Source organism: Watersipora subatra, unplaced genomic scaffold (assembly GCF_963576615.1).
Source record: "Watersipora subatra unplaced genomic scaffold, tzWatSuba1.1 SCAFFOLD_64, whole genome shotgun sequence".
Classification (NCBI taxonomy): domain Eukaryota; kingdom Metazoa; phylum Bryozoa; class Gymnolaemata; order Cheilostomatida; family Watersiporidae; genus Watersipora; species Watersipora subatra.
In genome coordinates, this window is record NW_027045234.1 from 34,307 (window position 1) to 106,395 (window position 72,089).

Sequence of the window (72,089 nt, forward strand, 5' to 3'; positions counted from 1 at the left end):
GTGAGAATATTACAAACGTCTGACAAAACTGAAAAATGTGAATTTCCAATTTCAACCAAACATGCTAGAAATGCTCGAATTGCGAAATAGGCCTACTGTAAGAATTTTACAAACGTTTGACGAAACTGAAAAATGTAAATTTTCAATTTCAACCAAACATGCTAGAAATGCTCCAATTGAGCTAATTAGCTTATTGTGAGAATATTGCAATTGTCTGACAAAAGTGAAAAATGTAAATTTCCAATTTCAACCAAACATGCTAGAAATGCTCCAATTGAGCTAATTAGCTTATTGTGAGAATATTACAAAGGTCTGACAAAACTGAAAAATTTAAATTTCCAATTTCAACCAAACATGCTAGAAATGCTCCAATTGAGCTAATTAGCTTATGGTGAGAATATTGCAATTGTCTGACAAAAGTGAAAAATGTAAATTTCTAATTTCAACCACATATGCTAGAAATGCTCCAATTGAGCTAATTAGCTTATATAGAGAATATTACAAACGTCTGACAAAACTGAAAAATGTAAATTTCCAATTTCAACCAAACATGCTAGAAATGCTCCAATTGAGCTAATTAGCTTATTGTGAGAATATTACAAACGTCTGACAAAACTGAAAAATGTAAATTTCCAATTTCAACCAAACATGCTAGAAATGCTCCAATTGAGCTAATTAGCTTATTGTGAGAATATTGCAATTGTTTGACAAAAGTGAAAAATGTAAAATTCCAATTTCAACCAAACATGCTAGAAATGCTCCAATTGAGCTAATTAGCTTATTGTGAGAATATTACAAATGTCTGACCAAACTGAAAAATGTAAATTTCCAATTTCAACAAAACATGCTAGAAATGCTCCAATTGAGCTAATTAGCTTATTGTGAGAATATTACAAACGTCTGACAAAACTGAAAAATGTAAATTTCCAATTTCAACTAAACATGCTAGAAATGCTCCAATTGAGCTAATTAGCTTATTGTGAGAATATTGCAATTGTCTGACAAAAGTGAAAAATGTAAATTTCCAATTTCAACCAAACATGCTAGAAATGCTCCAATTGAGCTAATTAGCTTATTGTGAGAATATTGCAATTGTCTGACAAAACTGAAAAATGTAAATTTCCATCTTCAACCAAACATGCTAGAAATGCTCCAATTGAGCTAATTAGCTTATTGTGAGAATATTACAAACGTCTGATAGAACTGAAAAATGTAAATTTCCAATTTCAACCAAACATGCTAGAAATGCTCCAATTGAGCTAATTAGCTTATTGTGAGAATATTGCAATTGTCTGACAAAAGGGAAAAATGTAAATTTCCAATTTCAACCAAACATGCTAGAAATGCTCCAATTGAGCTAATTAGCTTATTGTGAGAATATTACAAACGTCTGACCAAACTGAAAAATGTAAATTTCCAATTTCAACCAAACATGCTAGAAATGCTCCAATTGAGCTAATTAGCTTATTGTGAGAATATTACAAACGTCTGACAAAACTGAAAAATGTAAATTTCCAATTTCAACCAAACATGCTAGAAATGTTCCAATTGAGCTAATTAGCTTATTGTGAGAATATTGCAATTGTCTGACAAAACTGAAAAATGTAAATTTCCAATTTCAACCAAACATGCTAGAAATGCTCCAATTGAGCTAATTAGCTTATTGTGAGAATATTGCAATTGTCTGACAAAAGTGAAAAATGTAAATTTCCAATTTCAACCAAACATGCTAGAAATGTTCCAATTGAGCTAATTAGCTTATTGTGAGAATATTGCAATTGTCTGACAAAAGTGAAAAATGTAAATTTCCAATTTCAACCAAACATGCTAGAAATGCTCCAATTGAGCTAATTAGCTTATTGTGAGAATATTACAAACGTCTGACAAAAGTGAAAAATGTAAAATTCTAATTTCAATCAAACATGCTAGAAATGCTCCAATTGCGCAAATGATCCTACTGTAAGAATTTTACAAACGTCTGACAGAACTGAAAATTTAAATTTTCAATTTCAACCAAACATGCTAGAAATGCTCCAATTGAGCTAATTAGCCTATTGTGAGAATATTGCAATTGTTTGACAAAAGTGAAAAATGTAAATTTCCAATTTCAACCAAACATGCTAGAAATGCTCCAATTGAGCTAATTAGCTTATTGTGAGAATATTGCAAACGTCTGACAAAACTGAAAAATGTAAATTTCCAATTTCAACCAAACATGCTAGAAATGCTCCAATTGAGCTAATTAGCTTATTGTGAGAATATTGCAATTGTCTGACAAAAGTGAAAAATGTAAATTTCCAATTTCAACCAAACATGCTAGAAATGCTCTAATTGAGCTAATTAGCTTATTGTGAGAATATTACAAAGGTCTGAAAAAACTGAAAAATGTAAATTTCCAATTTCAACCAAACATGCTAGAAATGCTCCAATTGAGCTAATTAGCTTATTGTGAGAATATTGCAATTGTCTGACAAAAGTGAAAAATGTAAATTTCCAATTTCAACCAAACATGCTAGAAATGCTCCAATTGAGCTAATTAGCTTATTGTGAGAATATTACAAACGTCTGACAAAACTGAAAAATGTAAATTTCCAATTTCAACCAAACATGCTAGAAATGCTCCAATTGAGCTAATTAGCTTATTGTGAGAATATTGCAATTGTTTGACAAAAGTGAAAAATGCAAATTTCCAATTTCAACTAAACATGCTAGAAATGCTCCAATTGAGCTAATTAGCTTATTGTGAGAATATTACAAACGTCTGACAAAACTGAAAAATGTGAATTTCCAATTTCAACCAAACATGCTAGAAATGCTCCAATTGAGCTAATTAGCTTATTGTGAGAATATTGCAATTGTCTGACAAAAGTGAAAAATGTAAATTTCCAATTTCAACCAAACATGCTAGAAATGTTCCAATTGAGCTAATTAGCTTATTGTGAGAATATTGCAATTGTCTGACAAAAGTGAAAAATGTAAATTTCCAATTTCAACCAAACATGCTAGAAATGCTCCAATTGAGCTAATTAGCTTATTGTGAGAATATTACAAACGTCTGACCAAACTGAAAAATTTAAATTTCCAATTTCAACAAAACAAGCTAGAAATGCTCCAATTGAGCTAATTAGCTTATTGTGAGAATATTACAAACGTCTGACAAAACTGAAAAATGTAAATTTCCAATTTCAACCAAACATGCTAGAACCGTTCCAATTGAGCTAATTAGCTTATTGTGAGAATATTACAAACGTCTGACAAAAGTGAAAAATGTAAATTTCCAATTTCAACCAAACATGCTAGAAATGCTCAAATTGCGCATATAAGCCTACTGTAAGAAAAATGTAAATTTCCAATTTCAACCAAACATGCTAGAAATGCTCAAAATGCGCAAATAAGCCTACTGTAAGAATTTTACAAACGTCTGACAAAACTGAAAAATGTAACTTTCCAATTTCAACCAAACATGCTAGAAATGCTCCAATTGAGCTAATTGGCTTATTGTGAGAATATTACAAACGTCTGACAACACTGAAAAATGTAAATTTCTAATTTCAACCAAAAATGCTAGAAATGCTCCAAATGAGCTAATTAGCTTATTGAGAGAATATTGCAATTGTCTGACAAAAGTGAAAAATGTAAACTTCCAATTTCAACCAAACATGCTAGAAATGCTCCAATTGAGCTAATTAGCTTATTGTGAGAATATTGCAATTGTCTGACAAAAGTGAAAAATGTAAATTTCCAATTTCAACCAAACATGCTAGAAATGCTCCAATTGAGCTAATTAGCTTATTGAGAAAATATTGCAATTGTCTGACAAAACTGAAAAATGTAAATTTCCAATTTCAACCAAACATGCTAGAAATGCTCCAATTGAGCTAATTAGCTTATTGTTAGAATATTACAAACGTCTAACAAAATTGAAAAATGTAAATTTCCAATTTCAACCAAACATGCTAGAAATGCTCCAATTGAGCTAATTGGCTTATTGTGAGAATATTGCAATTGTCTGACAAAAGTGAAAAATGTAAATTTCCAATTTCAACCAAACATGCTAGAAATGCTCCAATTGAGCTAATTAGCTTATTGTGAGAATATTACAAACGTCTGACAAAACTGAAAAATGTAAATTTCCAATTTCAACCAAACATGCTAGAAATGCTACAATTGAGCTAATTAGCTTATTGTGAGAATATTACAAAAGTCTGACAACACTGAAAAATGTAAATTTCCAATTTCAACCAAACATGCTAGAAATGCTCTAATTGAGCTAATTAGCTTATTGTGAGAATATTACAAACGTCTGAAAAAACTGAAAAATGTAAATTTCCAATTTCAACCAAACATGCTAGAAATGTTCCAATTGAGCTAACTAGCTTATTGAGAGAATATTGCAATTGTCTGACAAAACTGAAAAATGTAAAATTCCAATTTCAACCAAACATGCTAGAAATGCTCCAATTGAGCTAACTAGCTTATTGTGAGAATATTACAAACGTCTGACAAAAGTGAAAAATGTAAATTTCCTATTTCAACCAAACATGCTAGAAATGCTCCAATTGAGCTAATTAGCTTATTGAGAGAATATTGCAATTGTTTGACGAAAGTGAAAAATGTAAATTTCCAATTTCAACCAAACGTGCTAGAAATGCTCAAATTGAGCTAATTAGCTTATTGTGAGAATATTACAAACGTCTGACAAAAGTGAAAAATGTAAATTTTCAATTTCAACCAAACATGGTAGAAATGCTTCAATTGAGCTAATTAGCTTATTGAGAGAATATTGCAATTGTTTGACAAAAGTGAAAAAGGTAAATTTCCAATTTCAACCAAACGTGCTAGAAATGCTCCAATTGAGCTAATTAGCTTATTGTGAGAATATTACAAACGTCTGACAAAAGTGAAAAATGTAAATTTCCAATTTCAACCAAACATGCTAGATATGCTCCAATTGAGCTAATTAGCGTATTGTGAGAATATTGCAATGGTCTGACAAAAGTGAAAAATGTAAATTTCATATTTCAACCAAATATGCTAGAAATGCTCAAATTGCGCAAATAAGCCTACTGCAAGAATTTTACAAACGTCTGACAAAACTGAAAAATGTAAATTTCCAATTTCAACCAAACATGCTAGAAATGCTCAAATTGAGCTAATTGGCTTATTGTGAGAATATTACAAACGTCTGACAACACTGAAAAATGTAAATTTCCAATTTCAACCAAACATGCTAGAAATGCTCCAATTGAGCTAATTAGCTTATTGTGAGAATATTGCAATGGTCTGACAAAAGTGAAAAATGTAAATTTCCAATTTCAACCAAACATGCTAGAAATGCTCAAATTGCGCAAATAAGCCTACTGCAAGAATTTTACAAACGTCTGACAAAACTGAAAAATGTAAATTTCCAATTTCAACCAAACATGCTAGAAATGCTCCAATTGAGCTAATTAGCTTATTGTGAGAATATTACAAACGTCTGACAAAAGTGAAAAATGTAAATTTCCAATTTCAACCAAACATGCTAGAAATGCTCCAATTGAGCTAATTAGCTTATTGTGAGAATATTGCAATTGTCTGACAAAAGTGAAAAATGTAAATTTCCAATTTCAACCAAACATGCTAGAAATGCTCAAAATGCGCAAATAAGCCTACTGTAAGAATTAGCTTATTGAGAGAATATTGCAATTGTTTGACAAAAGTGAAAAATGTAAATTTCCAATTTCAACCAAACTTGCTAGAAATGCTCCAATTGAGCTAATTAGCTTATTGAGAGAATATTGCAATTGTTTGACAAAAGTGAAAAATGTAAATTTCCAATTTCAACCAAACGTGCTAGAAATGCTCTAATTGAGCTAATTAGCTTATTGTGAGAATATTACAAACGTCTGACAAAAGTGAAAAATGTAAATTTCCAATTTCAACCAAACATGATAGAAATGCTCCAATTGAGCTAATTAGCTTATTGTGAGAATATTGCAATTGTCTGACAAAAGTGAAAAATGTAAATTTCCAATTTCAACCAAACATGCTAGAAATGCTCCAATTGAGCTAATTAGCTTATTGTGAGAATATTACAAACGTCTAACAAAATTGAAAAATGTAAATTTCCAATTTCAACCAAACATGCTAGAAATGCTCCAATTGAGCTAATTAGCTTATTGTGAGAATATTGCAATTGTCTGACAGAAGTGAAAAATGTAAATTTGCAATTTCAACCAAACATGCTAGAAATGCTCCAATTTAGCTAATTAGCTTATTGTGAGAATATTGCAATTGTCTGACAAAAGTGAAAAAAAGTAAATTTCCAATTTCAACCAAACATGCTAGAAATGCTCAAATTGCGCAAATAAGCCTACTGTAAGAATTTTACAAACGTCTGACAAAACTGAAAAATGTAAATTTCCAATTTCAACTAAACATGCTAAAAATGCTCCAATTGAGCTAATTAGCTTATTGTGAGAATATTACAAACGTCTGACAAAAGTGAAAAATGTAAATTTCCAATTTCAACCAAACATGCTAGAAATGCTCCAATTGAGCTAATTAGCTTATTGTGAGAATATTGCAATTGTCTGACAAAAGTGAAAAATGTAAATTTCCAATTTCAACCAAACATGCTAGAAATGCTCCAATTGAGCTAATTAGCTTATTGTGAGAATATTGCAAACGTCTAACAAAATTGAAAAATGTAAATTTCCAATTTCAACCAAACATGCTAGAAATGCTCCAATTGAGCTAATTAGCTTATTGTGAGAATATTGCATATGTCTGACAGAAGTGAAGAATGTAAATTTGCAATTTCAACCAAAAATGCTAGAAATGCTCCAATTTAGCTAATTAGCTTATTGTGAGAATATTACAAACGTCTGACAACACTGAAAAATGTAAATTTCCAATTTCAACCAAACATGCTAGAAATCCTCCAATTGAGCTAATTAGCTTATTGTGAGAATATTGCAATTGTCTGACAAAAGTGAAAAAAGTAAATTTCCAATTTCAACCAAACATGCTAGAAATGCTCAAATTGCGCAAATAAGCCTACTGTAAGAATTTTACAAACGTCTGACAAAACTGAAAAATGTAAATTTCCAATATCAACCAAACATGCTAAAAATGCTCCAATTGAGCTAATTAGCTTATTGTGAGAATATTACAAGCGTCTGACAACACTGAAAAATGTAAATTTCTAATTTCAACCAAACATGCTAGAAATGCTCCAATTGAGCTAATTAGCTTATTGTGAAAATATTGCAATTGTCTGACAAAAGTGAAAAATGTAAATTTCCAATTTCAACCAAACATGCTAGATTTGCTCCAATTGAGCTAATTAGCTTACTGTGAGATTATTGCAATTGTCTGACAAAAGTGAAAAATGTAAATTTCCAATTTCAACCAAACATGCTAGAAATGCTCCAATTGAGCTAATTAGCTTATTGTGAGAATATTACAAACGTCTGACAACACTGAAAAATGTAAATTTCCAATTTCAACCGAAGATGCTAGAAATGCTCCAATTGAGCTAATTAGCTTATTGTGAGAATATTGCAATTGTCTGACAAAAGTGAAAAATGTAAATTTCCAATTTCAACCAAACGTGCTAGAAATGCTCCAATTGAGCTAATTAGCTTATTGTGAGAATATTACAAACGTCTGACAAAAGTGAAAAATGTAAATTTCCAATTTCAACCAAACATCCTAGAAATGCTCCAATTGAGCTAATTAGCTTATTGAGAGAATATTGCAATTGTTTGACAAAAGTGAAAAATGTAAATTTCCAATTTCAACCAAACATGCTAGAAATGCTCCAATTGAGCTAATTAGCTTATTGAGAGAATATTGCAATTGTTTGACAAAAGTGAAAAATGTAAATTTCCAATTTCAACCAAACGTGCTAGAAATGCTCCAATTGAGCTAATTAGCTTATTGTGAGAATATTACAAACGTCTGACAGAAGTGAAAAATGTAAATTTGCGATTTCAACCAAACATGCTAGAAATGCTCCAATTGAGCTAATTAGCTTATTGTGAGAATATTAGAAACGTCTGACAACACTGAAAAATGTAAATTTCCAATTTCAACCAAACATGCTAGAAATGCTCCAATTGAGCTAATTAGCTTATTGAGAGAATATTGCAATTGTTTGACAAAAGTGAAAAATGTAAGTTTCCAAATTCAACCAAACGTGCTAGAAATGCTCCAATTGAGCTAATTAGCTTATTGTGAGAATATTACAAACGTCTGACAAAAGTGAAAAATGTAAATTTCCAATTTCAACCAAACATGCTAGAAATGCTCCAATTGAGCTAATTAGCTTATTGTGAGTATATTGCAAGTGTCTGACAAAAGTGAAAATTGTAAATTTCCAATTTCAACCAAACATGCTAGAAATGCTCCAATTGAGCTAATTAGCTTATTGTGAGAATATTACAAACGTCTAACAAAATTGAAAAATGTAAATTTCCAATTTAAACCAAACATGCTAGAAATGCTCCAATTGAGCTAATTAGCTTATTGTGAGAATATTGCAATTATCTGACAGAAGTGAAAAATGTAAATTTCCAATTTCAACCAAACATGCTAGAAATGCTCCAATTGAGCTAATTAGCTTATTGTGAGAATATTGCAATTGTCTGACAAAAGTGAAAAATGTAAATTTCCAATTTCAACCAAACATGCTAGAAATGCTCAAATTGCGCAAATAAGCCTACTGTAAGAATTTTACAAACGTCTGACAAAACTGAAAAATGTGAATTTCCAATTTCAACCAAACATGCTAGAAATGCTCCAATTGAGCTAATTAGCTTATTGTGTGAATATTACAAACGTCTGACAAAACTGAAAAATGTAGATTTCCAATTTCAACCAAACATGCTAGAAATGCTCCAATTGAGCTAATTAGCTTATTGTGAGAATATTACAAACGTCTGACAACACTGAAAAATGTAAATTTCTAATTTCAACCAAACATGCTAGAAATGCTCCAATTGAGCTAATTAGCTTATTGTGAGAATATTACAAACGTCTGACAAAAGTGAAAAATTTAAATTTCCAATTTCAACCAAACATGCTAGAAATGCTCCAATTGAGCTAATTAGCTTATTGTGAGAATATTGCAATTGTCTGACAAAAGTGAAAAAAGTAAATTTCCAATTTCAACCAAACATGCTAGAAATGCTCAAATTGCGCAAATAAACCTACTGTAAGAATTTTACAAACGTCTGACAAAACTGAAAAATGTAAATTTCCAATTTCAACCAAACATGCTAAAAATGCTCCAATTGAGCTAATTAGCTTATTGTGAGAATATTACAAACGTCTGACAACACTGAAAAATGTAAATTTCTAATTTCAACCAAACATGCTAGAAATGCTCCAATTGAGCTAATTAGCTTATTGTGAAAATATTGCAATTGTCTGACAAAAGTGAAAAATGTAAATTTCCAATTTCAACCAAACATGCTAGATTTGCTCCAATTGAGCTAATTAGCTTACTGTGAGATTATTGCAATTGTCTGACAAAAGTGAAAAATGTAAATTTCTAATTTCAACCAAACATGCTAGAAATGCTCCAATTGAGCTAATTAGCTTATTGTGAAAATATTGCAATTGTCTGACAAAAGTGAAAAATGTAAATTTCCAATTTCAACCAAACATGCTAGATTTGCTCCAATTGAGCTAATTAGCTTACTGTGAGATTATTGCAATTGTCTGACAAAAGTGAAAAATGTAAATTTCCAATTTCAACCAAACATGCTAGAAATGCTCCAATTGAGCTAATTAGCTTATTGTGAGAATATTACAAACGTCTGACAACACTGAAAAATGTAAATTTCCAATTTCAACCGAAGATGCTAGAAATGCTCCAATTGAGCTAATTAGCTTATTGTGAGAATATTGCAATTGTCTGACAAAAGTGAAAAATGTAAATTTCCAATTTCAACCAAACGTGCTAGAAATGCTCCAATTGAGCTAATTAGCTTATTGTGAGAATATTACAAACGTCTGACAAAAGTGAAAAATGTAAATTTCCAATTTCAACCAAACATCCTAGAAATGCTCCAATTGAGCTAATTAGCTTATTGAGAGAATATTGCAATTGTTTGACAAAAGTGAAAAATGTAAATTTCCAATTTCAACCAAACATGCTAGAAATGCTCCAATTGAGCTAATTAGCTTATTGAGAGAATATTGCAATTGTTTGACAAAAGTGAAAAATGTAAATTTCCAATTTCAACCAAACGTGCTAGAAATGCTCCAATTGAGCTAATTAGCTTATTGTGAGAATATTACAAACGTCTGACAGAAGTGAAAAATGTAAATTTGCGATTTCAACCAAACATGCTAGAAATGCTCCAATTGAGCTAATTAGCTTATTGTGAGAATATTAGAAACGTCTGACAACACTGAAAAATGTAAATTTCCAATTTCAACCAAACATGCTAGAAATGCTCCAATTGAGCTAATTAGCTTATTGAGAGAATATTGCAATTGTTTGACAAAAGTGAAAAATGTAAGTTTCCAAATTCAACCAAACGTGCTAGAAATGCTCCAATTGAGCTAATTAGCTTATTGTGAGAATATTACAAACGTCTGACAAAAGTGAAAAATGTAAATTTCCAATTTCAACCAAACATGCTAGAAATGCTCCAATTGAGCTAATTAGCTTATTGTGAGAATATTGCAAGTGTCTGACAAAAGTGAAAATTGTAAATTTCCAATTTCAACCAAACATGCTAGAAATGCTCCAATTGAGCTAATTAGCTTATTGTGAGAATATTACAAACGTCTAACAAAATTGAAAAATGTAAATTTCCAATTTAAACCAAACATGCTAGAAATGCTCCAATTGAGCTAATTAGCTTATTGTGAGAATATTGCAATTATCTGACAGAAGTGAAAAATGTAAATTTCCAATTTCAACCAAACATGCTAGAAATGCTCCAATTGAGCTAATTAGCTTATTGTGAGAATATTGCAATTGTCTGACAAAAGTGAAAAATGTAAATTTCCAATTTCAACCAAACATGCTAGAAATGCTCAAATTGCGCAAATAAGCCTACTGTAAGAATTTTACAAACGTCTGACAAAACTGAAAAATGTGAATTTCCAATTTCAACCAAACATGCTAGAAATGCTCCAATTGAGCTAATTAGCTTATTGTGTGAATATTACAAACGTCTGACAAAACTGAAAAATGTAGATTTCCAATTTCAACCAAACATGCTAGAAATGCTCCAATTGAGCTAATTAGCTTATTGTGAGAATATTACAAACGTCTGACAACACTGAAAAATGTAAATTTCTAATTTCAACCAAACATGCTAGAAATGCTCCAATTGAGCTAATTAGCTTATTGTGAGAATATTACAAACGTCTGACAAAAGTGAAAAATTTAAATTTCCAATTTCAACCAAACATGCTAGAAATGCTCCAATTGAGCTAATTAGCTTATTGTGAGAATATTGCAATTGTCTGACAAAAGTGAAAAAAGTAAATTTCCAATTTCAACCAAACATGCTAGAAATGCTCAAATTGCGCAAATAAACCTACTGTAAGAATTTTACAAACGTCTGACAAAACTGAAAAATGTAAATTTCCAATTTCAACCAAACATGCTAAAAATGCTCCAATTGAGCTAATTAGCTTATTGTGAGAATATTACAAACGTCTGACAACACTGAAAAATGTAAATTTCTAATTTCAACCAAGCATGCTAGAAATGCTCCAAATGAGCTAATTAGCTTATTGAGAGAATATTGCAATTGTCTGACAAAAGTGAAAAAAGTAAATTTCCAATTGCAATCAAACATGCTAGAAATGCTCCAATTGAGCTAATTAGCTTATTGTGAGAATATTACAAACGTCTGACAAAAGTGAAAAATGTAAATTTCCAATTTCAACCAAACATGCTAGAAATACTCCAATTGAGCTAATTAGCTTATTGTGAGATTATTGCAATTGTCTGACAAAAGTGAAAAATGTAAATTTCCAATTTCAACCAAACATGCTAGATTTGCTCCAATTGAGCTAATTAGCTTACTGTGAGATTATTGCAATTGTCTGACAAAAGTGAAAAATGTAAATTTCCAATTTCAACCAAACATGCTAGAAATGCTCCAATTGAGCTAATTAGCTTATTGTGAGAATATTACAAACGTCTGACAACACTTAAAAATGTAAATTTCCAATTTCAAACGAAGATGCTAGAAATGCTCCAATTGAGCTAATTAGCTTATTGTGAGAATATTGCAATTGTCTGACAAAAGTGAAAAATGTAAATTTCCAATTTCAACCAAACGTGCTAGAAATGCTCCAATTGAGCTAATTAGCTTATTGTGAGAATATTACAAACGTCTGACAAAAGTGAAAAATGTAAATTTCCAATTTCAACCAAACATGCTAGAAATGCTCCAATTGAGCTAATTAGCTTATTGAGAGAATATTGCAATTGTTTGACAAAAGTGAAAAATGTAAATTTCCAATTTCAACCAAACATGCTAGAAATGCTCCAATTGAGCTAATTAGCTTATTGAGAGAATATTGCAATTGTTTGACAAAAGTGAAAAATGTAAATTTCCAATTTCAACCAAACGTGCTAGAAATGCTCCAATTGAGCTAATTAGCTTATTGTGAGAATATTACAAACGTCTGACAGAAGTGAAAAATGTAAATTTGCAATTTCAACCAAACATGCTAGAAATGCTCCAATTGAGCTAATTAGCTTATTGTGAGAATATTACAAACGTCTGACAACACTGAAAAATGTAAATTTCCAATTTCAACCAAACATGCTAGAAATGCTCCAATTGAGCTAATTAGCCTATTGAGAGAATATTGCAATTGTTTGACAAAAGTGAAAAATGTAAGTTTCCAAATTCAACCAAACGTGCTAGAAATGCTCCAATTGAGCTAATTAGCTTATTGTGAGAATATTACAAACGTCTGACAAAAGTGAAAAATGTAAATTTCCAATTTCAACCAAACATGCTAGAAATGCTCCAATTGAGCTAATTAGCTTATTGTGAGAATATTGCAATTGTCTGACAAAAGTGAAAAATGTAAATTTCCAATTTCAACCAAACATGCTAGAAATGCTCCAATTGAGCTAATTAGCTTATTGTGAGAATATTACAAACGTCTGACAGAAGTGAAAAATGTAAATTTGCGATTTCAACCAAACATGCTAGAAATGCTCCAATTGAGCTAATTAGCTTATTGTGAGAATATTACAAACGTCTGACAACACTGAAAAATGTAAATTTCCAATTTCAACCAAACATGCTAGAAATGCTCCAATTGAGCTAATTAGCTTATTGAGAGAATATTGCAATTGTTTGACAAAAGTGAAAAATGTAAGTTTCCAAATTCAACCAAACGTGCTAGAAATGCTCCAATTGAGCTAATTAGCTTATTGTGAGAATATTACAAACGTCTGACAAAAGTGAAAAATGTAAATTTCCAATTTCAACCAAACATGCTAGAAATGCTCCAATTGAGCTAATTAGCTTATTGTGAGAATATTGCAATTGTCTGACAAAAGTGAAAATTGTAAATTTCCAATTTCAACCAAACATGCTAGAAATGCTCCAATTGAGCTAATTAGCTTATTGTGAGAATATTACAAACGTCTAACAAAATTGAAAAATGTAAATTTCCAATTTAAACCAAACATGCTAGAAATGCTCCAATTGAGCTAATTAGCTTATTGTGAGAATATTGCAATTATCTGACTGAAGTGAAAAATGTAAATTTCCAATTTCAACCAAACATGCTAGAAATGCTCCAATTGAGCTAATTAGCTTATTGTGAGAATATTACAAACGTCCGACAACACTGAAAAATGTAAATTTCCAATTTCAACCAAACATGCTAGAAATGCTCCAAGTGAGCTAATTAGCTTATTGTGAGAATATTGCAATTGTCTGACAAAAGTGAAAAATGTAAATTTCCAATTTCAACCAAACATGCTAGAAATGCTCAAATTGCGCAAATAAGCCTACTGTAAGAATTTTACAAACGTCTGACAAAACTGAAAAATGTGAATTTCCAATTTCAACCAAACATGCTAGAAATGCTCCAATTGAGCTAATTAGCTTATTGTGTGAATATTACAAACGTCTGACAAAACTGAAAAATGTAGATTTCCAATTTCAACCAAACATGCTAGAAATGCTCCAATTGAGCTAATTAGCTTATTGTGAGAATATTACAAACGTCTGACAACACTGAAAAATGTAAATTTCTAATTTCAACCAAACATGCTAGAAATGCTCCAATTGAGCTAATTAGCTTATTGTGAGAATATTACAAACGTCTGACAAAAGTGAAAAATTTAAATTTCCAATTTCAACCAAACATGCTAGAAATGCTCCAATTGAGCTAATCAGCTTATTGAGAGAATATTGCAATTGTTTGACAAAAGTGAAAAATGTAAATTTCCAATTTCAACCAAACGTGCTAGAAATGCTCCAATTGAGCTAATTAGCTTATTGTGAGAATATTACAATTGTCTGACAAAAGAGAAAAATGTAAATTTCCAATTTCAACCAAACATGCTAGAAATGCTCCAATTGAGCTAATTAGCTTATTGTGAGAATATTGCAATTGTTTGACAGAAGTGAAAAATGTAAATTTGCAATTTCAACCAAACATGCTAGAAATGCTCCAATTGAGCTAATTAGCTTATTGTGAGAATATTGCAATTGTCTGACAAAAGTGAAAAAAGTAAATTTCCAATTTCAACCAAACATGCTAGAAATGCTCAAATTGCGCAAATAAGCCTACTGTAAGAATTTTACAAACGTCTGACAAAACTGAAAAATGTAAATTTCCAATTTCAACCAAACATGCTAAAAATGCTCCAATTGAGCTAATTAGCTTATTGTGAGAATATTACAAACGTCTGACAAAACTGAAAAATGTAAATTTCCAATTTCAACCAAACATGCTAAAAATGCTCCAATTGAGCTAATTAGCTTATTGTGAGAATATTACAAACGTCTGACAACACTGAAAAATGTAAATTTCTAATTTCAACCAAGCATGCTAGAAATGCTCCAAATGAGCTAATTAGCTTATTGAGAGAATATTGCAATTGTCTGACAAAAGTGAAAAAAGTAAATTTCCAATTGCAATCAAACATGCTAGAAATGCTCCAATTGAGCTAATTAGCTTATTGTGAGAATATTACAAACGTCTGACAAAAGTGAAAAATGTAAATTTCCAATTTCAACCAAACATGCTAGAAATACTCCAATTGAGCTAATTAGCTTATTGTGAGAATATTGCAATTGTCTGACAAAAGTGAAAAATGTAAATTTCCAATTTCAACCAAACATGCTAGATTTGCTCCAATTGAGCTAATTAGCTTACTGTGAGATTATTGCAATTGTCTGACAAAAGTGAAAAATGTAAATTTCGAATTTCAACCAAACATGCTAGAAATGCTCCAATTGAGCTCATTAGCTTATTGTGAGAATATTACAAACGTCTGACAACACTTAAAAATGTAAATTTCCAATTTCAAACGAAGATGCTAGAAATGCTCCAATTGAGCTAATTAGCTTATTGTGAGAATATTGCAATTGTCTGACAAAAGTGAAAAATGTAAATTTCCAATTTCAACCAAACGTGCTAGAAATGCTCCAATTGAGCTAATTAGCTTATTGTGAAAATATTACAAACGTCTGACAAAAGTGAAAAATGTAAATTTCCAATTTCAACCAAACATGCTAGAAATGCTCCAATTGAGCTAATTAGCTTATTGAGAGAATATTGCAATTGTTTGACAAAAGTGAAAAATGTAAATTTCCAATTTCAACCAAACATGCTAGAAATGCTCCAATTGAGCTAATTAGCTTATTGAGAGAATATTGCAATTGTTTGACAAAAGTGAAAAATGTAAATTTCCAATTTCAACCAAACGTGCTAGAAATGCTCCAATTGAGCTAATTAGCTTATTGTGAGAATATTACAAACGTCTGACAGAAGTGAAAAATGTAAATTTGCAATTTCAACCAAACATGCTAGAAATGCTCCAATTGAGCTAATTAGCTTATTGTGAGAATATTACAAATGTCTGACAACACTGAAAAATGTAAATTTCCAATTTCAACCAAACATGCTAGAAATGCTCCAATTGAGCTAATTAGCTTATTGTGAGAATATTGCAATTGTTTGACAAAAGTGAAAAATGTAAGTTTCCAAATTCAACCAAACGTGCTAGAAATGCTCCAATTGAGCTAATTAGCTTATTGTGAGAATATTACAAACGTCTGACAAAAGTGAAAAATGTAAATTTCCAATTTCAACCAAACATGCTAGAAATGCTCCAATTGAGCTAATTAGCTTATTGTGAGAATATTGCAATTGTCTGACAAAAGTGAAAAATGTAAATTTCCAATTTCAACCAAACATGCTAGAAATGCTCCAATTGAGCTAATTAGCTTATTGTGAGAATATTACAAACGTCTGACAGAAGTGAAAAATGTAAATTTGCGATTTCAACCAAACATGCTAGAAATGCTCCAATTGAGCTAATTAGCTTATTGTGAGAATATTACAAACGTCTGACAACACTGAAAAATGTAAATTTCCAATTTCAACCAAACATGCTAGAAATGCTCCAATTGAGCTAATTAGCTTATTGAGAGAATATTGCAATTGTTTGACAAAAGTGAAAAATGTAAGTTTCCAAATTCAACCAAACGTGCTAGAAATGCTCCAATTGAGCTAATTAGCTTATTGTGAGAATATTACAAACGTCTGACAAAAGTGAAAAATGTAAATTTCCAATTTCAACCGAACATGCTAGAAATGCTCCAATTGAGCTAATTAGCTTATTGTGAGAATATTGCAATTGTCTGACAAAAGTGAAAATTGTAAATTTCCAATTTCAACCAAACATGCTAGAAATGCTCCAATTGAGCTAATTAGCTTATTGTGAGAATATTACAAACGTCTAACAAAATTGAAAAATGTAAATTTCCAATTTAAACCAAACATGCTAGAAATGCTCCAATTGAGCTAATTAGCTTATTGTGAGAATATTGCAATTATCTGACAGAAGTGAAAAATGTAAATTTCCAATTTCAACCAAACATGCTAGAAATGCTCCAATTGAGCTAATTAGCTTATTGTGAGAATATTACAAACGTCCGACAACACTGAAAAATGTAAATTTCCAATTTCAACCAAACATGCTAGAAATGCTCCAAGTGAGCTAATTAGCTTATTGTGAGAATATTGCAATTGTCTGACAAAAGTGAAAAATGTAAATTTCCAATTTCAACCAAACATGCTAGAAATGCTCAAATTGCGCAAATAAGCCTACTGTAAGAATTTTACAAACGTCTGACAAAACTGAAAAATGTGAATTTCCAATTTCAACCAAACATGCTAGAAATGCTCCAATTGAGCTAATTAGCTTATTGTGTGAATATTAAAAACGTCTGACAAAACTGAAAAATGTAGATTTCCAATTTCAACCAAACATGCTAGAAATGCTCCAACTGAGCTAATTAGCTTATTGTGAGAATATTACAAACGTCTGACAACACTGAAAAATGTAAATTTCTAATTTCAACCAAACATGCTAGAAATGCTCCAATTGAGCTAATTAGCTTATTGTGAGAATATTACAAACGTCTGACAAAAGTGAAAAATTTAAATTTCCAATTTCAACCAAACATGCTAGAAATGCTCCAATTGAGCTAATCAGCTTATTGAGAGAATATTGCAATTGTTTGACAAAAGTGAAAAATGTAAATTTCCAATTTCAACCAAACGTGCTAGAAATGCTCCAATTGAGCTAATTAGCTTATTGTGAGAATATTACAATTGTCTGACAAAAGTGAAAAATGTAAATTTCCAATTTCAACCAAACATGCTAGAAATGCTCCAATTGAGCTAATTAGCTTATTGTGAGAATATTGCAATTGTTTGACAGAAGTGAAAAATGTAAATTTGCAATTTCAACCAAACATGCTAGAAATGCTCCAATTGAGCTAATTAGCTTATTGTGAGAATATTGCAATTGTCTGACAAAAGTGAAAAAAGTAAATTTCCAATTTCAACCAAACATGCTAGAAATGCTCAAATTGCGCAAATAAGCCTACTGTAAGAATTTTACAAACGTCTGACAAAACTGAAAAATGTAAATTTCCAATTTCAACCAAACATGCTAAAAATGCTCCAATTGAGCTAATTAGCTTATTGTGAGAATATTACAAACGTCTGACAACACTGAAAAATGTAAATTTCTAATTTCAACCAAACATGCTAGAAATGCTCCAAATGATCTAATTAGCTTATTGAGAGAATATTGCAATTGTCTGACAAAAGTGAAAAAAGTAAATTTCCAATTTCAACCAAACATGCTAGAAATGCTCCAATTGAGCTAATTAGCTTATTGTGAGAATATTACAAACGTCTGACAAAAGTGAAAAATGTAAATTTCCAATTTCAACCAAACATGCTAGAAATGCTCCAATTGAGCTAATTAGCTTATTGTGAGAATATTGCAATTGTCTGACAAAAGTGAAAAATGTAAATTTCCAATTTCAACCAAACATGCTAGAAATGCTCCAATTGAGCTAATTAGCTTATTGTTAGAATATTACAAACGTCTAACAAAATTGAAAAATGTAAATTTCCAATTTAAACCAAACATGCTAGAAATGCTCCAATTGAGCTAATTAGCTTATTGTGAGAATATTGCAATTATCTGACAGAAGTGAAAAATGTAAATTTCCAATTTCAACCAAACATGCTAGAAATACTCCAATTTAGCTAATTAGCTTATTGTGAGAATATTACAAACGTCTGACAACACTGAAAAATGTAAATTTCCAATTTCAACCAAACATGCTAGAAATGCTCCAATTGAGCTAATTAGCTTATTGAGAGAATATTGCAATTGTTTGACAAAAGTGAAAAATGTAAGTTTCCAAATTCAACCAAACGTGCTAGAAATGCTCCAATTGAGCTAATTAGCTTATTGTGAGAATATTACAAACGTCTGACAAAAGTGAAAAATGTAAATTTCCAATTTCAACCAAACATGCTAGAAATGCTCCAATTGAGCTAATTAGCTTATTGTGAGAATATTGCAATTGTCTGACAAAAGTGAAAATTGTAAATTTCCAATTTCAACCAAACATGCTAGAAATGCTCCAATTGAGCTAATTAGCTTATTGTGAGAATATTACAAACGTCTAACAAAATTGAAAAATGTAAATTTCCAATTTAAACCAAACATGCTAGAAATGCTCCAATTGAGCTAATTAGCTTATTGTGAGAATATTGCAATTATCTGACAGAAGTGAAAAATGTAAATTTCCAATTTCAACCAAACATGCTAGAAATGCTCCAATTGAGCTAATTAGCTTATTGTGAGAATATTACAAACGTCCGACAACACTGAAAAATGTAAATTTCCAATTTCAACCAAACATGCTAGAAATGCTCCAAGTGAGCTAATTAGCTTATTGTGAGAATATTGCAATTGTCTGACAAAAGTGAAAAATGTAAATTTCCAATTTCAACCAAACATGCTAGAAATGCTCAAATTGCGCAAATAAGCCTACTGTAAGAATTTTACAAACGTCTGACAAAACTGAAAAATGTGAATTTCCAATTTCAACCAAACATGCTAGAAATGCTCCAATTGAGCTAATTAGCTTATTGTGTGAATATTACAAACGTCTGACAAAACTGAAAAATGTAGATTTCCAATTTCAACCAAACATGCTAGAAATGCTCCAATTGAGCTAATTAGCTTATTGTGAGAATATTACAAACGTCTGACAACACTGAAAAATGTAAATTTCTAATTTCAACCAAACATGCTAGAAATGCTCCAATTGAGCTAATTAGCTTATTGTGAGAATATTACAAACGTCTGACAAAAGTGAAAAATTTAAATTTCCAATTTCAACCAAACATGCTAGAAATGCTCCAATTGAGCTAATCAGCTTATTGAGAGAATATTGCAATTGTTTGACAAAAGTGAAAAATGTAAATTTCCAATTTCAACCAAACGTGCTAGAAATGCTCCAATTGAGCTAATTAGCTTATTGTGAGAATATTGCAATTGTTTGACAGAAGTGAAAAATGTAAATTTGCAATTTCAACCAAACATGCTAGAAATGCTCCAATTGAACTAATTAGCTTATTGTGAGAATATTGCAATTGTCTGACAAAAGTGAAAAAAGTAAATTTCCAATTTCAACCAAACATGCTAGAAATGCTCAAATTGCGCAAATAAGCCTACTGTAAGAATTTTACAAACGTCTGACAAAACTGAAAAATGTAAATTTCCAATTTCAACCAAACATGCTAAAAATGCTCCAATTGAGCTAATTAGCTTATTGTGAGAATATTACAAACGTCTGACAACACTGAAAAATGTAAATTTCTAATTTCAACCAAACATGCTAGAAATGCTCCAAATGAGCTAATTAGCTTATTGAGAGAATATTGCAATTGTCTGACAAAAGTGAAAAAAGTAAATTTCCAATTTCAACCAAACATGCTAGAAATGCTCCAATTGAGCTAATTAGCTTATTGTGAGAATATTGCAATTGTCTGACAAAAGTGAAAATTGTAAATTTCCAATTTCAACCAAACATGCTAGAAATGCTCCAATTGAGCTAATTAGCTTATTGTGAGAATATTACAAACGTCTAACAAAATTGAAAAATGTAAATTTCCAATTTAAACCAAACATGCTAGAAATGCTCCAATTGAGCTAATTAGCTTATTGTGAGAATATTGCAATTGTTTGACAGAAGTGAAAAATGTAAATTTGCAATTTCAACCAAACATGCTAGAAATGCTCCAATTGAGCTAATTAGCTTATTGTGCGAATATTGCAATTGTCTGACAAAAGTGAAAAAAGTAAATTTCCAATTTCAACCAAACATGCTAGAAATGCTCAAATTGCGCAAATAAGCCTACTGTAAGAATTTTACAAACGTCTGACAAAACTGAAAAATGTAAATTTCCAATTTCAACCAAACATGCTAAAAATGCTCCAATTGAGCTAATTAGCTTATTGTGAGAATATTACAAACGTCTGACAACACTGAAAAATGTAAATTTCTAATTTCAACCAAACATGCTAGAAATGCTCCAAATGAGCTAATTAGCTTATTGAGAGAATATTGCAATTGTCTGACAAAAGTGAAAAAAGTAAATTTCCAATTTCAACCAAACATGCTAGAAATGCTCCAATTGAGCTAATTAGCTTATTGTGAGAATATTGCAATTGTCTGACAAAAGTGAAAATTGTAAATTTCCAATTTCAACCAAACATGCTAGAAATGCTCCAATTGAGCTAATTAGCTTATTGTGAGAATATTACAAACGTCTAACAAAATTGAAAAATGTAAATTTCCAATTTCAACCAAACGTGCTAGAAATGCTCCAATTGAGCTAATTAGCTTATTGTGAGAATATTGCAATTGTTTGACAGAAGTGAAAAATGTAAATTTGCAATTTCAACCAAACATGCTAGAAATGCTCCAATTGAGCTAATTAGCTTATTGTGCGAATATTGCAATTGTCTGACAAAAGTGAAAAAAGTAAATTTCCAATTTCAACCAAACATGCTAGAAATGCTCAAATTGCGCAAATAAGCCTACTGTAAGAATTTTACAAACGTCTGACAAAACTGAAAAATGTAAATTTCCAATTTCAACCAAACATGCTAAAAATGCTCCAATTGAGCTAATTAGCTTATTGTGAGAATATTACAAACGTCTGACAACACTGAAAAATGTAAATTTCTAATTTCAACCAAACATGCTAGAAATGCTCCAAATGAGCTAATTAGCTTATTGAGAGAATATTGCAATTGTCTGACAAAAGTGAAAAAAGTAAATTTCCAATTTCAACCAAACATGCTAGAAATGCTCCAATTGAGCTAATTAGCTTATTGTGAGAATATTGCAATTGTCTGACAAAAGTGAAAATTGTAAATTTCCAATTTCAACCAAACATGCTAGAAATGCTCCAATTGAGCTAATTAGTTTATTGTGAGAATATTACAAACGTCTAACAAAATTGAAAAATGTGAATTTCCAATTTAAACCAAACATGCTAGAAATGCTCCAATTGAGCTAATTAGCTTATTGTGAGAATATTGCAATTATCTGACAGAAGTGAAAAATGTAAATTTCCAATTTCAACCAAACATGCTAGAAATGCTCCAATTGAGCTAATTAGCTTATTGTGAGAATATTACAAACGTCCGACAACACTGAAAAATGTAAATTTCCAATTTCAACCAAACATGCTAGAAATGCTCCAAGTGAGCTAATTAGCTTATTGTGAGAATATTGCAATTGTCTGACAAAAGTGAAAAATGTAAATTTCCAATTTCAACCAAACATGCTAGAAATGCTCAAATTGCGCAAATAAGCCTACTGTAAGAATTTTACAAACGTCTGACAAAACTGAAAAATGTGAATTTCCAATTTCAACCAAACATGCTAGAAATGCTCCAATTGAGCTAATTAGCTTATTGTGTGAATATTACAAACGTCTGACAAAACTGAAAAATGTAGATTTCCAATTTCAACCAAACATGCTAGAAATGCTCCAATTGAGCTAATTAGCTTATTGTGAGAATATTACAAACGTCTGACAACACTGAAAAATGTAAATTTCTAATTTCAACCAAACATGCTAGAAATGCTCCAATTGAGCTAATTAGCTTATTGTGAGAATATTACAAACGTCTGACAAAAGTGGAAAATTTAAATTTCCAATTTCAACCAAACATGCTAGAAATGCTCCAATTGAGCTAATCAGCTTATTGAGAGAATATTGCAATTGTTTGACAAAAGTGAAAAATGTAAATTTCTAATTTCAACCAAACATGCTAGAAATGCTCCAAATGAGCTAATTAGCTTATTGAGAGAATATTGCAATTGTCTGACAAAAGTGAAAAAAGTAAATTTCCAATTTCAACCAAACATGCTAGAAATGCTCCAATTGAGCTAATTAGCTTATTGTGAGAATATTGCAATTGTCTGACAAAAGTGAAAATTGTAAATTTCCAATTTCAACCAAACATGCTAGAAATGCTCCAATTGAGCTAATTAGCTTATTGTGAGAATATTGCAATTATCTGACAGAAGTGAAAAATGTAAATTTCCAATTTCAACCAAACATGCTAGAAATGCTCAAATTGCGCAAATAAGCCTACTGTAAGAATTTTACAAACGTCTGACAAAACTGAAAAATGTGAATTTCCAATTTCAACCAAACATGCTAGAAATGCTCCAATTGAGCTAATTAGCTTATTGTGTGAATATTACAAACGTCTGACAAAACTGAAAAATGTAGATTTCCAATTTCAACCAAACATGCTAGAAATGCTCCAACTGAGCTAATTAGCTTATTGTGAGAATATTACAAACGTCTGACAACACTGAAAAATGTAAATTTCTAATTTCAACCAAACATGCTAGAAATGCTCCAATTGAGCTAATTAGCTTATTGTGAGAATATTACAAACGTCTGACAAAAGTGAAAAATTTAAATTTCCAATTTCAACCAAACATGCTAGAAATGCTCCAATTGAGCTAATCAGCTTATTGAGAGAATATTGCAATTGTTTGACAAAAGTGAAAAATGTAAATTTCCAATTTCAACCAAACGTGCTAGAAATGCTCCAATTGAGCTAATTAGCTTATTGTGAGAATATTACAATTGTCTGACAAAAGTGAAAAATGTAAATTTCCAATTTCAACCAAACATGCTAGAAATGCTCCAATTGAGCTAATTAGCTTATTGTGAGAATATTGCAATTGTTTGACAGAAGTGAAAAATGTAAATTTGCAATTTCAACCAAACATGCTAGAAATGCTCCAATTGAGCTAATTAGCTTATTGTGAGAATATTGCAATTGTCTGACAAAAGTGAAAAAAGTAAATTTCCAATTTCAACCAAACATGCTAGAAATGCTCAAATTGCGCAAATAAGCCTACTGTAAGAATTTTACAAACGTCTAACAAAACTGAAAAATGTAAATTTCCAATTTCAACCAAACATGCTAAAAATGCTCCAATTGAGCTAATTAGCTTATTGTGAGAATATTACAAACGTCTGACAACACTGAAAAATGTAAATTTCTAATTTCAACCAAACATGCTAGAAATGCTCCAAATGATCTAATTAGCTTATTGAGAGAATATTGCAATTGTCTGACAAAAGTGAAAAAAGTAAATTTCCAATTTCAACCAAACATGCTAGAAATGCTCCAATTGAGCTAATTAGCTTATTGTGAGAATATTACAAACGTCTGACAAAAGTGAAAAATGTAAATTTCCAATTTCAACCAAACATGCTAGAAATGCTCCAATTGAGCTAATTAGCTTATTGTGAGAATATTGCAATTGTCTGACAAAAGTGAAAAATGTTAATTTCCAATTTCAACCAAACATGCTAGAAATGCTCCAATTGAGCTAATTAGCTTATTGTGAGAATATTGCAATTATCTGACAGAAGTGAAAAATGTAAATTTCCAATTTCAACCAAACATGCTAGAAATACTCCAATTGAGCTAATTAGCTTATTGTGAGAATATTGCAATTGTCTGACAAAAGTGAAAAATGTTAATTTCCAATTTAAACCAAACATGCTAGAAATGCTCCAATTGAGCTAATTAGCTTATTGTGAGAATATTGCAATTATCTGACAGAAGTGAAAAATGTAAATTTCCAATTTCAACCAAACATGCTAGAAATACTCCAATTTAGCTAATTAGCTTATTGTGAGAATATTACAAACGTCTGACAACACTGAAAAATGTAAATTTCCAATTTCAACCAAACATGCTAGAAATGCTCCAATTGAGCTAATTAGCTTATTGAGAGAATATTGCAATTGTTTGACAAAAGTGAAAAATGTAAGTTTCCAAATTCAACCAAACGTGCTAGAAATGCTCCAATTGAGCTAATTAGCTTATTGTGAGAATATTACAAACGTCTGACAAAAGTGAAAAATGTAAATTTCCAATTTCAACCAAACATGCTAGAAATGCTCCAATTGAGCTAATTAGCTTATTGTGAGAATATTGCAATTGTCTGACAAAAGTGAAAATTGTAAATTTCCAATTTCAACCAAACATGCTAGAAATGCTCCAATTGAGCTAATTAGCTTATTGTGAGAATATTACAAACGTCTAACAAAATTGAAAAATGTAAATTTCCAATTTAAACCAAACATGCTAGAAATGCTCCAATTGAGCTAATTAGCTTATTGTGAGAATATTGCAATTATCTGACAGAAGTGAAAAATGTAAATCTCCAATTTCAACCAAACATGCTAGAAATGCTCCAATTGAGCTAATTAGCTTATTGTGAGAATATTACAAACGTCCGACAACACTGAAAAATGTAAATTTCCAATTTCAACCAAACATGCTAGAAATGCTCCAAGTGAGCTAATTAGCTTATTGTGAGAATATTGCAATTGTCTGACAAAAGTGAAAAATGTAAATTTCCAATTTCAACCAAACATGCTAGAAATGCTCAAATTGCGCAAATAAGCCTACTGTAAGAATTTTACAAACGTCTGACAAAACTGAAAAATGTGAATTTCCAATTTCAACCAAACATGCTAGAAATGCTCCAATTGAGCTAATTAGCTTATTGTGTGAATATTACAAACGTCTGACAAAACTGAAAAATGTAGATTTCCAATTTCAACCAAACATGCTAGAAATGCTCCAATTGAGCTAATTAGCTTATTGTGAGAATATTACAAACGTCTGACAACACTGAAAAATGTAAATTTCTAATTTCAACCAAACATGCTAGAAATGCTCCAATTGAGCTAATTAGCTTATTGTGAGAATATTACAAACGTCTGACAAAAGTGAAAAATTTAAATTTCCAATTTCAACCAAACATGCTAGAAATGCTCCAATTGAGCTAATCAGCTTATTGAGAGAATATTGCAATTGTTTGACAAAAGTGAAAAATGTAAATTTCCAATTTCAACCAAACGTGCTAGAAATGCTCCAATTGAGCTAATTAGCTTATTGTGAGAATATTGCAATTGTTTGACAGAAGTGAAAAATGTAAATTTGCAATTTCAACCAAACATGCTAGAAATGCTCCAATTGAACTAATTAGCTTATTGTGAGAATATTGCAATTGTCTGACAAAAGTGAAAAAAGTAAATTTCCAATTTCAACCAAACATGCTAGAAATGCTCAAATTGCGCAAATAAGCCTACTGTAAGAATTTTACAAACGTCTGACAAAACTGAAAAATGTAAATTTTCAATTTCAACCAAACATGCTAAAAATGCTCCAATTGAGCTAATTAGCTTATTGTGAGAATATTACAAACGTCTGACAACACTGAAAAATGTAAATTTCTAATTTCAACCAAACATGCTAGAAATGCTCCAAATGAGCTAATTAGCTTATTGAGAGAATATTGCAATTGTCTGACAAAAGTGAAAAAAGTAAATTTCCAATTTCAACCAAACATGCTAGAAATGCTCCAATTGAGCTAATTAGCTTATTGTGAGAATATTGCAATTGTCTGACAAAAGTGAAAATTGTAAATTTCCAATTTCAACCAAACATGCTAGAAATGCTCCAATTGAGCTAATTAGCTTATTGTGAGAATATTACAAACGTCTAACAAAATTGAAAAATGTAAATTTCCAATTTAAACCAAACATGCTAGAAATGCTCCAATTGAGCTAATTAGCTTATTGTGAGAATATTGCAATTGTTTGACAGAAGTGAAAAATGTAAATTTGCAATTTCAACCAAACATGCTAGAAATGCTCCAATTGAGCTAATTAGCTTATTGTGCGAATATTGCAATTGTCTGACAAAAGTGAAAAAAGTAAATTTCCAATTTCAACCAAACATGCTAGAAATGCTCAAATTGCGCAAATAAGCCTACTGTAAGAATTTTACAAACATCTGACAAAACTGAAAAATGTAAATTTCCAATTTCAACCAAACATGCTAAAAATGCTCCAATTGAGCTAATTAGCTTATTGTGAGAATATTACAAACGTCTGACAACACTGAAAAATGTAAATTTCTAATTTCAACCAAACATGCTAGAAATGCTCCAAATGAGCTAATTAGCTTATTGAGAGAATATTGCAATTGTCTGACAAAAGTGAAAAAAGTAAATTTCCAATTTCAACCAAACATGCTAGAAATGCTCCAATTGAGCTAATTAGCTTATTGTGAGAATATTGCAATTGTCTGACAAAAGTGAAAATTGTAAATTTCCAATTTCAACCAAACATGCTAGAAATGCTCCAATTGAGCTAATTAGCTTATTGTGAGAATATTACAAACGTCTAACAAAATTGAAAAATGTAAATTTCCAATTTCAACCAAACGTGCTAGAAATGCTCCAATTGAGCTAATTAGCTTATTGTGAGAATATTGCAATTGTTTGACAGAAGTGAAAAATGTAAATTTGCAATTTCAACCAAACATGCTAGAAATGCTCCAATTGAGCTAATTAGCTTATTGTGAGAATATTGCAATTATCTGACAGAAGTGAAAAATGTAAATTTCCAATTTCAACCAAACATGCTAGAAATGCTCCAATTGAGCTAATTAGCTTATTGTGAGAATATTACAAACGTCCGACAACACTGAAAAATGTAAATTTCCAATTTCAACCAAACATGCTAGAAATGCTCCAAGTGAGCTAATTAGCTTATTGTGAGAATATTGCAATTGTCTGACAAAAGTGAAAAATGTAAATTTCCAATTTCAACCAAACATGCTAGAAATGCTCAAATTGCGCAAATAAGCCTACTGTAAGAATTTTACAAACGTCTGACAAAACTGAAAAATGTGAATTTCCAATTTCAACCAAACATGCTAGAAATGCTCCAATTGAGCTAATTAGCTTATTGTGTGAATATTACAAACGTCTGACAAAACTGAAAAATGTAGATTTCCAATTTCAACCAAACATGCTAGAAATGCTCCAATTGAGCTAATTAGCTTATTGTGAGAATATTACAAACGTCTGACAACACTGAAAAATGTAAATTTCTAATTTCAACCAAACATGCTAGAAATGCTCCAATTGAGCTAATTAGCTTATTGTGAGAATATTACAAACGTCTGACAAAAGTGGAAAATTTAAATTTCCAATTTCAACCAAACATGCTAGAAATGCTCCAATTGAGCTAATCAGCTTATTGAGAGAATATTGCAATTGTTTGACAAAAGTGAAAAATGTAAATTTCTAATTTCAACCAAACATGCTAGAAATGCTCCAAATGAGCTAATTAGCTTATTGAGAGAATATTGCAATTGTCTGACAAAAGTGAAAAAAGTAAATTTCCAATTTCAACCAAACATGCTAGAAATGCTCCAATTGAGCTAATTAGCTTATTGTGAGAATATTGCAATTGTCTGACAAAAGTGAAAATTGTAAATTTCCAATTTCAACCAAACATGCTAGAAATGCTCCAATTGAGCTAATTAGCTTATTGTGAGAATATTACAAACGTCTAACAAAATTGAAAAATGTAAATTTCCAATTTAAACCAAACATGCTAGAAATGCTCCAATTGAGCTAATTAGCTTATTGTGAGAATATTGCAATTATCTGACAGAAGTGAAAAATGTAAATTTCCAATTTCAACCAAACATGCTAGAAATGCTCCAATTGAGCTAATTAGCTTATTGTGAGAATATTACAAACGTCCGACAACACTGAAAAATGTAAATTTCCAATTTCAACCAAACATGCTAGAAATGCTCCAAGTGAGCTAATTAGCTTATTGTGAGAATATTGCAATTGTCTGACAAAAGTGAAAAATGTAAATTTCCAATTTCAACCAAACATGCTAGAAATGCTCAAATTGCGCAAATAAGCCTACTGTAAGAATTTTACAAACGTCTGACAAAACTGAAAAATGTGAATTTCCAATTTCAACCAAACATGCTAGAAATGCTCCAATTGAGCTAATTAGCTTATTGTGTGAATATTACAAACGTCTGACAAAACTGAAAAATGTAGATTTCCAATTTCAACCAAACATGCTAGAAATGCTCCAATTGAGCTAATTAGCTTATTGTGAGAATATTACAAACGTCTGACAACACTGAAAAATGTAAATTTCTAATTTCAACCAAACATGCTAGAAATGCTCCAATTGAGCTAATTAGCTTATTGTGAGAATATTACAAACGTCTGACAAAAGTGAAAAATTTAAATTTCCAATTTCAACCAAACATGCTAGAAATGCTCCAATTGAGCTAATCAGCTTATTGAGAGAATATTGCAATTGTTTGACAAAAGTGAAAAATGTAAATTTCCAATTTCAACCAAACGTGCTAGAAATGCTCCAATTGAGCTAATTAGCTTATTGTGAGAATATTACAATTGTCTGACAAAAGTGAAAAATGTAAATTTCCAATTTCAACCAAACATGCTAGAAATGCTCCAATTGAGCTAATTAGCTTATTGTGAGAATATTGCAATTGTTTGACAGAAGTGAAAAATGTAAATTTGCAATTTCAACCAAACATGCTAGAAATGCTCCAATTGAGCTAATTAGCCTATTGTGAGAATATTGCAATTGTCTGACAAAAGTGAAAAAAGTAAATTTCCAATTTCAACCAAACATGCCAGAAATGCTCAAATTGCGCAAATAAGCCTACTGTAAGAATTTTACAAACGTCTGACAAAACTGAAAAATGTAAATTTCCAATTTCAACCAAACATGCTAAAAATGCTCCAATTGAGCTAATTAGCTTATTGTGAGAATATTACAAACGTCTGACAACACTGAAAAATGTAAATTTCTAATTTCAACCAAACATGCTAGAAATGCTCCAAATGAGCTAATTAGCTTATTGAGAGAATATTGCAATTGTCTGACAAAAGTGAAAAAAGTAAATTTCCAATTTCAACCAAACATGCTAGAAATGCTCCAATTGAGCTAATTAGCTTATTGTGAAAATATTACAAACGTCTGACAAAAGTGAAAAATGTAAATTTCCAATTTCAACCAAACATGCTAGAAATGCTCCAATTGAGCTAATTAGCTTATTGTGAGAATATTGCAATTGTCTGACAAAAGTGAAAAATGTAAATTTCCAATTTCAACCAAACATGCTAGAAATGCTCCAATTGAGCTAATTAGCTTATTGTGAGAATATTACAAACGTCTAACAAAATTGAAAAATGTAAATTTCCAATTTCAACAAAACATGCTAGAAATGCTCCAATTGAGCTAATTAGCTTATTGTGAGAATATTGCAATTGTCTGACAACACTGAAAAATGTAAATTTCCAATTTCAACCAAACATGCTAGAAATGCTCCAATTGAGCTAATTAGCTTATTGTGAGAATATTGCAATTGTCTGACAAAAGTGAAAAAAGTAAATTTCCAATTTCAACCAAACATTCTAGAAAAGCTCAAATTGCGCAAATAAGCCTACTGTAAGAATTTTACAAACGTCTGACAAAACTGAAAAATGTAAATTTCCAATTTCAACCAAACATGCTAGAAATGCTCCAATTGAGCTAATTAGCTTATTGTGAGAATATTACAAACGTCTGACAAAACTGAAAAATGTAGATTTCCAATTTCAACCAAACATGCTAGAAATGCTCCAATTGAGCTAATTAGCTTATTGTGAGAATATTGCAATTGTCTGACAAAAGTGAAAAAAGTAAATTTCCAATTTCAACCAAACATGCTAGAAATGCTCCAATTGAGCTAATTAGCTTATTGTGAGAATATTGCAATTGTCTGACAAAAGTGAAAAAAGTAAATTTCCAATTTCAACCAAACATGCTAGAAATGCTCCAATTGAGCTAATTAGCTTATTGTGAGAATATTACAAACGTCTAACAAAATTGAAAAATGTAAATTTCCAATTTCAACCAAACATGCTAGAAATGCTCCAATAGAGCTAATTAGCTTATTGTGAGAATATCGCAATTGTCTGACAAAAGTGAAAAATGTAAATTTGCAATTTCAACCAAACATGCTAGAAATGCTCCAATTGAGCTAATTAGCTTATTGTGAGAATATTGCAATTGTCTGACAAAAGTGAAAAAAGTAAATTTCCAATTTCAACCAAACATGCTAGAAATGCTCAAATTGCGCAAATAAACCTACTGTAAGAATTTTACAAACGTCTGACAAAACTGAAAAATGTAAATTTCCAATTTCAACCAAACATGCTAAAAATGCTCCAATTGAGCTAATTAGCTTATTGTGAGAACATTACAAACGTCTAACAACACTGAAAAATGTAAATTTCTAATTTCAACCAAGCATGCTAGAAATGCTCCAATTGAGCTAATTAGCTTATTGTGAGAATATTACAAACGTCTGACAACACTGAAAAATGTAAATTTCCAATTTCAACCAAACATGCTAAAAATGCTCCAATTGAGCTAATTAGCTTATTGTGAGAATATTACAAACGTCTGACAACACTGAAAAATGTAAATTTCCAATTTCAACCAAACATGCTAGAAATGCTCCAAATGAGCTAATTAGCTTATTGAGAGAATATTGCAATTGTCTGACAAAAGTGAAAAAAGTAAATTTCCAATTTCAACCAAACATGCTAGAAATGCTCCAATTGAGCTAATTAGCTTATTGTGAGAATATTACAAACGTCTGACAAAAGTGAAAAATGTAAATTTCCAATTTCAACCAAACATGCTAGAAATGCTCCAATTGGGCTAATTAGCTTATTGTGAGAATATTGCAATTGTCTGACAAAAGTGAAAAATGTAAATTTCCAATTTCAACCAAACATGCTAGAAATGCTCCAATTGAGCTAATTAGCTTATTGTGAGAATATTACAAACGTCTAACAAAATTGAAAAATGTAAATTTCCAATTTCAACAAAACATGCTAGAAATGCTCCAATTGAGCTAATTAGCTTATTGTGAGAATATTGCAATTGTCTGACAGAAGTGAAAAATGTAAATTTGCAATTTCAACCAAACATGCTAGAAATACTCCAATTTAGCTAATTAGCTTATTGTGAGAATATTACAAACGTCTGACAACACTGAAAAATGTAAATTTCCAATTTCAACCAAACATGCTAGAAATGCTCCAATTGAGCTAATTAGCTTATTGAGAGAATATTGCAATTGTTTGACAAAAGTGAAAAATGTAAGTTTCCAAATTCAACCAAACGTGCTAGAAATGCTCCAATTGAGCTAATTAGCTTATTGTGAGAATATTACAAACGTCTGACAAAAGTGAAAAATGTAAATTTCCAATTTCAACCAAACATGCTAGAAATGCTCCAATTGAGCTAATTAGCTTATTGTGAGAATATTGCAATTGTCTGACAAAAGTGAAAATTGTAAATTTCCAATTTCAACCAAACATGCTAGAAATGCTCCAATTGAGCTAATTAGCTTATTGTGAGAATATTACAAACGTCTAACAAAATTGAAAAATGTAAATTTCCAATTTAAACCAAACATGCTAGAAATGCTCCAATTGAGCTAATTAGCTTATTGTGAGAATATTGCAATTATCTGACAGAAGTGAAAAATGTAAATTTCCAATTTCAACCAAACATGCTAGAAATGCTCCAATTGAGCTAATTAGCTTATTGTGAGAATATTACAAACGTCCGACAACACTGAAAAATGTAAATTTCCAATTTCAACCAAACATGCTAGAAATGCTCCAAGTGAGCTAATTAGCTTATTGTGAGAATATTGCAATTGTCTGACAAAAGTGAAAAATGTAAATTTCCAATTTCAACCAAACATGCTAGAAATGCTCAAATTGCGCAAATAAGCCTACTGTAAGAATTTTACAAACGTCTGACAAAACTGAAAAATGTGAATTTCCAATTTAAACCAAACATGCTAGAAATGCTCCAATTGAGCTAATTAGCTTATTGTGTGAATATTACAAACGTCTGACAAAACTGAAAAATGTAGATTTCCAATTTCAACCAAACATGCTAGAAATGCTCCAATTGAGCTAATTAGCTTATTGTGAGAATATTACAAACGTCTGACAACACTGAAAAATGTAAATTTCTAATTTCAACCAAACATGCTAGAAATGCTCCAATTGAGCTAATTAGCTTATTGTGAGAATATTACAAACGTCTGACAAAAGTGAAAAATTTAAATTTCCAATTTCAACCAAACATGCTAGAAATGCTCCAATTGAGCTAATCAGCTTATTGAGAGAATATTGCAATTGTTTGACAAAAGTGAAAAATGTAAATTTCCAATTTCAACCAAACGTGCTAGAAATGCTCCAATTGAGCTAATTAGCTTATTGTGAGAATATTGCAATTGTTTGACAGAAGTGAAAAATGTAAATTTGCAATTTCAACCAAACATGCTAGAAATGCTCCAATTGAGCTAATTAGCTTATTGTGAGAATATTGCAATTGTCTGACAAAAGTGAAAAAAGTAAATTTCCAATTTCAACCAAACATGCTAGAAATGCTCAAATTGCGCAAATAAGCCTACTGTAAGAATTTTACAAACGTCTGACAAAACTGAAAAATGTAAATTTCCAATTTCAACCAAACATGCTAAAAATGCTCCAATTGAGCTAATTAGCTTATTGTGAGAATATTACAAACGTCTGACAACACTGAAAAATGTAAATTTCTAATTTCAACCAAACATGCTAGAAATGCTCCAAATGAGCTAATTAACTTATTGAGAGAATATTGCAATTGTCTGACAAAAGTGAAAAAAGTAAATTTCCAATTTCAACCAAACATGCTAGAAATGCTCCAATTGAGCTAATTAGCTTATTGAGAGAATATTGCAATTGTCTGACAAAAGTGAAAATTGTAAATTTCCAATTTCAACCAAACATGCTAGAAATGCTCCAATTGAGCTAATTAGCTTATTGTGAGAATATTACAAACGTCTAACAAAATTGAAAAATGTAAATTTCCAAGTTAAACCAAACATGCTAGAAATGCTCCAATTGAGCTAATTAGCTTATTGTGAGAATATTGCAATTATCTGACAGAAGTGAAAAATGTAAATTTCCAATTTCAACCAAACATGCTAGAAATGCTCCAATTGAGCTAATTAGCTTATTGTGAGAATATTACAAACGTCCGACAACACTGAAAAATGTAAATTTCCAATTTCAACCAAACATGCTAGAAATGCTCCAAGTGAGCTAATTAGCTTATTGTGAGAATATTGCAATTGTCTGACAAAAGTGAAAAATGTAAATTTCCAATTTCAACCAAACATGCTAGAAATGCTCAAATTGCGCAAATAAGCCTACTGTAAGAATTTTACAAACGTCTGACAAAACTGAAAAATGTGAATTTCCAATTTCAACCAAACATGCTAGAAATGCTCCAATTGAGCTAATTAGCTTATTGTGTGAATATTACAAACGTCTGACAAAACTGAAAAATGTAGATTTCCAATTTCAACCAAACATGCTAGAAATGCTCCAATTGAGCTAATTAGCTTATTGTGAGAATATTACAAACGTCTGACAACACTGAAAAATGTAAATTTCTAATTTCAACCAAACATGCTAGAAATGCTCCAATTGAGCTAATTAGCTTATTGTGAGAATATTACAAACGTCTGACAAAAGTGAAAAATTTAAATTTCCAATTTCAACCAAACATGCTAGAAATGCTCCAATTGAGCTAATCAGCTTATTGAGAGAATATTGCAATTGTTTGACAAAAGTGAAAAATGTAAATTTCCAATTTCAACCAAACGTGCTAGAAATGCTCCAATTGAGCTAATTAGCTTATTGTGAGAATATTACAATTGTCTGACAAAAGTGAAAAATGTAAATTTCCAATTTCAACCAAACATGCTAGAAATGCTCCAATTGAGCTAATTAGCTTATTGTGAGAATATTGCAATTGTTTGACAGAAGTGAAAAATGTAAATTTGCAATTTCAACCAAACATGCTAGAAATGCTCCAATTGAGCTAATTAGCTTATTGTGAGAATATTGCAATTGTCTGACAAAAGTGAAAAAAGTAAATTTCCAATTTCAACCAAACATGCTAGAAATGCTCAAATTGCGCAAATAAGCCTACTGTAAGAATTTTACAAACGTCTGACAAAACTGAAAAATGTAAATTTACAATTTCAACCAAACATGCTAAAAATGCTCCAATTGAGCTAATTAGCTTATTGTGAGAATATTACAAACGTCTGACAACACTGAAAAATGTAAATTTCTAATTTCAACCAAACATGCTAGAAATGCTCCAAATGAGCTAATTAGCTTATTGAGAGAATATTGCAATTGTCTGACCAAAAGTGAAAAAAGTAAATTTCCAATTTCAACCAAACATGCTAGAAATGCTCCAATTGAGCTAATTAGCTTATTGTGAGAATATTACAAACGTCTGACAAAAGTGAAAAATGAAAATTTCCAATTTCAACCAAACATGCTAGAAATGCTCCAATTGAGCTAATTAGCTTATTGTGAGAATATTGCAATTGTCTGACAAAAGTGAAAAATGTAAATTTCCAATTTCAACCAAACATGCTAGAAATGCTCCAATTGAGCTAATTAGCTTATTGTGAGAATATTACAAACGTCTAACAAAATTGAAAAATGTAAATTTCCAATTTCAACAAAACATGCTAGAAATGCTCCAATTGAGCTAATTAGCTTATTGTGAGAATATTGCAATTGTCTGACAGAAGTGAAAAATGTAAATTTGCAATTTCAACCAAACATGCTAGAAATACTCCAATTTAGCTAATTAGCTTATTGCGAGAATATTACAAACGTCTGACAACACTGAAAAATGTAAATTTCCAATTTCAACCAAACATGCTAGAAATGCTCCAATTGAGCTAATTAGCTTATTGTGAGAATATTGCAATTGTCTGACAAAAGTGAAAAAAGTAAATTTCCAATTTCAACCAAACATTCTAGAAAAGCTCAAATTGCGCAAATAAGCCTACTGTAAGAATTTTACAAACGTCTGACAAAACTGAAAAATGTAAATTTCCAATTTCAACCAAACATGCTAGAAATGCTCCAATTGAGCTAATTAGCTTATTGTGAGAATATTACAAACGTCTGACAAAACTGAAAAATGTAGATTTCCAATTTCAACCAAACATGCTAGAAATGCTCCAATTGAGCTAATTAGCTTATTGTGAGAATATTGCAATTGTCTGACAAAAGTGAAAAAAGTAAATTTCCAATTTCAACCAAACATGCTAGAAATGCTCCAATTGAGCTAATTAGCTTATTGTGAGAATATTGCAATTGTCTGACAAAAGTGAAAAAAGTAAATTTCCAATTTCAACCAAACATGCTAAAAATGCTCCAATTGAGCTAATTAGCTTATTGTGAGAATATTGCAATTGTCTGACAAAAGTGAAAAAAGTAAATTTCCAATTTCAACCAAACATGCTAGAAATGCTCCAATTGAGCTAATTAGCTTATTGTGAGAATATTACAAACGTCTGACAAAACTGAAAAATGTAGATTTCCAATTTCAACCAAACATGCTAGAAATGCTCCAATTGAGCTAATTAGCTTATTGTGAGAATATTGCAATTGTCTGACAAAAGTGAAAAAAGTAAATTTCCAATTTCAACCAAACATGCTAGAAATGCTCCAATTGAGCTAATTAGCTTATTGTGAGAATATTGCAATTGTCTGACAAAAGTGAAAAAAGTAAATTTCCAATTTCAACCAAACATGCTAAAAATGCTCCAAATGAGCTAATTAGCTTATTGAGAGAATATTGCAATTGTCTGACCAAAAGTGAAAAAAGTAAATTTCCAATTTCAACCAAACATGCTAGAAATGCTCCAATTGAGCTAATTAGCTTATTGTGAGAATATTACAAACGTCTGACAAAAGTGAAAAATGAAAATTTCCAATTTCAACCAAACATGCTAGAAATGCTCCAATTGAGCTAATTAGCTTATTGTGAGAATATTGCAATTGTCTGACAAAAGTGAAAAATGTAAATTTCCAATTTCAACCAAACATGCTAGAAATGCTCCAATTGAGCTAATTAGCTTATTGTGAGAATATTACAAACGTCTAACAAAATTGAAAAATGTAAATTTCCAATTTCAACAAAACATGCTAGAAATGCTCCAATTGAGCTAATTAGCTTATTGTGAGAATATTGCAATTGTCTGACAGAAGTGAAAAATGTAAATTTGCAATTTCAACCAAACATGCTAGAAATACTCCAATTTAGCTAATTAGCTTATTGCGAGAATATTACAAACGTCTGACAACACTGAAAAATGTAAATTTCCAATTTCAACCAAACATGCTAGAAATGCTCCAATTGAGCTAATTAGCTTATTGTGAGAATATTGCAATTGTCTGACAAAAGTGAAAAAAGTAAATTTCCAATTTCAACCAAACATTCTAGAAAAGCTCAAATTGCGCAAATAAGCCTACTGTAAGAATTTTACAAACGTCTGACAAAACTGAAAAATGTAAATTTCCAATTTCAACCAAACATGCTAGAAATGCTCCAATTGAGCTAATTAGCTTATTGTGAGAATATTACAAACGTCTGACAAAACTGAAAAATGTAGATTTCCAATTTCAACCAAACATGCTAGAAATGCTCCAATTGAGCTAATTAGCTTATTGTGAGAATATTGCAATTGTCTGACAAAAGTGAAAAAAGTAAATTTCCAATTTCAACCAAACATGCTAGAAATGCTCCAATTGAGCTAATTAGCTTATTGTGAGAATATTGCAATTGTCTGACAAAAGTGAAAAAAGTAAATTTCCAATTTCAACCAAACATGCTAAAAATGCTCCAATTGAGCTAATTAGCTTATTGTGAGAATATTACAAACGTCTAACAAAATTGAAAAATGTAAATTTCCAATTTCAACCAAACATGCTAGAAATGCTCCAATAGAGCTAATTAGCTTATTGTGAGAATATTGCAATTGTCTGACAAAAGTGAAAAATGTAAATTTGCAATTTCAACCAAACATGCTAGAAATGCTCTAATTGAGCTAATTAGCTTATTGTGAGAATATTGCAATTGTCTGACAAAAGTGAAAAAAGTAAATTTCCAATTTCAACCAAACATGCTAGAAATGCTCAAATTGCGCAAATAAACCTACTGTAAGAATTTTACAAACGTCTGACAAAATTGAAAAATGTAATATTCCAATTTCAACCAAACATGCTAAAAATGCTCCAATTGAGCTAATTAGCTTATTGTGAGAATATTACAAACGTCTGACAACACTGAAAAATGTAAATTTCTAATTTCAACCAAGCATGCTAGAAATGCTCCAATTGAGCTAATTAGCTTATTGTGAGAATATTACAAACGTCTGACAACACTGAAAAATGTAAATTTCCAATTTCAACCAAACATGCTAGAAATGCTCCAATTGAGCTAATTAGCTTGTTGTGAGAATATTGCAATTGTCTGACAAAAGTGAAAAATGTAAATTTCCAATTTCAACCAAACATGCTAGATTTGCTCCAATTGAGCTAATTAGCTTACTGTGAGATTATTGCAATTGTCTGACAAAAGTGAAAAATGTAAATTTCCAATTTCAACCAAACATGCTAGAAATGCTCCAATTGAGCTAATTAGCTTATTGTGAGAATATTACAAACGTCTGACAACACTTAAAAATGTAAATTTCCAATTTCAAACGAAGATGCTAGAAATGCTCCAATTGAGCTAATTAGCTTATTGTGAGAATATTGCAATTGTCTGACAAAAATGAAAAATGTAAATTTCCAATTTCAACCAAACGTGCTAGAAATGCTCCAATTGAGCTAATTAGCTTATTGTGAGAATATTACAAACGTCTGACAAAAGTGAAAAATGTAAATTTCCAATTTCAACCAAACGTGCTAGAAATGCTCCAATTGAGCTAATTAGCTTATTGAGAGAATATTGCAATTGTTTGACAAAAGTGAAAAATGTAAATTTCCAATTTCAACCAAACGTGCTAGAAATGCTCCAATTGAGCTAATTAGCTTATTGTGAGAATATTACAAACGTCTGACAGAAGTGAAAAATGTAAATTTGCAATTTCAACCAAACATGCTAGAAATGCTCCAATTGAGCTAATTAGCTTATTGTGAGAATATTACAAACGTCTAACAAAATTGAAAAATGTAAATTTCCAATTTAAACCAAACATGCTAGAAATGCTCCAATTGAGCTAATTAGCTTATTGTGAGAATATTGCAATTGTCTGACAGAAGTAAAAAATGTAAATTTCCAATTTCAACCAAACATGCTAGAAATGCTCCAATTGAGCTAATTAGCTTATTGTGAGAATATTACAAACGTCTGACAACACTGAAAAATGTAAATTGCCAATTTCAACCAAACATGCTAGAAATGCTCCAATTGAGCTAATTAGCTTATTGTGAGAATATTGCAATTGTCTGACAAAAGTGAAAAATGTAAATTTCCAATTTCAACCAAACATGCTAGAAATGCTCAAATTGTGCAAATAAGCCTACTGTAAGAATTTTACAAACGTCTGACAAAACTGAAAAATGTAAATTTCCAATTTCAACCAAACATGCTAGAAATGCTCCAATTGAGCTAATTAGCTTATTGTGAGAATATTACAAACGTCTGACAACACTGAAAAATGTAAATTGCCAATTTCAACCAAACATGCTAGAAATGCTCCAATTGAGCTAATTAGCTTATTGTGAGAATATTACAAACGTCTGACAAAACTGAAAAATGTAAATTTCCAATTTCAACCAAACATGCTAGAAATGCTCAAATTGCGCAAATAAGCCTGCTGTAAGAATTTTACAAACGTCTGACAAAACTGAAAAATGTAAATTTCCAATTTCAACCAAACATGCTAGAAATGCTCCAATTGAGCTAATTAGCTTATTGTGAGAATATTACAAACGTCTGACAAAACTGAAAAATGTAGATTTCCAATTTCAACCAAACATGCTAGAAATGCTCCAATTGAGCTAATTAGCTTATTGTGAGAATATTACAAACGTCTGACAACACTGAAAAATGTAAATTTCTAATTTCAACCAAACATGCTAGAAATGCTCCAATTGAGCTAATTAGCTTATTGTGAGAATATTACAAACGTCTGACAAAACTGAAAAATGTAAATTTCCAATTTCAACCAAACATGCTAGAAATGCTCCAATTGAGCTAATTAGCTTATTGAGAGAATATTGCAATTGTCTGACAAAAGTGAAAAATGTAAATTTGCAATTTCAACCAAACATGCTAGAAATGCTCCAATTGAGCTAATTAGCTTATTGTGAGAATATTACAAACGTCTGACAAAAGTGAAAAATTTTAATTTCCAATTTCAACCAAACATGCTAGAAATGCTCCAATTGAGCTAATTAGCTTATTGTGAGAATATTACAAACGTCTGACAAAAATGAAAAATTTAAATTTCCAATTTCAACCAAACATGCTAGAAATGCTCCAATTGAGCTAATTAGCTTATTGAGAGAATATTGCAATTGTTTGACAGAAGTGAAAAATGTAAATTTGCAATTTCAACCAAACATGCTAGAAATACTCCAATTTAGCTAATTAGCTTATTGTGAGAATATTACAAACGTCTGACAACACTGAAAAATGTAAATTTCCAATTTCAACCAAACATGCTAGAAATGCTCCAATTGAGCTAATTAGCTTATCGTGAGAATATTGCAATTGTCTGACAAAAGTGAAAAAAGTAAATTTCCAATTTCAACCAAACATGCTAGAAATGCTCAAATTGCGCAAATAAGCCTACTGTAAGAATTTTACAAACGTCTGACAAAACTGAAAAATGTAAATTTCCAATTTCAACCAAACATGCTAGAAATGCTCCAATTGAGCTAATTAGCTTATTGTGAGAATATTACAAACGTCTGACAAAACTGAAAAATGTAGATTTCCAATTTCAACCAAACATGCTAGAAATGCTCCAATTGAGCTAATTAGCTTATTGTGAGAATATTGCAATTGTCTGACAAAAGGGAAAAATGTAAATTTGCAATTTCAACCAAACATGCTAGAAATACTCCAATTTAGCTAATTAGCTTATTGTGAGAATATTACAAACGTCTGACAACACTGAAAAATGTAAATTTCCAATTTCAACCAAACATGCTAGAAATGCTCCAATTGAGCTAATTAGCTTATCGTGAGAATATTGCAATTGTCTGACAAAAGTGAAAAAAGTAAATTTCCAATTTCAACCAAACATGCTAGAAATGCTCAAATTGCGCAAATAAGCCTACTGTAAGAATTTTACAAACGTCTGACAAAACTGAAAAATGTAAATTTCCAATTTCAACCAAACATGCTAGAAATGCTCCAATTGAGCTAATTAGCTTATTGTGAGAATATTACAAACGTCTGACAAAACTGAAAAATGTAGATTTCCAATTTCAACCAAACATGCTAGAAATGCTCCAATTAAGCTAATTAGCTTATTGTGAGAATATTGCAATTGTCTGACAAAAGTGAAAAAAGTTAATTTCCAATTTCAACCAAACATGCTAGAAATGCTCCAATTGAGCTAATTAGCTTATTGTGAGAATATTGCAATTGTCTGACAAAAGTGAAAAAAGTAAATTTCCAATTTCAACCAAACATGCTAGAAATGCTCCAATTGAGCTAATTAGCTTATTGTGAGAATATTACAAACGTCTAACAAAATTGAAAAATGTAAATTTCCAATTTCAACCAAACATGCTAGAAATGCTCCATTTGAGCTAATTAGCTTATTGTGAGAATATTGCAATTGTCTGACAGAAGTGAAAAATGTAAATTTGCAATTTCAACCAAACATGCTAGAAATGCTCCAATTGAGCTAATTAGCTTATTGTGAGAATACTGCAATTGTCTGACGAAAGTGAAAAAAGTAAATTTCCAATTTCAACCAAACATGCTAGAAATGCTCAAATTGCGCAAATAAGCCTACTGTAAGAATTTTACAAACGTCTGACAAAAGTGAAAAATGTAAATTTCGAATTTCAACCAAACATGCTAGAAATGCTCCAATTGAGCTAATTAGCTTATTGTGAGAATATTACAAACGTCTGACAACACTGAAAAATGTAAATTTCTAATTTCAACCAAACATGCTAGAAATGCTCCAAATGAGCTAATTAGCTTATTGAGAGAATATTGCAATTGTCTGACAAAAGTGAAAAAAGTAAATTTCCAATTGCAATCAAACATGCTAGAAATGCTCCAATTGAGCTAATTAGCTCATTGTGAGAATATTACAAACGTCTGACAAAAGTGAAAAATGTAAATTTCCAATTTCAACCAAACATGCTAGAAATGCTCCAATTGATCTAATTAGCTTATTGTGAGAATATTGCAATTGTCTGACAAAAGTGAAAAATGTAAATTTCCAATTTCAACCAAACATGCTAGAAATGCTCCAATTGAGCTAATTAGCTTATTGTGAGAATATTACAAACGTCTGACAACACTGAAAGATGTAAATTTCCAATTTCAACCAAACATGCTAGAAATGCTCCAATTGAGCTAATTAGCTTATTGTGAGAATATTGCAATTGTCTGACAGAAGTGAAAAATGTAATTTTGCAATTTCAACCAAACATGCTAGAAATACTCCAATTTAGCTAATTAGCTTATTGTGAGAATATTACAAACGTCTGACAACACTGAAAAATGTAAATTTTCAATTTCAACCAAACATGCTAGAAATGCTCCAATTGAGCTAATTAGCTTATTGTGAGAATATTGCAATAGTCTGACAAAAGTGAAAAAAGTAAATTTCCAATTTCAACCAAACATGCTAGAAATGCTCAAATTGCGCAAATAAGGCTACTGTAAGAATTTTACAAACGTCTGACAAAACTGAAAAATGTAAATTTCCAATTTCAACCAAACATGCTAGAAATGCTCCAATTGAGCTAATTAGCTCATTGTGAGAATATTACAAACGTCTGACAAAACTGAAAAATGTAGATTTCCAATTTCAACCAAACATGCTAGAAATGCTCCAATTGAGCTAATTAGCTTATTGTGAGAATATTACAAACGTCTGACAACACTGAAAAATGTAAATTTCCAATTTCAACCAAACATGCTAGAAATGCTCCAATTGAGCTAATTAGCTTATTGTGAGAATATTACAAACGTCTGACAAAACTTAAAAATGTAAATTTCCAATTTCAACCAAACATGCTAGAAATGCTCCAATTGAGCTAATTAGCTTATTGTGAGAATATTGCAATTGTCTGACAAAAGTGAAAAAAGTAAATTTCCAATTTCAACCAAACATGCTAGAAATGCTCCAATTGAGCTAATTAGCTTATTGTGAGAATATTACAAACGTCTAACAAAATTGAAAAATGTAAATTTCCAATTTCAACCAAACATGCTAGAAATGCTCCAATAGAGCTAATTAGCTTATTGTGAGAATATTGCAATTGTCTGACAAAAGTGAAAAATGTAAATTTGCAATTTCAACCAAACATGCTAGAAATGCTCTAATTGAGCTAATTAGCTTATTGTGAGAATATTGCAATTGTCTGACAAAAGTGAAAAAAGTAAATTTCCAATTTCAACCAAACATGCTAAAAATGCTCAAATTGCGCAAATAAACCTACTGTAAGAATTTTACAAACGTCTGACAAAACTGAAAAATGTAAATTTCCAATTTCAACCAAACATGCTAAAAACGCTCCAATTGAGCTAATTAGCTTATTGTGAGAATATTACAAACGTCTGACAACACTGAAAAATGTAAATTTCTAATTTCAACCAAGCATGCTAGAAATGCTCCAATTGAGCTAATTAGCTTATTGTGAGAATATTACAAACGTCTGACAACACTGAAAAATGTAAATTTCCAATTTCAACCAAACATGCCAGAAATGCTCCAATTGAGCTAATTAGCTTATTGAGAGAATATTGCAATTGTTTGACAGAAGTGAAAAATGTAAATTTGCAATTTCAACCAAACATGCTAGAAATACTCCAATTTAGCTAATTAGCTTATTGTGAGAATATTACAAACGTCTGACAACACTGAAAAATGTAAATTTCCAATTTCAACCAAACATGCTAGAAATGCTCCAATTGAGCTAATTAGCTTATCGTGAGAATATTGCAATTGTCTGACAAAAGTGAAAAAAGTAAATTTCCAATTTCAACCAAACATGCTAGAAATGCTCAAATTGAGCTAATTAGCTTATTGTGAGAATATTACAAACGTCTGACAACACTGAAAGATGTAAATTTCCAATTTCAACCAAACATGCTAGAAATGCTCCAATTGAGCTAATTAGCTTATTGTGAGAATATTGCAATTGTCTGACAGAAGTGAAAAATGTAATTTTGCAATTTCAACCAAACATGCTAGAAATACTCCAATTTAGCTAATTAGCTTATTGTGAGAATATTACAAACGTCTGACAACACTGAAAAATGTAAATTTTCAATTTCAACCAAACATGCTAGAAATGCTCCAATTGAGCTAATTAGCTTATTGTGAGAATATTGCAATTGTCTGACAGAAGTGAAAAATGTAATTTTGCAATTTCAACCAAACATGCTAGAAATACTCCAATTTAGCTAATTAGCTTATTGTGAGAATATTACAAACGTCTGACAACACTGAAAAATGTAAATTTTCAATTTCAACCAAACATGCTAGAAATGCTCCAATTGAGCTAATTAGCTTATTGTGAGAATATTGCAATAGTCTGACAAAAGTGAAAAAAGTAAATTTCCAATTTCAACCAAACATGCTAGAAATGCTCAAATTGCGCAAATAAGGCTACTGTAAGAATTTTACAAACGTCTGACAAAACTGAAAAATGTAAATTTCCAATTTCAACCAAACATGCTAGAAATGCTCCAATTGAGCTAATTAGCTCATTGTGAGAATATTACAAACGTCTGACAAAACTGAAAAATGTAGATTTCCAATTTCAACCAAACATGCTAGAAATGCTCCAATTGAGCTAATTAGCTTATTGTGAGAATATTACAAACGTCTGACAACACTGAAAAATGTAAATTTCCAATTTCAACCAAACATGCTAGAAATGCTCCAATTGAGCTAATTAGCTTATTGTGAGAATATTACAAACGTCTGACAAAACTTAAAAATGTAAATTTCCAATTTCAACCAAACATGCTAGAAATGCTCCAATTGAGCTAATTAGCTTATTGTGAGAATATTGCAATTGTCTGACAAAAGTGAAAAAAGTAAATTTCCAATTTCAACCAAACATGCTAGAAATGCTCCAATTGAGCTAATTAGCTTATTGTGAGAATATTACAAACGTCTAACAAAATTGAAAAATGTAAATTTCCAATTTCAACCAAACATGCTAGAAATGCTCCAATAGAGCTAATTAGCTTATTGTGAGAATATTGCAATTGTCTGACAAAAGTGAAAAATGTAAATTTGCAATTTCAACCAAACATGCTAGAAATGCTCTAATTGAGCTAATTAGCTTATTGTGAGAATATTGCAATTGTCTGACAAAAGTGAAAAAAGTAAATTTCCAATTTCAACCAAACATGCTAAAAATGCTCAAATTGCGCAAATAAACCTACTGTAAGAATTTTACAAACGTCTGACAAAACTGAAAAATGTAAATTTCCAATTTCAACCAAACATGCTAAAAACGCTCCAATTGAGCTAATTAGCTTATTGTGAGAATATTACAAACGTCTGACAACACTGAAAAATGTAAATTTCTAATTTCAACCAAGCATGCTAGAAATGCTCCAATTGAGCTAATTAGCTTATTGTGAGAATATTACAAACGTCTGACAACACTGAAAAATGTAAATTTCCAATTTCAACCAAACATGCCAGAAATGCTCCAATTGAGCTAATTAGCTTATTGAGAGAATATTGCAATTGTTTGACAGAAGTGAAAAATGTAAATTTGCAATTTCAACCAAACATGCTAGAAATACTCCAATTTAGCTAATTAGCTTATTGTGAGAATATTACAAACGTCTGACAACACTGAAAAATGTAAATTTCCAATTTCAACCAAACATGCTAGAAATGCTCCAATTGAGCTAATTAGCTTATCGTGAGAATATTGCAATTGTCTGACAAAAGTGAAAAAAGTAAATTTCCAATTTCAACCAAACATGCTAGAAATGCTCAAATTGCGCAAATAAGCCTACTGTAAGAATTTTACAAACGTCTGACAAAACTGAAAAATGTAAATTTCCAATTTCAACCAAACATGCTAGAAATGCTCCAATTGAGCTAATTAGCTTATTGTGAGAATATTACAAACGTCTGACAAAACTGAAAAATGTAGATTTCCAATTTCAACCAAACATGCTAGAAATGCTCCAATTAAGCTAATTAGCTTATTGTGAGAATATTGCAATTGTCTGACAAAAGTGAAAAAAGTTAATTTCCAATTTCAACCAAACATGCTAGAAATGCTCCAATTGAGCTAATTAGCTTATTGTGAGAATATTGCAATTGTCTGACAAAAGTGAAAAAAGTAAATTTCCAATTTCAACCAAACATGCTAGAAATGCTCCAATTGAGCTAATTAGCTTATTGTGAGAATATTACAAACGTCTAACAAAATTGAAAAATGTAAATTTCCAATTTCAACCAAACATGCTAGAAATGCTCCATTTGAGCTAATTAGCTTATTGTGAGAATATTGCAATTGTCTGACAGAAGTGAAAAATGTAAATTTGCAATTTCAACCAAACATGCTAGAAATGCTCCAATTGAGCTAATTAGCTTATTGTGAGAATACTGCAATTGTCTGACGAAAGTGAAAAAAGTAAATTTCCAATTTCAACCAAACATGCTAGAAATGCTCAAATTGCGCAAATAAGCCTACTGTAAGAATTTTACAAACGTCTGACAAAAGTGAAAAATGTAAATTTCGAATTTCAACCAAACATGCTAGAAATGCTCCAATTGAGCTAATTAGCTTATTGTGAGAATATTACAAACGTCTGACAACACTGAAAAATGTAAATTTCTAATTTCAACCAAACATGCTAGAAATGCTCCAAATGAGCTAATTAGCTTATTGAGAGAATATTGCAATTGTCTGACAAAAGTGAAAAAAGTAAATTTCCAATTGCAATCAAACATGCTAGAAATGCTCCAATTGAGCTAATTAGCTCATTGTGAGAATATTACAAACGTCTGACAAAAGTGAAAAATGTAAATTTCCAATTTCAACCAAACATGCTAGAAATGCTCCAATTGATCTAATTAGCTTATTGTGAGAATATTGCAATTGTCTGACAAAAGTGAAAAATGTAAATTTCCAATTTCAACCAAACATGCTAGAAATGCTCCAATTGAGCTAATTAGCTTATTGTGAGAATATTACAAACGTCTGACAACACTGAAAGATGTAAATTTCCAATTTCAACCAAACATGCTAGAAATGCTCCAATTGAGCTAATTAGCTTATTGTGAGAATATTGCAATTGTCTGACAGAAGTGAAAAATGTAATTTTGCAATTTCAACCAAACATGCTAGAAATACTCCAATTTAGCTAATTAGCTTATTGTGAGAATATTACAAACGTCTGACAACACTGAAAAATGTAAATTTTCAATTTCAACCAAACATGCTAGAAATGCTCCAATTGAGCTAATTAGCTTATTGTGAGAATATTGCAATAGTCTGACAAAAGTGAAAAAAGTAAATTTCCAATTTCAACCAAACATGCTAGAAATGCTCAAATTGCGCAAATAAGGCTACTGTAAGAATTTTACAAACGTCTGACAAAACTGAAAAATGTGAATTTCCAATTTCAACCAAACATGCTAGAAATGCTCCAATTGAGCTAATTAGCTCATTGTGAGAATATTACAAACGTCTGACAAAACTGAAAAATGTAGATTTCCAATTTCAACCAAACATGCTAGAAATGCTCCAATTGAGCTAATTAGCTTATTGTGAGAATATTACAAACGTCTGACAACACTGACAAATGTAAATTTCCAATTTCAACCAAACATGCTAGAAATGCTCCAATTGAGCTAATTAGCTTATTGTGAGAATATTACTAACGTCTGACAAAACTTAAAAATGTAAATTTCCAATTTCAACCAAACATGCTAGAAATGCTCCAATTGAGCTAATTAGCTTATTGTGAGAATATTGCAATTGTCTGACAAAAGTGAAAAAAGTAAATTTCCAATTTCAACCAAACATGCTAGAAATGCTCCAATTGAGCTAATTAGCTTATTGTGAGAATATTACAAACGTCTAACAAAATTGAAAAATGTAAATTTCCAATTTCAACCAAACATGCTAGAAATGCTCCAATAGAGCTAATTAGCTTATTGTGAGAATATTGCAATTGTCTGACAAAAGTGAAAAATGTAAATTTGCAATTTCAACCAAACATGCTAGAAATGCTCTAATTGAGCTAATTAGCTTATTGTGAGAATATTGCAATTGTCTGACAAAAGTGAAAAAAGTAAATTTCCAATTTCAACCAAACATGCTAAAAATGCTCAAATTGCGCAAATAAACCTACTGTAAGAATTTTACAAACGTCTGACAAAACTGAAAAATGTAAAATTCCAATTTCAACCAAACATGCTAAAAATGCTCCAATTGAGCTAATTAGCTTATTGTGAGAATATTACAAACGTCTGACAACACTGAAAAATGTAAATTTCTAATTTCAACCAAGCATGCTAGAAATGCTCCAATTGTGCTAATTAGCTTATTGTGAGAATATTACAAACGTCTGACAACACTGAAAAATGTAAATTTCCAATTTCAACCAAACATGCTAGAAATGCTCCAATTGAGCTAATTAGCTTATTGTGAGAATATTGCAATTGTCTGACAAAAGTGAAAAAAGTAAATTTCCAATTTCAACCAAACATGCTAGAAATGCTCCAATTGAGCTAATTAGCTTATTGTGAGAATATTACAAACGTCTAACAAAATTGAAAAATGTAAATTTCCAATTTCAACCAAACATGCTAGAAATGCTCCATTTGAGCTAATTAGCTTATTGTGAGAATATTGCAATTGTCTGACAAAAGTGAAAAATGTAAATTTCCAATTTCAACCAAACGTGCTAGAAATGCTCCAATTGAGCTAATTAGCTTATTGTGAGAATATTACAAACGTCTGACAAAAGTGAAAAATTTAAATTTCCAATTTCAACCAAACATGCTAGAAATGCTCCAATTGAGCTAATTAGCTTATTGAGAGAATATTGCAATTGTTTGACAGAAGTGAAAAATGTAAATTTGCAATTTCAACCAAACATGCTAGAAATACTCCAATTTAGCTAATTAGCTTATTGTGAGAATATTACAAACGTCTGACAACACTGAAAAATGTAAATTTCCAATTTCAACCAAACATGCTAGAAATGCTCCAATTGAGCTAATTAGCTTATCGTGAGAATATTGCAATTGTCTGACAAAAGTGAAAAAAGTAAATTTCCAATTTCAACCAAACATGCTAGAAATGCTCAAATTGCGCAAATAAGCCTACTGTAAGAATTTTACAAACGTCTGACAAAACTGAAAAATGTAAATTTCCAATTTCAACCAAACATGCTAGAAATGCTCCATTTGAGCTAATTAGCTTATTGTGAGAATATTGCAATTGTCTGACAGAAGTGAAAAATGTAAATTTCCAATTTCAACCAAACATGCTAGAAATGCTCCAATTAAGCTAATTAGCTTATTGTGAGAATATTGCAATTGTCTGACAAAAGTGAAAAAAGTTAATTTCCAATTTCAACCAAACATGCTAGAAATGCTCCAATTGAGCTAATTAGCTTATTGTGAGAATATTGCAATTGTCTGACAAAAGTGAAAAAAGTAAATTTCCAATTTCAACCAAACATGCTAGAAATGCTCCAATTGAGCTAATTAGCTTATTGTGAGAATATTACAAACGTCTAACAAAATTGAAAAATGTAAATTTCCAATTTCAACCAAACATGCTAGAAATGCTCCATTTGAGCTAATTAGCTTATTGTGAGAATATTGCAATTGTCTGACAGAAGTGAAAAATGTAAATTTGCAATTTCAACCAAACATGCTAGAAATGCTCCAATTGAGCTAATTAGCTTATTGTGAGAATATTGCAATTGTCTGACAAAAGTGAAAAAAGTAAATTTCCAATTTCAACCAAACATGCTAGAAATGCTCAAATTGCGCAAATAAGCCTACTGTAAGAATTTTACAAACGTCTGACAAAACTGAAAAATGTAAATTTCCAATTTCAACCAAACATGCTAAAAATGCTCCAATTGAGCTAATTAGCTTATTGTGAGAATATTACAAACGTCTGACAACACTGAAAAATGTAAATTTCTAATTTCAACCAAACATGCTAGAAATGCTCCAAATGAGCTAATTAGCTTATTGAGAGAATATTGCAATTGTCTGACAAAAGTGAAAAAAGTAAATTTCCAATTGCAATCAAACATGCTAGAAATGCTCCAATTGAGCTAATTAGCTCATTGTGAGAATATTACAAACGTCTGACAAAAGTGAAAAATGTAAATTTCCAATTTCAACCAAACATGCTAGAAATGCTCCAATTGATCTAATTAGCTTATTGTGAGAATATTGCAATTGTCTGACAAAAGTGAAAAATGTAAATTTCCAATTTCAACCAAACATGCTAGAAATGCTCCAATTGAGCTAATTAGCTTATTGTGAGAATATTACAAACGTCTGACAACACTGAAAGATGTAAATTTCCAATTTCAACCAAACATGCTAGAAATGCTCCAATTGAGCTAATTAGCTTATTGTGAGAATATTGCAATTGTCTGACAGAAGTGAAAAATGTAATTTTGCAATTTCAACCAAACATGCTAGAAATACTCCAATTTAGCTAATTAGCTTATTGTGAGAATATTACAAACGTCTGACAACACTGAAAAATGTAAATTTTCAATTTCAACCAAACATGCTAGAAATGCTCCAATTGAGCTAATTAGCTTATTGTGAGAATATTGCAATAGTCTGACAAAAGTGAAAAAAGTAAATTTCCAATTTCAACCAAACATGCTAGAAATGCTCAAATTGCGCAAATAAGGCTACTGTAAGAATTTTACAAACGTCTGACAAAACTGAAAAATGTAAATTTCCAATTTCAACCAAACATGCTAGAAATGCTCCAATTGAGCTAATTAGCTCATTGTGAGAATATTACAAACGTCTGACAACACTGAAAAATGTAGATTTCCAATTTCAACCAAACATGCTAGAAATGCTCCAATTGAGCTAATTAGCTTATTGTGAGAATATTACAAACGTCTGACAACACTGAAAAATGTAAATTTCCAATTTCAACCAAACATGCTAGAAATGCTCCAATTGAGCTAATTAGCTTATTGTGAGAATATTACAAACGTCTGACAAAACTTAAAAATGTAAATTTCCAATTTCAACCAAACATGCTAGAAATGCTCCAATTGAGCTAATTAGCTTATTGTGAGAATATTGCAATTGTCTGACAAAAGTGAAAAAAGTAAATTTCCAATTTCAACCAAACATGCTAGAAATGCTCCAATTGAGCTAATTAGCTTATTGTGAGAATATTACAAACGTCTAACAAAATTGAAAAATGTAAATTTCCAATTTCAACCAAACATGCTAGAAATGCTCCAATAGAGCTAATTAGCTTATTGTGAGAATATTGCAATTGTCTGACAAAAGTGAAAAATGTAAATTTGCAATTTCAACCAAACATGCTAGAAATGCTCTAATTGAGCTAATTAGCTTATTGTGAGAATATTGCAATTGTCTGACAAAAGTGAAAAAAGTAAATTTCCAATTTCAACCAAACATGCTAAAAATGCTCAAATTGCGCAAATAAGCCTACTGTAAGAATTTTACAAACGTCTGACAAAACTGAAAAATGTAAATTTCCAATTTCAACCAAACATGCTAAAAATGCTCCAATTGAGCTAATTAGCTTATTGTGAGAATATTACAAACGTCTGACAACACTGAAAAATGTAAATTTCTAATTTCAACCAAACATGCTAGAAATGCTCCAAATGAGCTAATTAGCTTATTGAGAGAATATTGCAATTGTCTGACAAAAGTGAAAAAAGTAAATTTCCAATTGCAATCAAACATGCTAGAAATGCTCCAATTGAGCTAATTAGCTCATTGTGAGAATATTACAAACGTCTGACAAAAGTGAAAAATGTAAATTTCCAATTTCAACCAAACATGCTAGAAATGCTCCAATTGATCTAATTAGCTTATTGTGAGAATATTGCAATTGTCTGACAAAAGTGAAAAATGTAAATTTCCAATTTCAACCAAACATGCTAGAAATGCTCCAATTGAGCTAATTAGCTTATTGTGAGAATATTACAAACGTCTGACAACACTGAAAGATGTAAATTTCCAATTTCAACCAAACATGCTAGAAATGCTCCAATTGAGCTAATTAGCTTATTGTGAGAATATTGCAATTGTCTGACAGAAGTGAAAAATGTAATTTTGCAATTTCAACCAAACATGCTAGAAATACTCCAATTTAGCTAATTAGCTTATTGTGAGAATATTACAAACGTCTGACAACACTGAAAAATGTAAATTTCCAATTTCAACCAAACATGCTAGAAATGCTCCAATTGAGCTAATTAGCTTATTGTGAGAATATTGCAATTGTCTGACAAAAGTGAAAAAAGTAAATTTCCAATTTCAACCAAACATGCTAGAAATGCTCCAATTGAGCTAATTAGCTTATTGTGAGAATATTACAAACGTCTAACAAAATTGAAAAATGTAAATTTCCAATTTCAACCAAACATGCTAGAAATGCTCCAATAGAGCTAATTAGCTTATTGTGAGAATATTGCAATTGTCTGACAAAAGTGAAAAATGTAAATTTGCAATTTCAACCAAACATGCTAGAAATGCTCTAATTGAGCTAATTAGCTTATTGTGAGAATATTGCAATTGTCTGACAAAAGTGAAAAAAGTAAATTTCCAATTTCAACCAAACATGCTAAAAATGCTCAAATTGCGCAAATAAGCCTACTGTAAGAATTTTACAAACGTCTGACAAAACTGAAAAATGTAAATTTCCAATTTCAACCAAACATGCTAAAAATGCTCCAATTGAGCTAATTAGCTTATTGTGAGAATATTACAAACGTCTGACAACACTGAAAAATGTAAATTTCTAATTTCAACCAAACATGCTAGAAATGCTCCAAATGAGCTAATTAGCTTATTGAGAGAATATTGCAATTGTCTGACAAAAGTGAAAAAAGTAAATTTCCAATTGCAATCAAACATGCTAGAAATGCTCCAATTGAGCTAATTAGCTCATTGTGAGAATATTACAAACGTCTGACAAAAGTGAAAAATGTAAATTTCCAATTTCAACCAAACATGCTAGAAATGCTCCAATTGATCTAATTAGCTTATTGTGAGAATATTGCAATTGTCTGACAAAAGTGAAAAATGTAAATTTCCAATTTCAACCAAACATGCTAGAAATGCTCCAATTGAGCTAATTAGCTTATTGTGAGAATATTACAAACGTCTGACAACACTGAAAGATGTAAATTTCCAATTTCAACCAAACATGCTAGAAATGCTCCAATTGAGCTAATTAGCTTATTGTGAGAATATTGCAATTGTCTGACAGAAGTGAAAAATGTAATTTTGCAATTTCAACCAAACATGCTAGAAATACTCCAATTTAGCTAATTAGCTTATTGTGAGAATATTACAAACGTCTGACAACACTGAAAAATGTAAATTTTCAATTTCAACCAAACATGCTAGAAATGCTCCAATTGAGCTAATTAGCTTATTGTGAGAATATTGCAATAGTCTGACAAAAGTGAAAAAAGTAAATTTCCAATTTCAACCAAACATGCTAGAAATGCTCAAATTGCGCAAATAAGGCTACTGTAAGAATTTTACAAACGTCTGACAAAACTGAAAAATGTAAATTTCCAATTTCAACCAAACATGCTAGAAATGCTCCAATTGAGCTAATTAGCTCATTGTGAGAATATTACAAACGTCTGACAAAACTGAAAAATGTAGATTTCCAATTTCAACCAAACATGCTAGAAATGCTCCAATTGAGCTAATTAGCTTATTGTGAGAATATTACAAACGTCTGACAACACTGAAAAATGTAAATTTCCAATTTCAACCAAACATGCTAGAAATGCTCCAATTGAGCTAATTAGCTTATTGTGAGAATATTACAAACGTCTGACAAAACTTAAAAATGTAAATTTCCAATTTCAACCAAACATGCTAGAAATGCTCCAATTGAGCTAATTAGCTTATTGTGAGAATATTGCAATTGTCTGACAAAAGTGAAAAAAGTAAATTTCCAATTTCAACCAAACATGCTAGAAATGCTCCAATTGAGCTAATTAGCTTATTGTGAGAATATTACAAACGTCTAACAAAATTGAAAAATGTAAATTTCCAATTTCAACCAAACATGCTAGAAATGCTCCAATAGAGCTAATTAGCTTATTGTGAGAATATTGCAATTGTCTGACAAAAGTGAAAAATGTAAATTTGCAATTTCAACCAAACATGCTAGAAATGCTCTAATTGAGCTAATTAGCTTATTGTGAGAATATTGCAATTGTCTGACAAAAGTGAAAAAAGTAAATTTCCAATTTCAACCAAACATGCTAAAAATGCTCAAATTGCGCAAATAAACCTACTGTAAGAATTTTACAAACGTCTGACAAAACTGAAAAATGTAAATTTCCAATTTCAACCAAACATGCTAAAAATGCTCCAATTGAGCTAATTAGCTTATTGTGAGAATATTACAAACGTCTGACAACACTGAAAAATGTAAATTTCTAATTTCAACCAAGCATGCTAGAAATGCTCCAATTGAGCTAATTAGCTTATTGTGAGAATATTACAAACGTCTGACAACACTGAAAAATGTAAATTTCCAATTTCAACCAAACATGCTAGAAATGCTCCAATTGAGCTAATTAGCTTATTGTGAGAATATTGCAATTGTCTGACAAAAGTGAAAAAAGTAAATTTCCAATTTCAACCAAACATGCTAGAAATGCTCCAATTGAGCTAATTAGCTTATTGTGAGAATATTACAAACGTCTAACAAAATTGAAAAATGTAAATTTCCAATTTCAACCAAACATGCTAGAAATGCTCCATTTGAGCTAATTAGCTTATTGTGAGAATATTGCAATTGTCTGACAGAAGTGAAAAATGTAAATTTGCAATTTCAACCAAACATGCTAGAAATGCTCCAATTGAGCTAATTAGCTTATTGTGAGAATATTGCAATTGTCTGACAAAAGTGAAAAAAGTAAATTTCCAATTTCAACCAAACATGCTAGAAATGCTCAAATTGCGCAAATAAGCCTACTGTAAGAATTTTACAAACGTCTGACAAAACTGAAAAATGTAAATTTCCAATTTCAACCAAACATGCTAGAAATGCTCCAATTGAGCTAATTAGCTTATTGTGAGAATATTACAAACGTCTGACAAAACTGAAAAATGTAGATTTCCAATTTCAACCAAACATGCTAGAAATGCTCCAATTGAGCTAATTAGCTTATTGTGAGAATATTACAAACGTCTGACAACACTGAAAAATGTAAATTGCCAATTTCAACCAAACATGCTAGAAATGCTCCAATTGAGCTTATTAGCTTATTGTGAGAATATTGCAATTGTCTGACAAAAGTGAAAAATGTAAATTTCCAATTTCAACCAAACATGTTAGAAATGCTCAAATTGCGCAAATAAGCCTACTGTAAGAATTTTACAAACGTCTGACAAAACTGAAAAATGTAAATTTCCAATTTCAACCAAACATGCTAGAAATGCTCCAATTGAGCTAATTAGCTTATTGTGAGAATATTACAAACGTCTGACAAAACTGAAAAATGTAGATTTCCAATTTCAACCAAACATGCTAGAAATGCTCCAATTGAGCTAATTAGCTTATTGTGAGAATATTACAAACGTCTGACAACACTGAAAAATGTAAATTTCTAATTTCAACCAAACATGCTAGAAATGCTCCAATTGAGCTAATTAGCTTATTGTGAGAATATTACAAACGTCTGACAAAACTGAAAAATGTAAATTTCCAATTTCAACCAAACATGCTAGAAATGCTCCAATTGAGCTAATTAGCTTATTGAGAGAATATTGCAATTGTCTGACAAAAGTGAAAAATGTAAATTTGCAATTTCAACCAAACGTGCTAGAAATGCTCCAATTGAGCTAATTAGCTTATTGTGAGAATATTACAAACGTCTGACAAAAGTGAAAAATTTAAATTTCCAATTTCAACCAAACATGCTAGAAATGCTCCAATTGAGCTAATTAGCTTATTGAGAGAATATTGCAATTGTTTGACAGAAGTGAAAAATGTAAATTTGCAATTTCAACCAAACATGCTAGAAATACTCCAATTTAGCTAATTAGCTTATTGTGAGAATATTACAAACGTCTGACAACACTGAAAAATGTAAATTTCCAATTTCAACCAAACATGCTAGAAATGCTCCAATTGAGCTAATTAGCTTATCGTGAGAATATTGCAATTGTCTGACAAAAGTGAAAAAAGTAAATTTCCAATTTCAACCAAACATGCTAGAAATGCTCAAATTGCGCAAATAAGCCTACTGTAAGAATTTTACAAACGTCTGACAAAACTGAAAAATGTAAATTTCCAATTTCAACCAAACATGCTAGAAATGCTCCAATTGAGCTAATTAGCTTATTGTGAGAATATTACAAACGTCTGACAAAACTGAAAAATGTAGATTTCCAATTTCAACCAAACATGCTAGGAATGCTCCAATTAAGCTAATTAGCTTATTGTGAGAATATTGCAATTGTCTGACAAAAGTGAAAAAAGTTAATTTCCAATTTCAACCAAACATGCTAGAAATGCTCCAATTGAGCTAATTAGCTTATTGTGAGAATATTGCAATTGTCTGACAAAAGTGAAAAAAGTAAATTTCCAATTTCAACCAAACATGCTAGAAATGCTCCAATTGAGCTAATTAGCTTATTGTGAGAATATTACAAACGTCTAACAAAATTGAAAAATGTAAATTTCCAATTTCAACCAAACATGCTAGAAATGCTCCATTTGAGCTAATTAGCTTATTGTGAGAATATTGCAATTGTCTGACAGAAGTGAAAAATGTAAATTTGCAATTTCAACCAAACATGCTAGAAATGCTCCAATTGAGCTAATTAGCTTATTGTGAGAATATTGCAATTGTCTGACAAAAGTGAAAAAAGTAAATTTCCAATTTCAACCAAACATGCTAGAAATGCTCAAATTGCGCAAATAAGCCTACTGTAAGAATTTTACAAACGTCTGACAAAACTGAAAAATGTAAATTTCCAATTTCAACCAAACATGCTAAAAATGCTCCAATTGAGCTAATTAGCTTATTGTGAGAATATTACAAACGTCTGACAACACTGAAAAATGTAAATTTCTAATTTCAACCAAACATGCTAGAAATGCTCCAAATGAGCTAATTAGCCTATTGAGAGAATATTGCAATTGTCTGACAAAAGTGAAAAAAGTAAATTTCCAATTGCAATCAAACATGCTAGAAATGCTCCAATTGAGCTAATTAGCTCATTGTGAGAATATTACAAACGTCTGACAAAAGTGAAAAATGTAAATTTCCAATTTCAACCAAACATGCTAGAAATGCTCCAATTGATCTAATTAGCTTATTGTGAGAATATTGCAATTGTCTGACAAAAGTGAAAAATGTAAATTTCCAATTTCAACCAAACATGCTAGAAATGCTCCAATTGAGCTAATTAGCTTATTGTGAGAATATTACAAACGTCTGACAACACTGAAAAATGTAAATTTCCAATTTCAACCAAACATGCTAGAAATGCTCCAATTGAGCTAATTAGCTTATTGTGAGAATATTACAAACGTCTGACAAAACTTAAAAATGTAAATTTCCAATTTCAACCAAACATGCTAGAAATGCTCCAATTGAGCTAATTAGCTTATTGTGAGAATATTGCAATTGTCTGACAAAAGTGAAAAAAGTAAATTTCCAATTTCAACCAAACATGCTAGAAATGCTCCAATTGAGCTAATTAGCTTATTGTGAGAATATTACAAACGTCTAACAAAATTGAAAAATGTAAATTTCCAATTTCAACCAAACATGCTAGAAATGCTCCAATAGAGCTAATTAGCTTATTGTGAGAATATTGCAATTGTCTGACAAAAGTGAAAAATGTAAATTTGCAATTTCAACCAAACATGCTAGAAATGCTCTAATTGAGCTAATTAGCTTATTGTGAGAATATTGCAATTGTCTGACAAAAGTGAAAAAAGTAAATTTCCAATTTCAACCAAACATGCTAGAAATGCTCAAATTGCGCAAATAAACCTACTGTAAGAATTTTACAAACGTCTGACAAAACTGAAAAATGTAAATTTCCAATTTCAACCAAACATGCTAGAAATGCTCCAATTGAGCTAATTAGCTTATTGTGAGAATATTACAAACGTCTGACAAAACTGAAAAATGTAGATTTCCAATTTCAACCAAACATGCTAGGAATGCTCCAATTAAGCTAATTAGCTTATTGTGAGAATATTGCAATTGTCTGACAAAAGTGAAAAAAGTTAATTTCCAATTTCAACCAAACATGCTAGAAATGCTCCAATTGAGCTAATTAGCTTATTGTGAGAATATTGCAATTGTCTGACAAAAGTGAAAAATGTAAATTTCCAATTTCAACCAAACGTGCTAGAAATGCTCCAATTGAGCTAATTAGCTTATTGTGAGAATATTACAAACGTCTGACAAAAGTGAAGAATGTAAATTTCCAATTTCAACCAAACGTGCTAGAAATGCTCCAATTGAGCTAATTAGCTTATTGAGAGAATATTGCAATTGTTTGACAAAAGTGAAAGATGTAAATTTCCAATTTCAACCAAACATGCTAGAAATGCTCCAATTGAGCTAATTAGCTTATTGAGAGAATATTGCAATTGTTTGACAAAAGTGAAAAATGTAAATTTCCAATTTCAACCAAACGTGCTAGAAATGCTCCAATTGAGCTAATTAGCTTATTGTGAGAATATTACAAACGTCTGACAGAAGTGAAAAATGTAAATTTGCAATTTCAACCAAACATGCTAGAAATGCTCCAATTGAGCTAATTAGCTTATTGAGAGAATATTGCAATTGTTTGACAAAAGTGAAAAATGTAAGTTTCCAAATTCAACCAAACGTGCTAGAAATGCTCCAATTGAGCTAATTAGCTTATTGTGAGAATATTACAAACGTCTGACAAAAGTGAAAAATGTAAATTTCCAATTTCAACCAAACATGCTAGAAATGCTCCAATTGAGCTAATTAGCTTATTGTGAGAATATTGCAATTGTCTGACAAAAGTGAAAAATGTAAATTTCCAATTTCAACCAAACATGCTAGAAATGCTCCAATTGAGTTAATTAGCTTATTGTGAGAATATTACAAACGTCTAACAAAATTGAAAAATGTAATATTCCAATTTAAACCAAACATGCTAGAAATGCTCCAATTGAGCTAATTAGCTTATTGTGAGAATATTACAAACGTCTGACAACACTGAAAAATGTAAATTTCTAATTTCAACCAAGCATGCTAGAAATGCTCCAATCGAGCTAATTAGCTTATTGTGAGAATATTACAAACGTCTGACAACACTGAAAAATGTAAATTTCCAATTTCAACCAAACATGCTAGAAATACTCCAATTGAGCTAATTAGCTTATTGTGAGAATATTGCAATTGTCTGACAAAAGTGAAAAATGTAAATTTCCAATTTCAACCAAACATGCTAGATTTGCTCCAATTGAGCTAATTAGCTTACTGTGAGATTATTGCAATTGTCTGACAAAAGTGAAAAATGTAAATTTCCAATTTCAACCAAACATGCTAGAAATGCTCCAATTGAGCTAATTAGCTTATTGTGAGAATATTACAAACGTCTGACAACACTTAAAAATGTAAATTTCCAATTTCAAACGAAGATGCTAGAAATGCTCCAATTGAGCTAATTAGCTTATTGTGAGAATATTGCAATTGTCTGACAAAAGTGAAAAATGTAAATTTCCAATTTCAACCAAACGTGCTAGAAATGCTCCAATTGAGCTAATTAGCTTATTGTGAGAATATTACAAACGTCTGACAAAAGTGAAAAATGTAAATTTCCAATTTCAACCAAACGTGCTAGAAATGCTCCAATTGAGCTAATTAGCTTATTGAGAGAATATTGCAATTGTTTGACAAAAGTGAAAGATGTAAATTTCCAATTTCAACCAAACATGCTAGAAATGCTCCAATTGAGCTAATTAGCTTATTGAGAGAATATTGCAATTGTTTGACAAAAGTGAAAAATGTAAATTTCCAATTTCAACCAAACGTGCTAGAAATGCTCCAATTGAGCTAATTAGCTTATTGTGAGAATATTACAAACGTCTGACAGAAGTGAAAAATGTAAATTTGCAATTTCAACCAAACATGCTAGAAATGCTCCAATTGAGCTAATTAGCTTATTGAGAGAATATTGCAATTGTCTGACAAAAGTGAAAAATGTAAATTTCCAATTTCAACCAAACGTGCTAGAAATGCTCCAATTGAGCTAATTAGCTTATTGTGAGAATATTACAAACGTCTGACAAAAGTGAAAAATGTAAATTTCCAATTTCAACCAAACGTGCTAGAAATGCTCCAATTGAGCTAATTAGCTTATTGAGAGAATATTGCAATTGTTTGACAAAAGTGAAAGATGTAAATTTCCAATTTCAACCAAACATGCTAGAAATGCTCCAATTGAGCTAATTAGCTTATTGAGAGAATATTGCAATTGTTTGACAAAAGTGAAAAATGTAAATTTCCAATTTCAACCAAACGTGCTAGAAATGCTCCAATTGAGCTAATTAGCTTATTGTGAGAATATTACAAACGTCTGACAGAAGTGAAAAATGTAAATTTGCAATTTCAACCAAACATGCTAGAAATGCTCCAATTGAGCTAATTAGCTTATTGTGAGAATATTGCAATTGTCTGACAAAAGTGAAAAATGTAAATTTCCAATTTCAACCAAACGTGCTAGAAATGCTCCAATTGAGCTAATTAGCTTATTGTGAGAATATTACAAACGTCTGACAAAAGTGAAAAATGTAAATTTCCAATTTCAACCAAACGTGCTAGAAATGCTCCAATTGAGCTAATTAGCTTATTGAGAGAATATTGCAATTGTTTGACAAAAGTGAAAGATGTAAATTTCCAATTTCAACCAAACATGCTAGAAATGCTCCAATTGAGCTAATTAGCTTATTGAGAGAATATTGCAATTGTTTGACAAAAGTGAAAAATGTAAATTTCCAATTTCAACCAAACGTGCTAGAAATGCTCCAATTGAGCTAATTAGCTTATTGTGAGAATATTACAAACGTCTGACAGAAGTGAAAAATGTAAATTTGCAATTTCAACCAAACATGCTAGAAATGCTCCAATTGAGCTAATTAGCTTATTGAGAGAATATTGCAATTGTTTGACAAAAGTGAAAAATGTAAGTTTCCAAATTCAACCAAACGTGCTAGAAATGCTCCAATTGAGCTAATTAGCTTATTGTGAGAATATTACAAACGTCTGACAAAAGTGAAAAATGTAAATTTCCAATTTCAACCAAACATGCTAGAAATGCTCCAATTGAGCTAATTAGCTTATTGTGAGAATATTGCAATTGTCTGACAAAAGTGAAAAATGTAAATTTCCAATTTCAACCAAACATGCTAGAAATGCTCCAATTGAGCTAATTAGCTTATTGTGAGAATATTACAAACGTCTAACAAAATTGAAAAATGTAATATTCCAATTTAAACCAAACATGCTAGAAATGCTCCAATTGAGCTAATTAGCTTATTGTGAGAATATTACAAACGTCTGACAACACTGAAAAATGTAAATTTCTAATTTCAACCAAGCATGCTAGAAATGCTCCAATCGAGCTAATTAGCTTATTGTGAGAATATTACAAACGTCTGACAACACTGAAAAATGTAAATTTCCAATTTCAACCAAACATGCTAGAAATACTCCAATTGAGCTAATTAGCTTATTGTGAGAATATTGCAATTGTCTGACAAAAGTGAAAAATGTAAATTTCCAATTTCAACCAAACATGCTAGATTTGCTCCAATTGAGCTAATTAGCTTACTGTGAGATTATTGCAATTGTCTGACAAAAGTGAAAAATGTAAATTTCCAATTTCAACCAAACATGCTAGAAATGCTCCAATTGAGCTAATTAGCTTATTGTGAGAATATTACAAACGTCTGACAACACTTAAAAATGTAAATTTCCAATTTCAAACGAAGATGCTAGAAATGCTCCAATTGAGCTAATTAGCTTATTGTGAGAATATTGCAATTGTCTGACAAAAGTGAAAAATGTAAATTTCCAATTTCAACCAAACGTGCTAGAAATGCTCCAATTGAGCTAATTAGCTTATTGTGAGAATATTACAAACGTCTGACAAAAGTGAAAAATGTAAATTTCCAATTTCAACCAAACGTGCTAGAAATGCTCCAATTGAGCTAATTAGCTTATTGAGAGAATATTGCAATTGTTTGACAAAAGTGAAAGATGTAAATTTCCAATTTCAACCAAACATGCTAGAAATGCTCCAATTGAGCTAATTAGCTTATTGAGAGAATATTGCAATTGTTTGACAAAAGTGAAAAATGTAAATTTCCAATTTCAACCAAACGTGCTAGAAATGCTCCAATTGAGCTAATTAGCTTATTGTGAGAATATTACAAACGTCTGACAGAAGTGAAAAATGTAAATTTGCAATTTCAACCAAACATGCTAGAAATGCTCCAATTGAGCTAATTAGCTTATTGAGAGAATATTGCAATTGTTTGACAAAAGTGAAAAATGTAAGTTTCCAAATTCAACCAAACGTGCTAGAAATGCTCCAATTGAGCTAATTAGCTTATTGTGAGAATATTACAAACGTCTGACAAAAGTGAAAAATGTAAATTTCCAATTTCAACCAAACATGCTAGAAATGCTCCAATTGAGCTAATTAGCTTATTGTGAGAATATTGCAATTGTCTGACAAAAGTGAAAAATGTAAATTTCCAATTTCAACCAAACATGCTAGAAATGCTCCAATTGAGCTAATTAGCTTATTGTGAGAATATTACAAACGTCTAACAAAATTGAAAAATGTAATATTCCAATTTAAACCAAACATGCTAGAAATGCTCCAATTGAGCTAATTAGCTTATTGTGAGAATATTGCAATTGTCTGACAGAAGTAAAAAATGTAGATTTCCAATTTCAACCAAACATGCTAGAAATGCTCCAATTGAGCTAATTAGCTTATTGTGAGAATATTACAAACGTCTGACAACACTGAAAAATGTAAATTGCCAATTTCAACCAAACATGCTAGAAATGCTCCAATTGAGCTTATTAGCTTATTGTGAGAATATTGCAATTGTCTGACAAAAGTGAAAAATGTAAATTTCCAATTTCAACCAAACATGTTAGAAATGCTCAAATTGCGCAAATAAGCCTACTGTAAGAATTTTACAAACGTCTGACAAAACTGAAAAATGTAAATTTCCAATTTCAACCAAACATGCTAGAAATGCTCCAATTGAGCTAATTAGCTTATTGTGAGAATATTACAAACGTCTGACAAAACTGAAAAATGTAGATTTCCAATTTCAACCAAACATGCTAGAAATGCTCCAATTGAGCTAATTAGCTTATTGTGAGAATATTACAAACGTCTGACAACACTGAAAAATGTAAATTTCTAATTTCAACCAAACATGCTAGAAATGCTCCAATTGAGCTAATTAGCTTATTGTGAGAATATTACAAACGTCTGACAAAACTGAAAAATGTAAATTTCCAATTTCAACCAAACATGCTAGAAATGCTCCAATTGAGCTAATTAGCTTATTGAGAGAATATTGCAATTGTCTGACAAAAGTGAAAAATGTAAATTTGCAATTTCAACCAAACGTGCTAGAAATGCTCCAATTGAGCTAATTAGCTTATTTCTAGCACGTTTGGTTGAAATTGGAAATTTACATTTTTCACTTTTGTCAGACGTTTGTAATATTCTCACAATAAGCTAATTAGCTCAATTGGAGCATTTCTATCACGTTTGGTTGAAATTGGAAATTTACATTTTTCACTTTTGTCAGACAATTGCAATATTCTCACAATAAGCTAATTAGCTCAATTGGAGCATTTCTAGCATCTTCGTTTGAAATTGGAAATTTACATTTTTAAGTGTTGTCAGACGTTTGTAATATTCTCACAATAAGATAATTAGCTCAATTGGAGCATTTCTAGCATGTTTGGTTGAAATTGGAAATTTACATTTTTCACTTTTGTCAGACAATTGCAATAATCTCACAGTAAGCTAATTAGCTCAATTGGAGCAAATCTAGCATGTTTGGTTGAAATTGGAAATTTACATTTTTCACTTTTGTCAGACAATTGCAATATTCTCACAATAAGCTAATTAGCTCAATTGGAGTATTTCTAGCATGTTTGGTTGAAATTGGAAATTTACATTTTTCAGTGTTGTCAGACGTTTGTAATATTCTCACAATAAGCTAATTAGCTCAATTGGAGCATTTCTAGCATGCTTGGTTGAAATTAGAAATTTACATTTTTCAGTGTTGTCAGACGTTTGTAATATTCTCACAATAAGCTAATTAGCTCAATTGGAGCATTTTTAGCATGTTTGGTTGAAATTGGAAATTTACATTTTTCAGTTTTGTCAGACGTTTGTAAAATTCGTACAGTAGGTTTATTTGCGCAATTTGAGCATTTCTAGCATGTTTGGTTGAAATTGGAAATTTACTTTTTTCACTTTTGTCAGACAATTGCAATATTCTCACAATAAGCTAATTAGCTCAATTAGAGCATTTCTAGCATGTTTGGTTGAAATTGCAAATTTACATTTTTCACTTTTGTCAGACAATTGCAATATTCTCACAATAAGCTAATTAGCTCTATTGGAGCATTTCTAGCATGTTTGGTTGAAATTGGAAATTTACATTTTTCAATTTTGTTAGACGTTTGTAATATTCTCACAATAAGCTAATTAGCTCAATTGGAGCATTTCTAGCATGTTTGGTTGAAATTGGAAATTTACTTTTTTCACTTTTGTCAGACAATTGCAATATTCTCACAATAAGCTAATTAGCTCAATTGGAGCATTTCTAGCATGTTTGGTTGAAATTGGAAATTTACATTTTTAAGTTTTGTCAGACGTTTGTAATATTCTCACAATAAGCTAATTAGCTCAATTGGAGCATTTCTAGCATTTTTGGTTGAAATTGGAAATTTACATTTTTCAGTGTTGTCAGACGTTTGTAATATTCTCACAATAAGCTAATTAGCTCAATTGGAGCATTTCTAGCATGTTTGGTTGAAATTGGAAATCTACATTTTTCAGTTTTGTCAGACGTTTGTAATATTCTCACAATAAGCTAATTAGCTCAATTGGAGCATTTCTAGCATGTTTGGTTGAAATTGGAAATTTACATTTTTCAGTTTTGTCAGACGTTTGTAAAATTCTTACAGTAGCCTTATTTGCGCAATTTGAGCATTTCTAGCATGTTTGGTTGAAATTGGAAATTTACTTTTTTCACTTTTGTCAGACTATTGCAATATTCTCACAATAAGCTAATTAGCTCAATTGGAGCATTTCTAGCATGTTTGGTTGAAATTGGAAATTTACATTTTTCAGTGTCAGACGTTTGTAATATTCTCACAATAAGCTAATTAGCTAAATTGGAGTATTTCTAGCATGTTTGGTTGAAATTGCAAAATTACATTTTTCACTTCTGTCAGACAATTGCAATATTCTCACAATAAGCTAATTAGCTCAATTGGAGCATTTCTAGCATGTTTGGTTGAAATTGGAAATTTACATCTTTCAGTGTTGTCAGACGTTTGTAATATTCTCACAATAAGCTAATTAGCTCAATTGGAGCATTTCTAGCATGTTTGGTTGAAATTGGAAATTTACATTTTTCACTTTTGTCAGACAATTGCAATATTCTCACAATAAGCTAATTAGATCAATTGGAGCATTTCTAGCATGTTTGGTTGAAATTGGAAATTTACATTTTTCACTTTTGTCAGACGTTTGTAATATTCTCACAATGAGCTAATTAGCTCAATTGGAGCATTTCTAGCATGTTTGATTGCAATTGGAAATTTACTTTTTTCACTTTTGTCAGACAATTGCAATATTCTCTCAATAGGCTAATTAGCTCATTTGGAGCATTTCTAGCATGTTTGGTTGAAATTAGAAATTTACATTTTTCAGTGTTGTCAGACGTTTGTAATATTCTCACAATAAGCTAATTAGCTCAATTGGAGCATTTTTAGCATGTTTGGTTGAAATTGGAAATTTACATTTTTCAGTTTTGTCAGACGTTTGTAAAATTCTTACAGTAGGTTTATTTGCGCAATTTGAGCATTTCTAGCATGTTTGGTTGAAATTGGAAATTTACTTTTTTCACTTTTGTCAGACAATTGCAATATTCTCACAATAAGCTAATTAGCTCAATTGGAGCATTTCTAGCATGTTTGGTTGAAATTGCAAATTTACATTTTTCACTTCTGTCAGACAATTGCAATATTCTCACAATAAGCTAATTAGCTCAAATGGAGCATTTCTAACATGTTTGGTTGAAATTGGAAATTTACATTTTTCAATTTTGTTAGACGTTTGTAATATTCTCACAATAAGCTAATTAGCTCAATTGGAGCATTTCTAGCATGTTTGGTTGAAATTGGAAATTTACTTTTTTCACTTTTGTCAGACAATTGCAATATTCTCACAATAAGCTAATTAGCTCAATTGGAGCATTTCTAGCATGTTTGGTTGAAATTGGAAATTAACTTTTTTCACTTTTGTCAGACAATTGCAATATTCTCACAATAAGCTAATTAGCTTAATTGGAGCATTCCTAGCATGTTTGGTTGAAATTGGAAATCTACATTTTTCAGTTTTGTCAGACGTTTGTAATATTCTCACAATAAGCTAATTAGCTCAATTGGAGCATTTCTAGCATGTTTGGTTGAAATTGGAAATTTACATTTTTCAGTTTTGTCAGACGTTTGTAAAATTCTTACAGTAGGCTTATTTGCGCAATTTGAGCATTTCTAGCATGTTTGGTTGAAATTGGAAATTTACTTTTTTCACTTTTGTCAGACAATTGCAATATTCTCACGATAAGCTAATTAGCTCAATTGGAGCATTTCTAGCATGTTTGGTTGAAATTGGAAATTTACATTTTTCAGTGTTGTCAGACGTTTGTAATATTCTCACAATAAGCTAATTAGCTAAATTGGAGTATTTCTAGCATGTTTGGTTGAAATTGCAAATTTACATTTTTCACTTCTGTCAAACAATTGCAATATTCTCTCAATAAGCTAATTAGCTCAATTGGAGCATTTCTAGCATGTTTGGTTGAAATTGGAAATTTAAATTTTTCACTTTTGTCAGACGTTTGTAATATTCTCACAATAAGCTAATTAGCTCAATTGGAGCATTTCTAGCACGTTTGGTTGAAATTGCAAATTTACATTTTTCACTTTTGTCAGACAATTGCAATATTCTCTCAATAAGCTAATTAGCTCAATTGGAGCATTTCTAGCATGTTTGGTTGAAATTGGAAATTTACATTTTTCAGTTTTGTCAGACGTTTGTAATATTCTCACAATAAGCTAATTAGCTCAATTGGAGCATTTCTAGCATGTTTGGTTGAAATTAGAAATTTACATTTTTCAGTGTTGTCAGACGTTTGTAATATTCTCACAATAAGCTAATTAGCTCAATTGGAGCATTTCTAGCATGTTTGGTTGAAATTGGAAATCTACATTTTTCAGTTTTGTCAGACGTTTGTAATATTCTCACAATAAGCTAATTAGCTCAATTGGAGCATTTCTAGCATGTTTGGTTGAAATTGGAAATTTACATTTTTCAGTTTTGTCAGACGTTTGTAAAATTCTTACAGTAGGCTTATTTGCGCAATTTGAGCATTTCTAACATGTTTGGTTGAAATTGGAAATTTACATTTTTCACTTTTGTCAGACAATTGCAATATTCTCACAATAAGCTAATAAGCTCAATTGGAGCATTTCTAGCATGTTTGGTTGAAATTGGCAATTTACATTTTTCAGTGTTGTCAGACGTTTGTAATATTCTCACAATAAGCTAATTAGCTCAATTGGAGCATTTCTAGCATGTTTGGTTGAAATTGGAAATCTACATTTTTCAGTTTTGTCAGACGTTTGTAATATTCTCACAATAAGCTAATTAGCTCAATTGGAGCATTTCTAGCATGTTTGGTTGAAATTGGAAATTTACATTTTTCAGTTTTGTCAGACGTTTGTAAAATTCTTACAGTAGGCTTATTTGCGCAATTTGAGCATTTCTAGCATGTTTGGTTGAAATTGGAAATTTACTTTTTTCACTTTTGTCAGACAATTGCAATATTCTCACAATAAGCTAATTAGCTCAATTGGAGCATTTCTAGCATGTTTGGTTGAAATTGCAAATTTACATTTTTCACTTCTTTCAGACAATTGCAATATTCTCACAATAAGCTAATTAGCTCAAATGGAGCATTTCTAGCATGTTTGGTTGAAATTGGAAATTTACATTTTTCAATTTTGTTAGACGTTTGTAATATTCTCACAATAAGCTAATTAGCTCAATTGGAGCATTTCTAGCATGTTTGGTTGAAATTGGAAATTTACTTTTTTCACTTTTGTCAGACAATTGCAATATTCTCACAATAAGCTAATTAGCTCAATTGGAGCATTTCTAGCATGTTTGGTTGAAATTGGAAATTTACATTTTTCAGTGTTGTCAGACGTTTGTAATATTCTCACAATAAGCTAATTAGCTCAATTGGAGCATTTCTAGCATGCTTGGTTGAAATTAGAGATTTACATTTTTCAGTGTTGTCAGACGTTTGTAATATTCTCACAATAAGCTAATTAGCTCAATTGGAGCATTTTTAGCATGTTTGGTTGAAATTGGAAATTTACATTTTTCAGTTTTGTCAGACGTTTGTAAAATTCTTACAGTAGGTTTATTTGCGCAATTTGAGCATTTTTAGCATGTTTGGTTGAAATTGGAAATTTACTTTTTTCACTTTTGTCAGACAATTGCAATATTCTCACAATAAGCTAATTAGCTCAATTAGAGCATTTCTAGCATGTTTGGTTGAAATTGCAAATTTACATTTTTCACTTTTGTCAGACAATTGCAATATTCTCACAATAAGCTAATTAGCTCTATTGGAGCATTTCTAGCATGTTTGGTTGAAATTGGAAATTTACATTTTTCAATTTTGTTAGACGTTTGTAATATTCTCACAATAAGCTAATTAGCTCAATTGGAGCATTTCTAGCATGTTTGGTTGAAATTGGAAATTTACTTTTTTCACTTTTGTCAGACAATTGCAATATTCTCACAATAAGCTAATTAGCTCAATTGGAGCATTTCTAGCATGTTTGGTTGAAATTGGAAATTTACATTTTTCAGTTTTGTCAGACGTTTGTAAAATTCTTACAGTAGCCTTATTTGCGCAATTTGAGCATTTCTAGCATGTTTGGTTGAAATTGGAAATTTACTTTTTTCACTTTTGTCAGACTATTGCAATATTCTCACAATAAGCTAATTAGCTCAATTGGAGCATTTCTAGCATGTTTGGTTGAAATTGGAAATCTACATTTTTCAGTTTTGTCAGACGTTTGTAATATTCTCACAATGAGCTAATTAGCTCAATTGGAGCATTTCTAGCATGTTTGGTTGAAATTGGAAATTTACATTTTTCAGTTTTGTCAGACGTTTGTAATATTCTCACAATAAGCTAATTAGCTCAATTGGAGCATTTCTAGCATGTTTGGTTGAAATTAGAAATTTACATTTTTCAGTGTTGTCAGACGTTTGTAATATTCTCACAATAAGCTAATTAGCTCAATTGGAGCATTTCTAGCATGTTTGGTTGAAATTGGAAATCTACATTTTTCAGTTTTGTCAGACGTTTGTAATATTCTCACAATAAGCTAATTAGCTCAATTGGAGCATTTCTAGCATGTTTGGTTGAAATTGGAAATTTACATTTTTCAGTTTTGTCAGACGTTTGTAAAATTCTTACAGTAGGCTTATTTGCGCAATTTGAGCATTTCTAACATGTTTGGTTGAAATTGGAAATTTACATTTTTCACTTTTGTCAGACAATTGCAATATTCTCACAATAAGCTAATAAGCTCAATTGGAGCATTTCTAGCATGTTTGGTTGAAATTGGCAATTTACATTTTTCAGTGTTGTCAGACGTTTGTAATATTCTCACAATAAGCTAATTAGCTCAATTGGAGCATTTCTAGCATGTTTGGTTGAAATTGGAAATCTACATTTTTCAGTTTTGTCAGACGTTTGTAATATTCTCACAATAAGCTAATTAGCTCAATTGGAGCATTTCTAGCATGTTTGGTTGAAATTGGAAATTTACATTTTTCAGTTTTGTCAGACGTTTGTAAAATTCTTACAGTAGGCTTATTTGCGCAATTTGAGCATTTCTAGCATGTTTGGTTGAAATTGGAAATTTACTTTTTTCACTTTTGTCAGACAATTGCAATATTCTCACAATAAGCTAATTAGCTCAATTGGAGCATTTCTAGCATGTTTGGTTGAAATTGCAAATTTACATTTTTCACTTCTTTCAGACAATTGCAATATTCTCACAATAAGCTAATTAGCTCAAATGGAGCATTTCTAGCATGTTTGGTTGAAATTGGAAATTTACATTTTTCAATTTTGTTAGACGTTTGTAATATTCTCACAATAAGCTAATTAGCTCAATTGGAGCATTTCTAGCATGTTTGGTTGAAATTGGAAATTTACTTTTTTCACTTTTGTCAGACAATTGCAATATTCTCACAATAAGCTAATTAGCTCAATTGGAGCATTTCTAGCATGTTTGGTTGAAATTGGAAATTTACATTTTTCAGTGTTGTCAGACGTTTGTAATATTCTCACAATAAGCTAATTAGCTCAATTGGAGCATTTCTAGCATGCTTGGTTGAAATTAGAGATTTACATTTTTCAGTGTTGTCAGACGTTTGTAATATTCTCACAATAAGCTAATTAGCTCAATTGGAGCATTTTTAGCATGTTTGGTTGAAATTGGAAATTTACATTTTTCAGTTTTGTCAGACGTTTGTAAAATTCTTACAGTAGGTTTATTTGCGCAATTTGAGCATTTTTAGCATGTTTGGTTGAAATTGGAAATTTACTTTTTTCACTTTTGTCAGACAATTGCAATATTCTCACAATAAGCTAATTAGCTCAATTAGAGCATTTCTAGCATGTTTGGTTGAAATTGCAAATTTACATTTTTCACTTTTGTCAGACAATTGCAATATTCTCACAATAAGCTAATTAGCTCTATTGGAGCATTTCTAGCATGTTTGGTTGAAATTGGAAATTTACATTTTTCAATTTTGTTAGACGTTTGTAATATTCTCACAATAAGCTAATTAGCTCAATTGGAGCATTTCTAGCATGTTTGGTTGAAATTGGAAATTTACTTTTTTCACTTTTGTCAGACAATTGCAATATTCTCACAATAAGCTAATTAGCTCAATTGGAGCATTTCTAGCATGTTTGGTTGAAATTGGAAATTTACATTTTTAAGTTTTGTCAGACGTTTGTAATATTCTCACAATAAGCTAATTAGCTCAATTGGAGCATTTCTAGCATGTTTGGTTGAAATTGGAAATTTACATTTTTCAGTGTTGTCAGACGTTAGTAATATTCTCACAATAAGCTAATTAGCTCAATTGGAGCATTTCTAGCATGTTTGGTTGAAATTGGAAATCTACATTTTTCAGTTTTGTCAGACGTTTGTAATATTCTCACAATGAGCTAATTAGCTCAATTGGAGCATTTCTAGCATGTTTGGTTGAAATTGGAAATTTACATTTTTCAGTTTTGTCAGACGTTTGTAAAATTCTTACA